The 72,089-nt window shown below is 37.1% G+C and overlaps 1 protein-coding gene across 1 annotated transcript; it reads right to left on the reverse strand.

Annotated features, from left to right (window-relative positions):
* Nucleotides 1–44,944: 44,944 nt before the first annotated feature.
* On the reverse strand, nt 44,945–45,421 carry LOC127095958 (uncharacterized). Its single transcript, XM_051034595.1, has one exon. It carries the CDS (start codon nt 45,419–45,421, stop codon nt 44,945–44,947), a length of 477 nt encoding a protein of 158 aa, XP_050890552.1.
* Nucleotides 45,422–72,089: the final 26,668 nt, after the last annotated feature.

Below are 72,089 nucleotides of genomic sequence, written 5' to 3' on the forward strand. Positions count from 1 at the left end.
CATATCCTGGCATGACCAGGTGAAGGTATCCACATGCTCTTTTAACAAGGCTACCATTCTGCTCTCGATTTGCCTCTGAAGCGGCCCCAATTTTTTTCCTTCCTGACCTCGGCGGTGCTTGGAATAATGATCTTGACCTGCTCCTCAGGCGGCTGAATCACCTCCTCCTCTTGTTCTAACAACCTGGCTAATCCCAGCAGATCACAATCTTCTTCGTCTTCTTCTTCAGCAAGATAGATCGGATTGTCGAAGTCATATAGAGGTGTAACCAAATTGTTATCAACGAGATCCGGAGAGTTATTTTTCGATGTTGGGACGAGACAAATCAAAAAAGAAAAATGAAAACAAACACTGCCATTTTTATTTGTTTTTAAACTGCAAAAATAAATGAAAAACAGGGAACACCGCTTTTTGACTGAAAAACATCCATTTATTAATGATGCAGAAATGTTGCAAATTATGAACATGAGGTGGCCCTTACAATGAACCATTACGTGTCGGGCAACACGCAAGGCTTTCATGCAAATAAAATTGAGAAACCAGAAACATTACTCTTCCGGATGAGTGACAGTGCTGATTCTTCAGGCCTTCCAGTTTCCTGGTACGCACGCTTTTATCCACGACTCCAGTTCACAGTCATTGTCAGTCTCTTCCCCCATCGCACAGACGCGGTCTGAATTTTCAGCAATTGCACCCACCATCGCCTGTCCATGCGCCGGCATGGGATTGGCATTAACATTCAACAACAGTGAAAAATGGAGGGCCTTGGACTCCACCAGGTCTTGGACAACATTCTTGAATGCTCTACAGCCCTCAATGTTATGCCCCGGTGTTCCAGAATGAAATTCGCACTGGGCATTCTCATCATAATTAGGAGGCTTCTGATCTGATCTCATCGGAACCATCGCCCTCGGCTGAACCAACCCAAAGTCCATCAACTCTTTAAACAGAACAGCATATGTCACGGGCGGCTTGTCAAAATGGCGATCAACCCCCTTTCCTTTCACTTGACTCCCAGCTCCATGTGCCTTATGTGGAGTCGGCTGAGGTTGCTGTCGGACTGACTGATTACCAGCAGGGATGGTTACTGCAGCAGTGTGCTGGTAGTAACGACCCCTACCGCGTCCTCTCTGGGCATACACAGCACTTGATTCACCCTCATCCTTGCGCTGGTCATTACCAAGGGATTTCCTCGGTCCAGACGACGAAGCGTTTCCCTGTATTTCCCCCTTCTTCAGCCAGTCTTCAATCCTCCCCACCTTCTCGGCAATCGCCTTCTGCCCCAAGGCGACCTCTTGCATGACATTAATCAACTCTCCCATCTTCTCTTTCAGCTCGAGAAGGTCGGCGTTAGGCGGATTCATCATTCCTGTGTCAATCAAACAGGTTAGAAACTGATACCTGCAAAACAGAAGACAAGTTATTATGATCATGCATGAATGCAATGTCCATCCACATGAGGGACACTCTGTTTCTTGATCCTGGCTTCATCGAGACATATGATAATCCGGCATCAATATTCTGACATTCAGCATTTGATTTCACCATGTAGATCAGAGATATATGATTCGGCAAAATACCCCCAACCATGTGTGTGCTTGTGTGAGTGCATACGGTAAAGCAAATAAAGCTTGAAGATCAATCACTGAATGAACATAACCATCACATAACAAAATGCACAATAAGTGCCATAGTCATACATCAAATCAGATACAAATCTCCATAATCGGGAAAGAAATACAAGCAAATGAATTCCGTCAACAAGCCTGACGGTAATCCAACACTAACAAGAAAGGCTAGCCTGATGAAGGTCCCACAGATGGCCCTGTATCATCAACCATCTTCGCGAATTCTACGGCGAACCTGAGCTCGGTGTTCTCCTGCTGTAATCTCCCCACCTCTTTCTGGTGAATCTTCATCTGCCTGAAGTAGTGATCTCTCTCAGCAATGTAATGATCTCTCTCGGCGACGATTTTCACATTCTCCGCTACCTTAACCTTCAGCTTGGCCTCCCACTCAGCAATGAGAACTCTGACTCTTTCGTCCCTCTGATCCTTCACGAGAATTTGCCTCCTCTTCTCATCTTCAATGACCTTTGAAGCTCTAGCCAATCTCTCTTTGGTGACGTCGTGCTCTCTGGTAGATGACGCTAAGGCCTGATTAACTTTCCCATAATAGGCAGTATCCATCTCAAAGCGCTTTGCTTCCAAGGCATGTCGCTTGTCTTGATCTTCCATCTTCACTTTGATCTCCTGATTGGCTATCTGAACCCGAGCAACAGTCATCTCCAATCCCGCTTTCTCTGCAAGCAACTGATCTCTAGCTCTCTTCATCTCGAGGAATTCTTTCGTACTGACAGTAGAACTTGGACCCTCAATCATAGGACACCAAGGATCACCTCCTGGAAATGGTAGATGTGTAATCTCAATCCTCTTCCGCAACCAATCCTCGAATAATGGAAAATACCGACAGTTGACCTTACCATAAGGAACCTTGCCCTTCCTCTGAATATCACGCCACTCATCCAATACTTGCCTCAGCTTGGCCTGATTGCCATCAATCGGGAAGTAAAAGGACTCCTGAATCTCCCGCCCGAGAGGAGGACCCTCTACAGCAAACCCCATCTGTCTCCTGAGAAGCGTCGGGTTGTAATTGATGCAACCCTGAACTCCCACAAGAGGCACATTGGGAAGACTTCCACAACTGTATATAAAATCCCGTCCAGCCAGACCATTATGAGTCCATGCAATATCATCAGCCCGCAAACCCATCAACCTGAAGGACCACTTGACCGAAGGATCAAGATGAGCAAAAGCACCTCGGGAAGGCAAATACCCCATAAACCACCTGAACAGCAACTGAGCACAGCACCGGATCAAACCCCCACGCCGCTTCTCGTTTCTGTTATGAACCGAGTAATAGACATCTCCGATCAGAGTAGGAACAGGGTTTCTCTGCATGAACAATCTGATAGCATTATGGTCCACAAAGTTCTTCTGATTAGGAAACAGAACAACCCCATAAATGCTTATAGCAACCAAAGCACAAACCGTCTTCCAATTACCCATCGCAGCATGCTCCTTGGTCTTAGCTTCCAAGAAACTCAAATGAAAACCAGGTAATTTTCCTTTCTCCTTCAAACCCTCCTTGACCTTCTCCTGACTCAAATAAAGAGCACGGGAAATCCCAAGGACATCTGGCTCTCCTCTAATAGCACAGAAAGGAATCTGATCTCGGATCGGAACACCCAGGATGCTAGCATAATCCTCCATCAGAGGCCCCAACAAATAATCGGGAAACACAAAACATCTCAGACCCGGGTCATAAAACTGGAGAAGAGTATGAATGGCGCTTCTGTCACCGTCAGTGAGTCTGAAAACCATCTTCAGGATACTACCGTATGACTCTCTGAACATCCCCACATGGTCGGGAGTAATCAATGTTATCATATCTCTCAACTCATCAATCTCTGGGTTGAAGAAACTGTAGGTAACGTTGTCTTTCAAACCGGTCCTCATCTCTGAGCAGAAAGTCTTTCAACCAGGATCTCGATCTAAAGGGTCCCTGCATATGGATAAACATGTGTTAGATGCAGGTAAATGCATTATGTAATGATGCTGATGAATGAATGCAATGCATTGCCATCCTCCAAGTCATCTGATCATCTGTTGCTCTGAATCACAGCCCTGATTTCTGAACCGATCACAACCATCTGAAGGAACATGTAACCGCAAATCCGACCCAAGGGTTCCGAAATAGACGGAAAACAGATACATCATCATCATCATCAGTCTCTGAGCAGACCCATCACGCAATCTCTGAATCGGCCCGGGGAATCCTGAAATAAACGGATCCCCACTGATAAACAACTCGGCCCGGGGAATCCTGAAATAAACGGATCCCCACTGATAAATCACGGACAGCACTCCGGCGTCTCAGCAATAAATGACCATAAATCTGACTCACAAATAGGACTCCAATCCACGGAACCAAAAGTCACCATCTGAGTCACCATCTGAACACGCATCTGAAAGAATCACCCTCCCCTCACAGGTAAACTCTAAACAGGTCATCCTAAGGCGGATAATAGTCTCGACAATCGGGCAGAGATACTCAATGGGTTTGCCCTTTCGGGTGTGCCATTGTAGCTCTCCTGAGATCGTCTAAACCAAATATCCGGGAAATGATCGGTCACCAGAGTCAACAACTCAAATGAAGTGACTAAGCCAAAGTGGAGTACCCCACAGAGGAAAGCACTATCAAATGAACCTCGTCCGGCTTGTGGTACATCACACCGCCAAGCACATGTTAACCTAACACGAAAGAGGCGACATGAGACCACACTAGTCCTAGGTGTATACTCGGGTTTGGGTTTTAGCCCCACTCAGAACACCCACCCCAAACAGAGGAACCACCTGCACAGAGGACGGCAACATGATAGAATGATGCATGCAAATATTTAATGCAAATATATACACTGGTTAGGATAATAAATGCCATAAATAAAGCAACACAAGCAACCTAAACTATCCTAAAGCGCTAGGAGAGACTCGCTTAGGGAAGATGGACCAGCATAGGTCTACATCACACGTCCCCAGTGGAGTCGCCAGCTGTCGCATCCTGCGAAAAACAACCGGCGGGCTGAAATAAAAACAAACACAGAGCCGCCACTGGGCGTTATTTATCCCAAGATAGGGAAAGGAAACGCTCAGAGAAACCTAGAAAGAGCATGGTCTCGCGACCAAAGAGAAAGGGTAAGGGAGTCGGTTACGCAAGGGGAAGGTATTAGCACCCCTCACGTCCGTCGTACTCGACGGGATCCACGTTCTAAAATAAAGAAAAGGTTGCTAAAAACATCACACACACACACAGGGAACACAGGTGTGGTTAAGAGAAGGGAGCTCGATAGGACATCGCATCCTATGCCTACATATCTCGTATGGAACGAGAATCAGAGCCACTGTAGTTCGGCTTACGCACGCCAAACAACACAAAACACACAAACAGAACATGGCAAACATGGGACCCGACAACCACTCAATGGCATTACGTCAGCGCCCGAACCAAAATAGACACACACAAAAAAGAAAAAAGTGCCCGGAGAGGTCTCGCACGACCCCCTGCCTACATACCTCGTCTGGAACAAGGATCAGGGCGATGTAGTTCCCCTGAAAGGGAAAGAAAATCTAGCCAGAAACCAAGGGAAGACACACTACCAGGGAGCTGTACTCGAGCCTAGTGTTGTCATGCATCTTTGCCCTACGTTCAGGTTTCTACCTACTTGCACAACTGCAAGCTAATCCTATCCAGGAAAGAAGCAAGCATACAAGCATACAAGCAAACAAATATTCACAAAGCACACACTATAACCAGTCAAGTGAGGCTCAAACAATGGGTTTGACTGCCGAAGCAAGTCATCTGTACATGGGTAGTATTCGCTCTTAACCTTGCCATTGCGGGGCTAAGGTGAAGCAGATGAGAGGTGAGTGAAGATTAGACTTCACAGCTCTTATCCCTGACCAGGGAGAGCTTCAGACAAAGGAGCGTGGGTCCAGAATGGAGGGACCCTTCTACGCTCAAAGACTCTGACTCGATTGTGCAACAACACAGGATCTTGGGTTTGTGTCCCAATGCATCAACACACAGCCGTGTGAGCAGAGGGACGACTCACAAAATAGTGGGGGATAGATTGCATATCCCTTGGATTCCGCCAATTGCCTCATAGAGGTCTTCACCTGCTTGGCACAAAAGTAAACAATCACAATCATCGCCTCTTAAGGAGGACTTCAGACAATTGCCTGGCCAGGTAACAGGCCAGGTCTTCCAGACTACATGAAGTATAGAGATTCTACCTCCACTGGTTAAAAAACCAAGCAACAGCAAGCAAGTTCTTAAAGAACTGTAAGCGACTAAATGTACCTGAAATCAATCAAGCATCATCAGTACTCAGACAAACCAACAGTAAACAGCAAATGTTAATCAGTTAATCTGTACAGGCAACACAAGTTAATGCACACAAGTGCAAATTATAAGCCTAAGCTCAAGCATCAATCCCTACAAAACAAAGTCATGTTAGTTCATAAACACCAACCAAACTCAATTCAAATTGCCTTGAAGCAATCTCCTTAAGCATTGTGCATTTCATCCTGAAAATCCACACCAAATGTGAGAAACTAGAACACTAGGCCAAGCCTAGGGTCCAAAAGGGATAAAAAATTCTAAACAGCAAGTGCAACTCATCCAAAATCATATTCAAACAAATCAAAAGCAAATGCAATTGGTCTCATGCTCATATCCTTCACCATTATCATTTCATGCACAATTTAACATCAATCATGCAATTTGCAACACCAAAAGACCAAACAGAACTATTTCACTCAAAAGCATACCAAAACCATTCAATTAATTCCACAAAAATTCACACCAAAACAGGACATATTCAATGTATAGCATGTCAATTTTCAGCTCAATTGGACAGATGAAAGTAGGTCAATGAAAATCAAGAAATCCAGACACAATTATTCAAGCCAATTCAAGACATTCAAGCAAGCATCCACTTCAATAATTCATAAAACAGTGACAACATATTAGAAATGAATGGGATCAAAACTATGATGTCCTACAATGTGCCTAGAATGCACATATAAAATTTCATCTTCATCCAATACCATATGAGAATTTCACAAGCAAAATGCCAACATGTATCACACAATGTTACCAAATGGGCATACAGTGAAGAAAATTATCAATCAAATGGAAAGTGCCATAGAAAAATCCAGAACAATTCACATGACATCTTAACATCTCAATGATCATTCATGCAAAATTTCAATCCAATCCAACAATCATAGGTCATGCAAATAAATTCAGGAAGTTGACCTAGCTAGGTGTGATACAAATTGTCACACCTAGATTCAAAAAATCATATCTCAATCACCAGGTATCCAAAATTTACAAACTCTACATGGAAATCACCATCAATATGTCCAGAATAAGCACAAAAAATTTCAATCATTTCTTTAAATGTATGAGCATTTCATGATGAATTTGGCAAAACATACAAAAAATATACACAAGTCAAAGATCAATAGGCCAGGTCAACATTCCTCCAAGCACAACTTATGGTATCATGCCTATAAAAAACTAGAGAGAATTTGGGATCTATCAAAAAAAGTCTCACTATTTTTGGATTAATAATTAATTTTTTATGATTTTTCTAAGTTTTGTTAGTTTTTGAAATAATTATTTAAGTGTTTTGATTAATTAAATGGATTCAGTGGCACATTCGTAAATATCCTGGCCTGGTACAAAACGACAGCGTTTTCAATAATGTGCTGTCACGCTGTGGTTGGCTCAGCGCGGCGGGAAACAGCTTTTCAAATTGCCAAGCCAGCGAAACGAATCAAACAGGAAAAAAAAAGCTTCAGAAAATCGTCTCCATTGCCGTGTTCATGTTCATCATCATCTTCCAATGCGGTTTCGCTCATTTCTCAACCAAAATACACAAACGGATATCCATTGGAAAGGTCTGAGCGTGAGGATCTCAAATATGCTAACGATTTTGCCTAACTCTCACTATATCTCACGGATCGAGCGATTAAAGTTTCACATTCAAATCTTAAAATCAACATAACTCAACCTATAGTTCATCATTTCAAAAACTGAAAGCATCCTGATCATCTATGTGGAATGCTCTACCAAACGCATATGACAATTCACCAAATCATGAGATTCGAAAATTTACCTCAAGTTGAGGACAGTGAAGAATTCGTGCGTGTTTGGAGTTGGTTCTTCAAAACAGGTGAAGAAGAAAGTTGTGGAAGGTGACTTCAATGCTCAGCTTGATCCAATGCTGCTTCTATTGGAAGAAAATTCAATTTGCCATTGTTGACCACCACTTGAACAGTTGAGATTCGTGAGGTTTTTGGTGATGAATTGATGAAACAGTCCAAGAGGAAGACGATTGGAGGAGGAAGCAAAAAGAATTTTGTGAATTGGTGAAGAATTGGAAGAGTTTGGTTGAATTTGGTTGATGAATGTTCTTGATGAATTTGGAGAATTGGAGGGAAAAACTGTTAGAGATTTTGTGAAATTGTGATTCTGATCCAAAGTTAGTTGTGATTAGGCTCTTATACTTCCACTTAATCACACTCTTAATCATCCAATTAACCAAAAATGAAAGTGATTAGCAAAAATGCAATTTTCTTAAGCAAGGGAAAAATGGACTTTTCACCCTGGGGCCCATGACAGCTATATGACAGCTCACACATCCTCAAAATGCCATTTGTGATGAGTTGGCATTGGTCCCACATCCATTGGCATTGTATTTTTCATTTTCACCATGTTATGCCACTTTGTGTAATTTCAAGTGCAATTCCAAAATGCCTTTGCCAAATATTGCACCTTAACATGTTATGACAGTTGAAACCCTCTCTAATTGGCAAATGTGAGGTGTTGCAAAAACTCCCATGCCAAAATTCCAATTATTTCTCAACTTGGACCATTTTGCCCTTGGATTTTTAACTGTACACTTGAAAATTGACTTTTTGCATTGACCATTTTTGATGAATTCCAATTATGCACCATGAAAGTACATGTCAAATGGAGTTTGCACATAAAAAGATCACTCAATTTGGACACTCCATGTGGAAGTTATGCCACTTTGATTATGGGTCTTTTTTGAAATTGAATGGACCATAACTTGCCAACCATACATGGGAATTTCAAGTTCTTGGACTTTTTGGAAAGGTGGGAACAAGATCTACAACTTTCATGTTGAACAAATTTTCATTTGAAGGTTCCTTGGACAAGTAATTTTGAGGTCAAAAACTTTCCATTTTTGGAAACTTTCATTACAAGTCACTTTCTATTTTTGGCAATTTTTGTCTTGACTTGATTTTCTCCATTCTTGAGCTTTGAAATGTCAAATAACACTTGTTCCAACATGAATGAAGTGTATCCAACTCTCTCCCACCTCCAAATCCATTAAATCAAGCACAGTTGACCACAATTGACTTTTTCAACTGATAGATGAACTTGGCAATGCACTGATCAATCTGAGCCCCAATCCTCTGATGAAATGGTTCAATGATGAAACCCTAGCCTCCATAAGCTCAATACAATCATGAAATGATCCCCATATCCATCATAGACCCCATCTCCTTGCTATGCCCTGATTGGCCCAATGCAACTGATTAGGGTTGACCAGTGGTCAAAACCCTAATCTCAAGGTGTCTGCTCCAACACTTGATGATGACAAACCATGATGATGATGATGAATCATTTCAATCAGGATGAAGACCAATCTCCTTGAGAATCACAAAACCCTAATTTGGACCCCCACATCCTCAGATGATTAATGACCAGTCCAATGAAACCCTAGCTTGCACATAAACTCACCATCTTCTGATCAAGACTTAGGAGGATAACTTGCACAATGTAACCACATGATATGCAATATGCAATGCCTAATGACCTAAAATGATATGTAATATGTTATGCTAGTCCCAAGAGAGGAGGGCAAATTTTGAGGTGTTACACCATGCGCTTTTCTTTTGAGGGTTTTATCGAATATCTCCCCCCACTCCTGTAGAGGCACACAAGTAAAATTCGGTGGCGACTCTTCTAGTTTCGTTCAGTCCGTCCAGTTCCCTCGCTCTCAAAACCTCGATAGCGACAACTGGCGACTTTTTTGGGGACCCGGTTTTCCCTAAGCGAGTCTAGCCTAGTTTGGGTTGTTTCTCTTTTATTGTACGTGGAGGTTTATCTGTTATTCATTTTTTGGTATATATTGCTTTTATTGCTAACCTGTGTTTATTTTCTTTGTTTGTCCGTTGGTCCATAACCTTGAACCCGTGACGAAGAAAAAATAGGAGGCAATAATGATTGCAAAGAAAACCATGTGTGGAAGACTCTCCACTCGAGTCTGAGAGCTTCCTTAAGATATGTGAGGTTGAGTAGTACTGGTCTGCGAGGTGCCTTCCTCGTTAGGGTCGTACGAGAACCTCACTTAGTGGTAGACTCTCTTAAGGGGATTGATGACCTTTGTGCTTTTAGCATAACAATCCTTTCCTTTATTAGAGTCTATGACCCTAAGACCCCCTTTTAGAACATTTAACCATGGCTATCCTATACCGATGGTTCTGTAGTATAGGTCCCCGAGGTTCCTTCCTCGTGGGGGTCGATACAAAGATCTCACTTAGAGTAGATGACCTGGATGGAGAAGTCGCTTGGCAAGTAAACTGACATAAGTGGATGATAGTCAAGGAAGTCCATGACTCTAGGGGAAGTGTCTTACAACTAATTTCTCAAAAGCCCTAGATCATACAAAGCGAGAACCTTGGTTTACAAAGCAGCCATTATTAAACCTAATACTTCGTCACGATGGTCCAAAACTTTGAACCCATGCCTAAGTTTTGTGGAAATTAATAAAAACCAATAATTCATTCATACATTCATTCATCATCAAACTAATAAGAAAAGCTCTTAAGATTTTCATTTATTCAAACATAGAATTACAAGACCTTTTACCGACACAATCATGGATTCCTCAACATGGAAAAGCACTTCTACCTTCAGATTCAAGAGTCCTGACATCAGCTCATTGAAGGTCCTCATCTCAAAGGTAACAACCCTCAAGGACAACAAGTTCAGAGCCAATTTTGGGAACATCATAGATCTTCTTACTGAGAAAGTTGATTATGGTGTCATCACTATAATGGCCAAATACTACGACCTTGGAAGACCTTGAGAGACTTCTCAACCAATCAATAAAGGAATACAACCCCTTGCCCAAATTGGAAGAATGTTTCTGCTTGACCGAGCTCTCAATCGTCTTGGGTATCAATGCCAACAAGCTAGTGGCCAATTAGGGCACTGAAGGTTCCGTCTGAAGGAAAATTGCCATCCAAGGCGCAGCGGAATTTAAATTTTTTTCCTTTAATGATCCTTACGAATGGGCATGATCAGTGACAGAATCGTTACCTCTTGTGGCGATCACGAACGTTGAACGATGACAATGCCTCTACTCAGTCCACACGAACGGATTCCTTCAATCTTAGTGTTAGCTTCTACGAATGAAGGCTTTGAGTGAGAGAGAGAGAGAAACGAAATGCTAGAGTGACAATGCTTCTACCCAAGGGTTCTATTTATAGAACCACTTGTGTAGGCTTCAAGCTAAAAAGCCTACTTAAGTGTATTTTGGCCCATATCTTATAATATGCCCAAAATCACTTAAGCGTGTGGTACCTTACCATATTTTGTATTCCATTTAAGTGCACCGTACCCTACGGTGTTCCTTAGTTACTCTATCTCTCATCAATCCGTCCTTTGTGTGTGACCCTGTAGGTTTTCGCAACATTGGCAATTATAATAAATCACGCATTTAACATAATAAACAGTGAGCGGTATCTAGCAACACATCACTGCTAGCCAAGTCACGAAAATGTCATGTGATCTGACAAATCCTTCTGTGATAATAATTATGTGTATAATTACCCTTTTGCCCTTATGTCTATATTGAACACAAGGCATAAACCATGTCATCCCTGTCCAGTTCAATATTGGGCCCATAGACATTTATCCTGTTACGTAGGATGGGCAAATTCCATCTAGGTCTCTCATGTCCCTTAGCATGCTTTGTGGAGTACCCATCAACTGTCTTTATGGTTATGCAGTTACGGACAACGTTGGATCAGCAATAAAGCACTCGACTCTACATCTAGGGTCCATAGTGGTTTCAGGTCGAAGAGTGGCATACACCATTATCACCATGAGAGTAACTTATGACACTTTGCATAACATTCTATATAGTATTCTCATAGTGGGTCAATCCGGTATAAATATTACTCTTAATATTCATACCTATGTTTAAGACTTGATAACTCCTTATCCATGATCCATGAGATATGACCATCAGTCTATATACATAATAGTCTTCATGCTTTAATGTTATCCCATTTCACAATAAAGCTTGACTACGGATACTTTAAGAATAGTGTCCTTATGTTTAATGTGATCTCATGATTAAGTCATACTTGATACATTAAACGGACTAGCTATTCTAGGGACTTTATTAAACAAACATAATAAAGAAAAAGCCTTTTATTATTAATAAATAATCCGATACAAGTACCAAAAGTATTGGCCTCTAGGGCTTACACCAACAATATCCCACTAGCACTAGAGCCAATCAGGCATACCCTTAATGCCCATAGATCTAGTATGGCCATCACGCTTCTTCTGCGCAAGAGGCTTTGTCAGTGGGTCAGCAATATTGTCAAGTATAGGTACTCTACATATTTTCACATCTCCTCTATCTATTATCTCTCGAATGAGGTGATAACGCCTAAGTATGTGTTTGGATCGTTGGTGAGATCTAGGCTCCTTAGCTTGTGCGATAGCACCATTGTTATCACAATAGAGACCAATGGGATCCACAATGCTAGGAACTATGTCAAGTTCACTAATGAACTTTTTGATCCAAACAGCTTCCTTTGCTGCACTTGAGGTAGCAATATACTCGCCCTCGGTTGTAGAATCAGCAACTGTATCTTGCTTTGAACTTTTCCAGCTCACAGCGCCACCGTTCAAGCAAAACACATAACCAGATTGCGATCTAAAGTCATCCTTATCTGTCTGGAAGCTGGCATCGGTGTATCCAATTACAACCATAATAGAAGAGCTACAAGGGCTACAATCCTTGGCGAGCACCATAATAGAAAAACCAAAACCCCTCTCTTTCACACACACATTATTTTGAAAAAAATAATAATGAGATAAATTTCCATGCACGTAAACAATCCAAATGGTTCCCATGTAATACCATGGACGTGAGGGGTGATAATACCTTTCCCTTGTGTAACCGACTCCCGAAATTTAATCTCGATTGCGAGACTAATTCCCTGTCCTTTTCTAGCACTTCTTGTGCGCTTATATTTTGAGGGTTTTATCGACTATTTTCCCTCGCCTCGCCGAAAGAGGCACACAAATAAAGTTTGGTGGTAACTCTTTTGATTTCGTTCAATCCGTCCAGTTCCCTCGCTCTCGAAACCCTGGTAGCGACAGCAGGATGGTAATTCAAACCAAAATTATAGTCCTTTAGAAATTCGAGCTACCTCGTCTATCTCATATTTAACTCCTTCTGATTGAACAAGCACTTCAACCTCTTATGATCACTGAATACTTCAAAATTGGAACCAAACAGGTAATGCCTCAAAATCTTAAGTACAAACACAATAGTGACTAATTCAATATCATACATTGGATAATTCCTATCATAAACCTTCAACTTTTTATAAGCGTAAGCCATAACTTGTCTATTCTGCATTAGCACACCACCCAGACCCACCATCGAAGCATCACAATATACAACAAAAGACTTACTTGGATTCGGCAGAATCAATATTGGAGTAGACATCAACATCTTCTTAAGTTCTATAAAAGTTTCTTCACATAAAGCATCTGTCACATAAGCTTGACCATTTCGAGTCAATTGAGTCAAACGAATTGCCAACTTCAAAAAGCCTTTAATAAACCTTTTGCAGTAACTGTAGCCGTAAATTCGTGACCATCAAGCTATGGATAAACTTGACGTCAATAAAACCAGAGTCGCCGCCGCACTTTTATTGTTTCCAAAGGAAAAGGGAAAAGTATGAACAAAACCCAAAGATAAGAAGTTTTCAAATTAAAACTAATAAAATGCCACAAATTACAAGTAAGGGGGTTGGTTACACAGAGGGAAGGTGTCAACATCCAAAGTATCCTAGGTACTCATAGGGACCCCTTTTTTGTGTGCAAGTGATTTGGTCTAAATGATGTTTGATAAGAAGAGTGAGGGGATGAGAAAAGAATTCATTAATTATATTGTTGTGTTTGGCAAGACCCTCGGTGTTGTGCCTACGACCCAACATAAAAATGAGGAATCAAAACCTCGTAGTTCATTGTAAAAATTTCAAAGAAGTTGGTGAATTTAATTTAACAAAAATTTAATAGAAAAAGGCACAAAAGGCCAAAAAATTTGAATGGGGTTGTTAGTTCTTTTTTGTCTTTTTTAAATTAAAGTCAATATTGTTAAGTTCATTCACAAGTTTGAAATTTAAGAAGTGGGAGCAGATGAAGAGACTACCCTAAGCAAAAATTAAAAGTTAAGAGTTGAAAAGATCTGACCAATGGGATGCAATCCAACAGACAAGAATGTCATATAGAAACCTATTTTCCCTTGGACTTTGACAAGCAATAAGCCATAAGCAATAAGCAACATCCAAGCATTACGTGAAGATCAAGGCATCAAATAAAGATGGCCAAAATATCCAAGCAAACCATCCAACAGCTAGCCATCTTCAATGTCTTCCCATGTAGCAGATGAAATATTCCCTGATCAACTCAGAACAAAACATCAGACACAGACAATAATAACAAGACAATTAAGCACAGAGACAGAGTAATAGATGAATCCAAGGCATCCAAGGTCTTTCATCAGATGAAGGCATAAGCTGAGGTAACTCAGTCTCAAATGTTGGCATTGGCAAAGTCGTTTAGCACAAGGAAGGTTGCTTAATTCTAAGTCCAAAAGCTCAGACCAAGTCCAACAGTCCACCAAGATATTTTTAGGGTTGTTATTGTTATTATGTGTTTTAAGGTCATAAGACCATAAACAAAAACAAAGACAAACAAACAATATATACAATCACAAGATATGGCTCAAGTGAGCAAAGTGAAAATCACTGAAACATAAACAAGTTGCATGAAATGTAAATGAAAAATGAATGGTAAATGACTGAAATTTAAATTGCATAAAGTAAATGACTTGAAAGTAAAAGCAAAACGAATAAGAGTTAGTCAAGTGTTAGTCAAATGTTAGTGAAGAGTTTTGATTTTGTTAAGTCATTCTTTGGAGAACACTAACCATTCATTCACAAGTATGGATCCTTGAACCAAGACATCATCCATGACAAGGGCTCCAACTTGGATAATTCAACAAGTATGCCACTAGCTCTCATGAAAGGAAAAAAGGTCAAGTCTCCACACAATGCCATGAAGAATGGGAGACTTACAATCTCACTTACTATAATTATATGCCTTCTTGATTAAATTTAGCTCTATGTTAAGCAATCGTAATTTGACTTATGTAGAAGTCACAACTATCTGAGGTAGGGAAATAAAAATATAGGCGTTAATGCATGTTAGAGATTTGTTACAAAGAACCAAACTCCTAAAACATACCACACACTAAAATAAATTGGGGAAGGACCTATCTCATTCTGGCTCATGCTGATTCATCTGATACAAGGTCATTGATGAATCAACTAGCATTAGACATGAAGGGATTTCATTGGTCAATGATGGATTGGGGAAGAACAGGGATGAAGATGAAGATGGAAGGGGAATAAGAAACACAAATTGATCATGAGAGGAATTTTATCTGATCAATACCATCCATTCATTTTGGAAGATGAAATGTACATTTCATCAATCCCCTAAATCCAATGGTTTTGATCAAACAAAGTCAAATGAACCATGACGAAGGCCCAAACAGAAAGTCAAACATCACAAGACCATAAAAATGGCTCAACATAATTTTCAAGCATTTATTCAATTAAAAGTCAATTTAAAAATGAATTGAAATGCATTTTAATTTGGTTAAAACCTCAAAACCCTTCAAAACACCAAATAAATGGCCAATGGATTTATTCTAGGTCAAACAAGGTCAAATGACCTTAGACAAAAGATTTCATGATTTTTGGAAAGTCAGAAGTATTTTTAAACAATTAAAAATATGCACAAAAACATTTAATTCATGAAACATATCAAAATTAATCCAAAAAATAATCTTAATTTGAAATATGGAAGAGAAAAATATTTAAAGATTTTTGGTGAAAGTCCCATATTTTTTGGATTAAAATTGAAATTATTATGAATTAAACAAAATAAGTGGATTAAATGAAAATTCAGAAATTAAAAAGAAAATTCAAAAAAATAAGGGCCATCAGATCTCCAATATTAATTATTGTGGCAGATTTGATGGCCACCACGCACTATCCACCAAACACCATAGTCAACGTGCATGTAGCAATGGTAATCAGAATGGATGATAAGGATTAAAATATTTCAAACAGATCAAATGGTTGGAGACACGCCACCACATCACCGGAGCCCTAACTCCAATTGTCTTCTCTGATGGACCTTATCGGACTTGTCCTCCCTCAATCAACCGGAAAATGAAAAACAAAGACACTATTTCAAAGGAAAAATGCTCAGGAGCTCTAATCTGGCCTCAATTTTGTCCAATTCCAAGTATATTGAAAGATACGAGGATTTGAAATTTAAGGAGCATGAACTGAGTTACTTCGATTTGACCTCAAAACATCTCAATCTTGTTGCCTACATTGGTAGGACTTCAGCCAACCAATAATCAGGCAAAATAGTTTAGAAATAAGGGAGAATCGAAGCAGAGAAGTTTGAGAGAAATCACTTTCGGGTAGCTTCAATTTTGCTTGATCTTGCTTCCAATTTGCCTTGGCTCAACTCCAGCTGCTTGCAGGAAGTGAAATGGATCAATGAAAGGCTTGGATTCTTGGAGTTTCAATCTCAAAACTGAAGGAGAATTGAAAGTCGATTTCAAGTGAAATCTTCAAGTTTATCCTTTAATAGAGGTTAGGGAGGAAATGGTTCAAAGCTTGGGCAAGAGGGATCCCCATTCTGATAACAATGGTCATGTATTTATAGGGTTTTGCATTGCTTTTCACACACTATAAAATTTTGCCAAAATTGTAAATGTTGGTGCATGCTTGCATGGGCGTGGGATAGGCCCATGATATGATTGGAAAAGGTCCACAAATGAGAATGAATGATGCTGAAAGCTTAACATGAGGCCATGCAATTGTACTTGAGAAATGATTATGTGATTCATCCAAATGGGACCATGAAGAGTAACCATTTGTAAGTCCCTCAAATCTTGTACAAATGAAGTGATCTTGGACTTATTGGAAAGGTGACATCAAGGAGAACAATTTTCATGTTGAACACATTTCCATTTGGAGCTTGGATAATAATGAATTTTAAGGTGGAAGTTTGAGAAATCAAACATGATTGAATTTTTTTAAGTCCCAAGTCAAATGACCACTTCTTCCACCTTAATAGCCTTTGCTATGAGCTTCAAATGGAAATCGTTCCTTCACCAAAGTTGTAGCTCTTCCATCCCTCTTAAAGTTGGTCACCAATTTGACTCCATTTGGATTTGGCATGAGGGAGTTATGCATTTTATAAGTTGAGGAAAATTGCTTGTTCAATGGTAATGGCCCAAAATGACCTATAATATTTCCTCTTGGAACATGCCCTTGCAAGTAGGTTTTGACATTTATCAAAGAATCAAATTTGTAAAATACATCTTGAAATTGGTCATGAAACTTGGATGACCTTCATATCATAAAAATTGAGCAAGTTATGGTCCTTGGGATTTGACCTTCTAACTAGGACACAAACAAAATGATATATAATCTTTCACCATCAAAAATGACTTTCCAAGAAAAAATAGCTCTTGACGCCATCATGAAATTTTTTTGGAATGTCATAAGGAGTAAATTTTCTATTGGAATCATTTTCTTATGACACACATTGTAGGAGATAGGGTCTAGGGAACCCTTATTTTGACAAGTTGACTTTCTCTGGTCAACTTCATTGAACCAACTTGCAAACTTGAAGTTCTCTTAATCTTTGGAACTCATGGAGGATTATATATCCATAAGATGATGTAGAGTGAAGTATCCCTTTATATTTTTTATCAATTGTTGAAGAAACCTGCTGAGGAGTTTACATAAGATACCTAGATGACTTAGGGCTTCCAAAGGAAACAAGCTTCAAAATCTTAACTAATTCTTGATCAAATTGACAAATGTAGAACATGGGGATCCATATATGATGTTTATAACTAATATGAATCAATGTTGGATTTATTTATTTGCATTGAGGGCCTCCAACCCTAGTTGTGAACTTGGTTGGGGATAGGTGGACACACACACATACCTACAAAGAAACAAAGACATACATAGACATATTTTTGGTATTTTGGTTAGTAAACAAAAGAAAATAAAGTATAATACAATCAAATGTGCTTGGTGATCTCTCCAAATACAAACCCAATTAATGAGGGGTAAGGAGGATGCTAAGATGTGATTCCAAAGCCAATGCAAATGATGAGATATCATGAGGGATCTTATGGTCAAAATTGGGGTCTTACAACTGCCCCTATTTAAGGACATTCTAGCTGAGGATGTGAAGGTTAAAATCTTTGTATCAACTTAGCAGAACAAACTTAAATAACAACATCTAGAAACAAATTTTGGTCCCTAAGAGACCTCTTGATGCATATGATATGTATGCAAAAATAATCTTTGTGGTGGAATATATTGCTACAAAAGAAAAGAATCCGGAAGAGACTGAGGATACATGCATAGGCCAGACTATGACTTAAAACTGCTGGTGACACGAGGGGTTATCCATGAAAATAAATCAATGGAAAGACTCGGTCGGGGAGAAAGGAAAGCTGCCTGTATTAGGATAACATCCATACAACAAGAAAAACCCGTTGGGGAAATGCATAAATTAGAGTAAAGCTGAAATACTTGAACGCAACAGGGGACTGGCGATTTCACTGGGGGGAAATACACACTCAAACTCAACTGGGGAAAAACTTCAACACAGAAGTAAAAGAGATGTATTATATACTACCGATTACTGGGTAAGAAGATTAATACACTCGGGAAGAGGGACATCCGTTACCAGTTAGGGTAAACATATCAAGGATGACTCACTGAGGAAAATAAGGCATATTCCTTACCGATTACTGGGTAAGAATGACCTACTGGGAAAAGATGTCAAATAGGATTTACAACTACCTGTTACTGGATAGAAGACCGAAGAGAGAGTATCCATCAATGGTTAAAGTGAACATATCAAGGATAAAATCAAAAGGAAGAATATCCGTCACCGATTATGATGAACATATCAAGGATAGACTGCTGGGGAAAAATAGGGTTTACAACTATCTGTGGTGATAGAAGAGAAAACAAAGGGAAAATTCGTCACTGGTTAAAGTGAACATATCAAGGATAGACTCTGAGGGGAGAATAGGATTTATATCTACCATTAGCTGGATAAAATACCGCAAATAGGAATTACAACTACCAGTTACTGGGTAGAAGACTGAGGAAAGAGACAATCCGTCACCGATTAAAGTGAACATATCAAAGATGAACTCTTCTGGGGAAAATAGGAATTATAACTACCTTTTTACTGGATAGAATACCAAATAGGAAGAATATCTGTCATTGATTAAGATGAAAATATTAAGGATAGATTTGCTGGGGAAACGAAAAACGAATCCGCTGGAGAAGAACAAAGGAGTAAATTACCTTTTACCAGTTACTGGGTAAATTAACACAAGTAAAGTACTCAACACCAAGAAGAATATTATCAGGTACTGGGCAATAAACTCTCGGGGGACCAAAAGATCTACCTAGGTAAAAACTAGAAAGAAACGATCAAACAAGACTCAACCCAATGAGGATATAACTCAAGGGGAGTGGCTCCATCCAGATAACAAACTGGGAAGGAAACTGAAATAATAATCATCCACGAGGAAATAACTCAGCGGGGAAAGGAGAGAAGATAAACTTTTTCTGCTTAGGGGGCTGACACTCTACAATTAAAGGAGGACAGACACACCAAATCTGCATGGGGAAACAATATCACCAAAGTAGGGGATCATAATAAAAATCAATGCGATAAAAAAATGCACAATGAAATATCTGATGTTGTGTTTTATGCATGTATATGCATCAATATGTATATGATTATGCTGACAATCGAGCACAAAGGATACAAATAGCGAGGATTTGAATCATCACTACAAAAGACTCGACTAATCTCAACAAGATGGAAACACCAACTGGAGAATCTGCTAGGGGTGAAAATAAATTATCTAGCTCCGAATAAATCAACTTTGGTTGGGGATGGACAAAGATCTGTTTCCAACCAATGTTCTGAGGATAGAAAAGGATTTGCTGAGGGTCCAAATAAATCAATGTTGCGGGGAATTGTAAGTCAACACCATATCAAATGGGAGACGACCTTGTAGGGGACATAATCAATACTGCTCAGAACTATGCACTATTGAAAATGGAGGAACTTCCATCAGAAGACGAACTCCCCCGGGAATATAATAGGTAAAGCTCTGAATGAGGAACTAGGAAAACTTCTAGGGATGCTGGAACAAATCAAAGACTATCAAATTCCTGAATAATAATCATATTCTTCTTGGAAATCACGAAATAAACCGATTCCAAGGTAGAGATAACCAGATCTGACTCACACAGGAGAGAAACTGCCGCGGTTATATAGCACAAATGCAAATGGGGATATGAAGACCAAATAAAGGTTCCGAGATAACCAAGGTTCAATCAAATCACAACTGGGGAACACAAAACGTGAACACCTCAGTTGGGGAAGATGAACTGCAACCGGGACCAATCATTAACTCAAACGGGGACAATAGGTTGCTTAGGGAGAAACTTGTTAACCATGCTGGGGATGAATGACGAAATGTTGGAGAGGAGGAAGTTAGTAAACCAACTTCTTGTGGAAGACAACAATGCTTCACACCTCTAGACTTACCTGTTCTTAGATTGTTGTTGACATTCCTGGTTGGAATCGATTATCCTTAAAGTGAATGTTTTTATTATTTTAAGAAAAATAATTATTCATTGGTTTATTTATTTCAAAATTATCATCATAAAGTTCATTTTTAAAATAGAAACAAATAAGAATAGAAATAATTGGATAAAAACTCAACTTTATTTAATAGAATGGTAGTTCGCAAATGGGAGGACTCCATGGATCTTTACAAAGTTTGAAAAATGGTAATTTACATGGAAAAAGGGCTACATTGATTACAATGATCACTACTCTCCCTACCAACTTCAAAATCCACTATGTTTGCCTTCGGTTGAGAATGATGAATCAGGACCAAATGACTGCTCAAAACTGCTTCAACGATCAGAACCAACCGAATGCAGTTACTTGCCATAATCCCTAATTTTGCCTAGATTTCCCCAAGTGGAGTACTCAATCTACCAGGATAAATTTTCAGTTTTATGTCTCTAAATTTTGCCTAGATCGCCCTTTCGGGTTTTCAATCCACCGAGACACTCATTTTTGCCTAAGCCGCCCTTCGGGTTTTCAACTTAGCGAGTTGTTCTTTTCTTTTTAGGCGAAGTATTTCTTGACTGCATCGGCATTCACATGACGAGTGAACTTTTCACCATCCATAGTTGTAAGAATCAAAGCACCTCTTGAAAAGGCTCTCTTAACAGCATATGAGCCTTCATAATTAGGAGTCCATTTGCCCCTAGCATCAGGTTTGAAAGATAGAATCTTCTTGAGCACGAGGTCACCTTCTCTGAACACACAAGGCTTGACCTTCTTATCAATAGCTTTCTTCATTCTCTGCTGATACAACTGACCATCACACATGGCAGTCAACCTTTTCTCTTTGATCAAATTCAGCTGGTCATATCTGGTCTGACACCATTCATCTTCTGTCAACTTGGCTTCCATCAAAACACATCATGATGGGATCTCAACCTCTACGGGGAACACAATTTCCATGCCATAAACGAGAGAGAAAAGGGTTGCCCCTCTTGAAGTGCGGATTGATGTACGGTACCCATGTAAAGCAAATGAGAGCATCACATGCCAATCTTTATATGTTACAATGATTTTCTAAATGATCTTCTTGATGTTCTTATTCGCAGCTTCAACAACCCCATTCATCTTAGGTCTATAGGGAGAAGAATTATGATGTGCGACCTTGAAGTCTTTGCAAAGAGCTTCCACCATATTATTATTCAAGTTCGATCCAATATCAGTAATGATCTTGCTTGGTACACCATAACAACATATAATCTGATTCTTGATAAATCGGACCACCACTTGCTTGGTCACGTTTGCATATGATGTCGCTTCAACCCACTTTGTGAAGTAATCAATAGCCACTAGAATGAAACGATGTCCTTTTGAAGCTTTGGGATCAATCATGCCAACCATATCAATTCCCCACATGGAGAAAGGCAATGGGGAGGAAATGATGTTCAACAGTATCAGAGGAACATGAATCTTATCTGCATAAATTTGACACTTGTGGCATTTCTTCACAAACTTGCAACAGTCAAATTCCATTGTCATCCAATAGTAACCTGCTATCAACATATTCTTTTCCATATCATGTCCATTGGAATGAGTACCAAAGGAACCTTAATGGACTTCAGTCATCAACAGGTATGCTTCGTGTATATCCATGCATTTGAGAAAAACCATATCGAAATTTCTCTTGTAAAGCACATCACCATTCATGTAGAAGTTACCAGCTAATCTTCTCAAAGTCTTCTTATCTTTCAAAGATGCCCTAGATGGGTAAATCTGACTTTGGAGGAAACATTTGATATCAAAATACCATGGCTTTTCAACTTTGGCTTCTTCAATAACAAAACATGAGTTGGCCTGTCAAGACGCATCACAGCAAATTAGGAACTTCATTCCAAAAATTCACCATAATCATTGAAGCCAATGTTGCAAGAGCTATTGCCATCCGATTTTCATCTCGAGGGATATGATGAAACTCAACCTTTGTAAAGAAAGTTGAAATCCTCCTCAAATAATCTCTATATGGTATCAAACCGGGTTGATTCGTCTCCCATTCACCTTTGATCTGATTCACAACCAAAGCTGAATCTCCATAGATGTCAAGATATTTGATTCGGGGATCAATGGCTTTTTCATGCCCCATAGGGCAAGCTTCATACTCAGCCATATTGTTTGTACACTTGAAGGTCAATCTAGCTGTAAACGGAAAATGTGTGCCTTAAGGAGTAATAATCACTGCCCCAATGCCATTACCATATGAATTAACAGCTCCACCAAATACCATGCCCCAACGGGAACCAGGTTCTGGCCCTTCTTCAAGCAATGGTTCATCACAATATTTCATCTTCTAGGACAAAATCTCTTCGTCAGGAAAATCATATTGTACCGACTGATAGTCTTCAATGGGTTGGTGAGCCAAATGGCCATCCAAGACACTACCTTTAATAGCTTTTTGAGATCGGTATTCAATATCATACTCGGATAAAAACATTTGCCAACGGGCAATCCTTCCAGTTAAAGCAGGCTTCTAAAAAACGTACTTGATTGGATCCATTTTGGATATCAACTAAGTAGTATGATTCAACATATTCTTGCGCAAACGCTTAATAGCCCAAGCCAATGCGTAACATGTCTTTTCAAGCATAGAATACCGAGTCTCACAGTCGGTGAACTTCTTGCTAAGGTAGTAAATTGCATATTCCTTCTTCCCAGATTCATCTTACTGACCAAGAACACAACCCATACTCTCTTCAAGCATAACTAAATACATGATCAACGGTCTTCCTTCAACAGGTGGAGACATAATTGGAGGCTCTAGCAAATACTCTTTGATACTATCGAAAGCTTTATGGAAATCTTCGGTCCAATCACAAGACTGATCTTTCCGAAGAAGCTTGAATATAGGCGCACATGTGGCAGTCTTATGCGATATGAATCATGAGATATATTTCAAGCGGCCGAGAAAACCTCTGACTTGCTTCTCAGTTTTAGGCGCATGCATCTCTCGTATTGCTTTGACCTTGGCAGAATCAACTTCAATACCCTTCTCACTGACAATAAAGCCCAACAACTTACCAGAATGAACACCAAAAGTATACTTATTGGGATTCAAGTGGAGTTTATATTTCCTCAAACGCTGGAATAACTTCAACAAATGCTCAACATGCTCTTCTTCATCACTTGACTTATCAATCGTATCATCAACATAAACTTCAATCTCTTTCTGCATCATATCGTGAAAAAGAGTGGTCATAACTCTCTGATAGGTTGCACCAACATTCTTTAAACTGAAGGGCATCACTCGATAACATAATGTTCCCCAAGGCATAATGAATGTGGTCTTCTCCATATCTTTAGGTTCCATCTTTATCTGATTATAACTGGAAAATCCGTTTATAACCGAAAAGACTTTGAATTTAGCTATATTGTCTACCAACATATCAATGTGTGGCAGAGGAAAATCATCTTTTGGATTGGCTTTATTTAAATCTCTATAATCAACACACATACGGACTTTTCCATCTTTCTTAGGAACAGACACAATATTGGCCACCCATTGTGGATATTCAGAGGTAACAAGGAAACCATCATCAATCTGCTTCTGCACTTCCTCCTTGATTTTTATGGCCATATCAAGATGAGTTCTCCTCAACTTCTTCTGGCTTCAACAACAATCTATACTCCACAATCTCAGAATCCAACCTCGACATGTCTTGATAGGACCAAGCAAATACATCTGAATATTCTCGAAGAAGATCAACTAACCCCTTCTTAGCCTATGGACACAGTTGAGACCCAATCTTGACTTCCTTCACGTCATCATCAAAACCCAAGTTGACTAATTCAATTTGCTCTTCGAATGGCTGAATGAATTTCTTCTCATGCTCGACCAAACAAGATAACTCATTAGATACTTCTTCATCATTATTTTCTTCCCCAACTTTAAACACAGGGAAATCAAAGTTTGGAGAGGGAGTAGGATCATTATATTCAATGGGTTTGCGAACCAACCTGCATAATGATTTGATATTTTGATTTTAGAAAAGTGGAGTGCAAACAGATATTATGCAGATGGAATGTTCATTATTGATTTATGTTTTTTTTTGTGATTACCATTTTCAAAAAAAAGCAAAAGGTAAAATAAACATCATAGACATGGATGAATAAAATTGTACTTTATTGATGATAATAAGAAAATGCTTGACAATGTTCACTTCTTCCTTAGGCATAGGAGCAGGATTTTTCTTAAAATAATGAAAATAAATTACTTAGAACGGTGAATAACAATATGAATATCAATAGAACCCAGTTGTTGCAAGTATGACCACGTGTCACAAAGTTGTCACAAGCTTTATCTTCACCACTATCCTCAATAATGGCAACTGAGTGTTGATCATTCCCATGAATGAACCCTCCACTATGGAAAATTGGTTGCATAACCTTGACATTAGCGTTGAATGGCCCTGGTTGAAATCTTAGCCCTTCTCTATCCTTGTTCTCGGTGATTTCCATAATACGACCCCATTTATCAATATTACTAGCTTGAATAGCCTCTTCCGCATATTTCAAAGAAGACATGGGTGCCCCAGCTTTCTTTAATTCATCAGCAATGGACAAAGCTTAGAACGATGTTCTAACTTCCTCCTCAGCATGAACATAAGTGAAAGATGACAAATGACTCACCAATAATGCCTTCTCCCCATCGACAATGACAAGCTTGCCGTTCTTCACAAATTTCAGCTTTTGGTGTAAAGTAGATGTCACAACTCCATCTTCATGAATCCATGGGCTTCCTAACAAGCAACTATAGGCCAGGTGGGTATCCATCACTTGAAAAGTAATTTGGAAATCAATCGGACCTATCTTAACCGGAAGGTCCACTTCTCCAATGACAGTTTTACAAGAATCGTCAAACGCCTTAACAACTATGTCGATGTACCTCATTGGGGCGCCTTGATAGAAGAGTCTCGACAGATTTAACTTTGGCAAACATTCAATGATGACCTAGTATCAACGAAAACATTGGACAAAGCGTCCTCCTTGCAATTCATTGAAATATGTAAAGCCAAATTGTGATTCCTTCCTTCCTCAGGAAGCTCTTCATCACAAAAGCTCAGCTTGTTACAAGAAGTGATGTTAGCAATAATATGGTCAAACTGATCCACAATAACATCGTGTTCAACATAAGCCTGTTCCAACACCTTCTGCAATGCTTCTCTACGTGCCTCGGAATTCATCAATAAAGACAACACAAAAATCCTTGACGGTGTTTGAAGCAACTATTCCACAATGTTAAATTCACTTCTTTTGATTAGTCGTAACACCTCATCGTCATCGTTAGTCTTCAATTTGCTAGATTCACCATACTGACACATTGGAGCACTAACTAAATCAACTGCAAGAATCTATGCCTTCTTGCCTACTGTCCCATCTTCCACAACTTTCAAAAACACTGGACTGAATATACGACCGCTACGGGTCACCTTCGTAATATCCACAATATTTACCACCGAGTTTGCAACTGGAAGAGGAACCTCTTGACCATTCTTTATCATAGTGGCATTATAATGGTATGACACAACTTTATCGGATGCATAGGGGACAAATCCGCTATCCGCATTACCAACGACGATACCGATCTGTTGACATTACTGCTATTGCTGCTATCAAACTGAATGACTACCCGCTCAAGGGTTTTGAATACTGGCACAATGGCATTCACATCATCTCCCATATCCCTTGACTGTTGAATTTGAATAACATTCTCATCCATTAACTTTTGAATGTCTCTTTTAACAATTATACACCCACGAGGGTTCACACCGCAAATGACATAACTATCATGGTCATGTTCGCAATCACTAATCAAACACATAGTTCTATGTATCTCCACCAGAGACCTATAGATACGCCGTACATCAAAAACTCTGAAATTCCCTGGACAACCGTCCACCATGTTGACAGAAGCGTTACCATGAGCAGGCAGCATATTGGATTTCACATTTGGCTCTTTATCCTCAAAAGACACCATACCACTCTTCACAAGCTTCTGAACTTTATACTTTAGTGGATAGAAGTTCTCTATATCATGACCAGGGGCTCCCTAGTGAAAAGCACAATGAAGACCAGGTTTGAACCACCATGGTAATGGCTCAAGAATTTGCAGAGGATTCCTTGGATGGATAAGATTCTTGAGTACCAAGGACGAATACAAATATGCGTATGTCATAGGAATGGGGTCAAAAGATACCTTCTTCCTCTCAAAATTTTGCTAATGATTATTGTTGTTGTAGTTGGTTCTTTCTTGTGGTTGTTACTGATGATGTTGTTCAATTGGAATTGATTGATTGGTTGAATTATTGGTGAAAATTGGAATTACTGATGATACTTGATGCTGATACTGACGGGATTGGGAACTTTTCCTGACATGAGGCCTCCTTTGCCTCCCCACTGATACTGCATTAGTTTCTCCCTCCTTCTTCTTGGAGGAACTCCTACCATACTTCTTGCTAGCTGACCCTTCATCTTTAGACAAATGTCCTTCACGGACTCTTTCCTCTAACCTCATCCCCATGTTTACCATCCCGGTGAAATCATTGGGGGCACTTGCAATCATGCATTCATAATAAAATGAACTCAACGTCTTCAAGAAAATCTCAATCATCTCCTTCTCTTCCAAAGGTGGATTGGTCTGAGCAGCTAACTCCCTCCATCTTTGAGCTTATTCTTTAAACGTCTCCTTGTCCTTCTAAGATATAGACCTTAACTGGTCCCTATCTGGCGCCATATCCACATCATACTTATATTGTTTAACAAATGACTCACCCAAGTCATTGAAAGTATGAATGCTAGCACTGTCCAGGCCTATGTACCATCTGAGGGCAGCTCCAGTCAGACTATCCTGGAAGTAGTGAATAAGCAGCTTATCATTATCAGGTTGAGTAAACATCTTCTTGGAGTACATAATAAGATGGCTCAACGGATAGGTATTCCCTTTGAATTTTTCAAAGTCTGGGACCTTGAAATTCACCGAAATTTTGACGTTGGGAACCAAACAGAGTTTAACAACAGTCTTTACAAATAGATCTTTTCCTCTAAGAGTTTTAATTTCTTTGTGAAATTCAAGAAACTGATCTTTCATTACGTCCATCTTCTCATAGACATTTGTACCTTCAGACGGCTCAGAGTGGTAAGTGGTATTCTCGACAATGTAAGACCCCAACTTTGACCCTAAGATCCCTCATGCTATCTCATCATATGCATTAGCTTTTGGGATCACACCTTGGTATCCTCCTTACCCCTCATTCATTGGATTTGCATTGTGAGAGATCACCAATCACAATCGATTGTATCATACTTTGTTTTTCATGATTTACCAACCCAAATGCAAAAAATATGTCAATATATAGTTTGTTGTTTTTGTAGGTAGTGTGTGTGTTCACCCATACTTCATCAAGCTTATATATAGGGTTTGTGACCCTTAATGCAAGGAGAATAATCAAGAGATGGTTCACAATGACTCTATACATCATATATGGGTCCCCATGATCTTCATTTATCATTTTAATCAAGATTTCATCAAGAGTTTGAAGCTTGTTGGCCTTGGAAGCCCTAATTCATCTGAGTATTTTGTGTGACTTATTCAACAAGTTTCTTCAACATTTGATCAAATATTTAAAGGTATACTTCATATTACATCATATTATGCATATATGATCCTCCACGAGTCCCAAATATCAAGATAATTTCAAGTTTGAAAGATGGTTCATGGTGGTTGACTAGAGAAAGTCAATTGGTCAAAACTAGGGTTCCCTAGACCCTATCTCCTACAATGTTTGTCATATGAAAATTATTCCAATATCAAAGTTACTCCTTATGACATTCCAAACAACTTTGATGTTGAGGTCCAGATCTATTTTTTCTTGGAAAGACATTTTTTATGATGAAAGATTATAAGTCATTTTATGTAAACCCTAGTTAGAAAATCAACTTCCAAGGACCATAACTTGCTCAATTTTTATGATATGAAAGAAATTAAAGTTTCATGATCAAATTAAAGATGCACTATCCAACTTTTATTCTTGGAATAAGTTCAAATTAAAATTGAAAAGGCATGTACCAAGAGGAAACATTATAGGTCATTTTGGGCCACTACCATTGAACAAGTGATTTTCCTCAACTTCTAAAATGCGTAACTCCTTCATGCCAAATCCAAATGAGGTCAAATTTATGACCAAATTTAATAGGTTTTAAATAGCTAAAACTTTTATGAAGGAACGTTTTCAATTTGAAGCCCATAACAAAAGTTATTCAAGGTGGAAGAAGTGAACATTTGACTTGGTACTTAGAAAATTTTCAAATATGTTTGATTTTCCAAACTTACAACTCAAAATTCATCATGATCCAAGCTTCAAATGGAAAACTGTTCAACATGAAATTTGTTCCCCTTGATCTCACCTTTCCAAAAAGTCTAGGATCATCTCATTTAGATAAGAATTGGAAGACTTGAACATGGGTTCTTTTCAAAGGTTCATTTGGATGAATTTCATATTCACATTTCAATCTCGTTTGCATGACCACATGACATGATTTCAGCATTGCACATGGGTGATTTTGGACCTGATATAACTATTTGATGGGCCTACCACACGCCATGCAAGCATGCAAGGGAATTGATATTTTTGGCCAATTTTGGAAGTGTGTGAAAATCAAATGCATTGCCTATAAATATGACCCTATTGGCTCAGAATTAAGGACCTCTTGCCCAAGCTTTGAACCTGCAATCCAAACCCTCACTATTAAAGGATAATGTTGAAGGTTTTCATTTGAAAATTGAGCTTCAAATCTCTTTCTGTTTTGATATTGAAACTCCAAGAGTCCAAGCCTTTACTTGATCCAATTCAACTCCTACAAGCTTCTGAAGTCAAGCCAAGGCCAATTGGAAGCAAGATCAAGCAAGTTTGAAGCTCACTCGAAGGTGATTTTCCAGAATTTTTATCTCTTCGATTCTTTCTCAATTCTTCATTATTCTTTTTGATTTTTGGTTGGCTGAAGTCCTACCAATGTAGGAAACAAGATTGAGTTTCTTTGAGGTTAAATTGAAGCAACTGAATTCATGATCCTCAAAATTCAAATCCCTGTATCTTTTTATATACTTGGAATTGGAGAAAATTGAGGTCAGATTCGTGATCCTGAGCATTTTCTATTTGAAATAGTGTCCTTGTTTTTCATTTTCCATTGAGATGAAGTTGGACCAGTCCGGTGAAGGTCATCGGAGAAGATGACCGGAGCCCTAGCTCCGGTGATGTGTTGTCACACTTCCTGGCCATCTGATCAAGTTTGAAGGTTCTAATCTGGATCGTTGCATCTGATTACCATGCGTACATTGATTTGACTAGAGTCCACCATGGAACACGCGCGTGTGGTCATCAGATCTGCCACCTCAATTAATAAGGGAGATCTGATAACCCTTGTTTTTTCTATTTTTATTTTAATTTCTAATTTTATGGTTAATCCCTTTCTTTTGTTTAATTCATAATAATTTCATTTTTAATCCAATTTTTTTTTATCTTTCATATTCTGAATTAAAATAATTTTTTGGATTAATTTTGATATTTTTTATGAAATAAATGCTTTTCTGCATATTTTTAATTGTTTAAAAATACTTCTGACTTTTCAAAAATCATGAAATTTTTTGTCTAAGGTCCTTTGACCTTGTTTGACCTAGGATAAATCTCTTGGCTATTTATTTGGTGTTTTGAAGAGATTTTAGGTTTTGACCAAACTAAATTATATTTTGATTCATTTTTAAATTGATTTTTAATTGATTAAATGTATAAAAATTATGTTGAGCCATTTTTATGGTCTTGTGATGTTTGACTATTTGTTTGGGTCTTGGTCAAGGTTGATTTGTTTTTTGTTGGATTAAAACCATTGGATTTAGTGGATTGATGAAATGTACATTTCATCTTCCAAAATAAATGAATGATTTTAGTTTGATAAAATCCTCCCTTGATAAATTAATGTTTCTATCTTCCCCTCCCTCTTAATCTTCATCCATATTCTTTCCCATTACCTAATTTGACCAATGAAATCTCTAATGTCTTAAGGCTAATTGTTTCATCAATGACCTTGTGTCAGATGAACCAATACAAGTATGACTGAGATAGGTCCATCCCTCTTGATCTTTTATTTTAGTGTGTGGTATGTTTTAGGAGTTTGGTTCTTCATACCAAATCTCTAACATGCATTAACACCTAAATTTTTATTGCCCGACCTCAGATAGTTGTGACTTTTACATAAGTCCAATTATGATTGCTTAACATAGAGCTAAATTTGACCCTAAAGGCATATCATTCTAGTAAGTGAGATTGTAAGTCTCCCATTCTTCATGGCATTGTATGAAGGGTTGACCTTTTTTCCTTTCATGGGAGCTAGTGGCATACTTGTTGAATTATCCAAGTTGAAGCCCTTCTTATGGAAGATGTCTTGGTTTAAGGATTCATACTTGTGAATGGATGGTTGAGTGTTCTCCAAAGAATGACTTAAACAATTAAAAATCACCACTAACTTTTGACTAACTTTTGACTAACATTTGACTAATTCTTGTTAATATTGCTTTACTTTCAAGTCATTTACTTTATGCAATTTAAACTTTAGTCATTTATCATTCATTGTCATTTATATTTCATCTAACTTGTTTATGTTTATGTCATTTTTCACTTTGCTCATTTGAACCATATCTTGTGATTGTATATATTTTTGTGTGCATTTTGGTGTTGTTTGTGGTATTAGGACTTTAAAATACAAAAACCCTAAAAAAACATCTGGTGGACTGATGATCTTGATCTGGATTTTTGGACTTAGGATTAGGCAACATTCCCTATGCAAAAAGGACTTGGCCAATGCGAACATTTTGAGCCGAAGCTATTTTGAAGAAAGTCTTCATCTGATACAAGGCTTGGGATTTGTTTGAATTAATCTGCTACTCTGCCTTTGTGCTTAATTTTTATCTTGATCTTGTGTCAGATGCTTTGCTCTGAGTTGATCAAGGAATATTTCAGCTGATATATGAGAAGACAAAGAAGATCGATATCTATGGGAATTGCTTGCTTGGATGTATCTATCTTTATTTGATGCCTTGAGCTTCATGATGTGTGATATTGTTCATTGCTTATTGATTATTGCTTGATAAAAGTACAAGGGAAAATGAGTTTCTATATCACACTCTTGTCTGTTGGATTGCATCCCATTGGTCAGATCTTTTCAACTCTTAACTTTTAATTTTGTGCTTAGGATAGCCTCTTTATCTCCTCCCACTTCTTAAATTTCAAAATCTCTCCCCCTTTTCAATACTTTCTTTGCTTGTGATTTCAAACTTAGACTTTGTTTTAATGATTAGAAACTTTTGCCTTATGCCATTGAATTTTCAAACTCTTTTCTTAAATCAAATTTGTAAATAAACTTAATCTTATTGACTTAAAATTTCAAAAGACAAAAAGAACTAACAACTTCATTCAAATTTTTGGCCCTTTGTGCCCTTTTTCATTTAAACTTTTGATTAAAAGCAATTCACCAACTTTGAAATTTTTACCACGAACTACGAGGTTTTGATCCCTCATTTTTATGTTGCTACGAAGGCACAAGACCGAAGGTCTTGTCAAACACAAAAATATAATCAATGAATTCTTTTCTCATCCACACACTCTATTTTTCTCAAATATCTTTTATACCAAACACATATGCACACATGAAAAAGGGCTCCCTAGGACACTTTGGGTGCTAACACCTTCCCTATGTGTAACTAACCCCCTTACCTATAATCTTTGGCATTTTATTAGTTTTGATTTGAAAACTTCTTATCTTTGGGTTTTGTTCGTACTTTTCCTTTTTCCTTTGGAAACAATAAAAGCATGGCGGCGACTCTGGTTTTATTCACGTTAAGCTTATCCATAGCTTGATGGTCATGAATTTACCGCTACAGACACGAGGCAGAGTATGAACAATAGGAGGAGGCACTGACAGGACCGGGCTTGATGCCGACAGAGAAGCAAAAGTGGGCGCATACCCTTCAGGCACAAAATTAGGTTGCATTCCCCACGGGAACCTATCTGGCATAGCAGGAATAGACTGGCTGGCATCAACAACAGTTATAGATGGCGAAGAAATATCTGAAATCACAGTCCTCAGAGGAGGAGGAGTTACGGGAGGCAGAGATGGCTGATTCTGAGAAGCTATTACAGATTCCATGAATGTCGTGAGTCTGGAGATCTCATCCTTCAACTATCTATTCTCTTTCCCTAGATGCTCCATTCTTCTCAAATGATTAGCTCGAGTGTTATAGTGGTGAGTCAGCTTGGCTGATACACAGAAGAAGAACAAATAAGACACCTGGCGGAAGAAACCTGTTATGCAAATAATGCATGAAATGCAATGTTTTTTATTTTAATTTCAAGGAACATATGAAGTCTCATTTGCAAATATATTCAATTAATAATAACAATTAATAATAACAATTCGATTGACCATAAAATCTCTTTTTATTCATAAAATTAGAAGGATTACACTAAGTAAAATTTCAGAAACCAAAGTACAAATACAAGAGAAAAGGAAACTATCATCCTAAGGATCCCTTGCAACTGCATAAGGCGATTTGGCTATGGGTGCATACTTCCTTTGGATGCGTCGAATCTCGGACTTAAAGGATGTCTTCATCTGTCTGTTGTGCTTGGTGATCTATGAGTGGTGCAATAAGTTCTAACCCGAACTTGAGTGCAATTAAGATAGGAAGATGGTATAGTCATGTTCAACTTGTGTGGAGTAGTCCTTAGCAAGTTGGCCATAGACCCATCTACTCAGTGGAGACCCTTTTTGAGTTATTAATGTCACACGAGTTATTTGTGGTTAGGCATTACTTTCTCTAATTTGGGGTCCGAGAAGCTGAGGACCGTAGAACATTTAACCCAACTTGGCCTATTTAGGACGTAGTGCGGAGGTTGTTCCCCAAAAAGAAACATCCTTCTGATGTGCTTTTCCTATCATCAGCACATCCAGCCCAGTCAGCATCACAATATCCAGTCAGCATAGATACAGAACCATGAGTATACAATATTCCATAGTCACTGGTGCCATTGACATATTTCAGTATCCTCTTCACTTGGTTTATGTGACTGACTTTTGGTTTAGCTTGATATCTAGCACAAACACCTACAACTAAGGCAATGTCAGGTCTACTTGCTGTGAGATATAGCAGACTTCCTATCATGCTTCTGTATAAACTTTGATCTAAACTAAGACCATTTTCATCTTTGGAGACTTTCAAATTTGTAGGAGCAGGTGTCCTTTTATGACTTGCATTCTCCATGCCAAACTTCTTAACAATGTTCTTGGCATATTTGCTTTGAGATAGAAAGATAGAATCTTCCATCTGCTTGACTTGTAGCCCAAGGAAATAGGTCGGCTCTCCAATAAGGCTCATCTCAAACTCAAACTGCATTTGTCTAACAAAATGTTCGACCATCTGATCTGACATCCCACTAAACACAATATCATCCACATATATTTGAGCCACCATGAGTTTTCCTCCTTCATTCTTAACAAATAGGGTTTTGTCAATACCTCCCTTCCTGTATCCATTGTTAGTGAGGAACACTGTGAGTCTCTCATACCAAGCCCTAGGAGCTTGTTTCAAACCATAGAGGGCTTTCTTCAATCTGTACACATGATTTGGAAGATTTGGATATGTGAATCCTTTAGGTTGTTCAACATATACTTCCTCATTTAAGTAGCCATTCAAGAAGGCACTTTTTACATCCATTTGGAACAGTTTGAACTTCCAAATACATGTCACTCCAAGCAAAAGTCTAATGGACTCAAGGCGAGCTAAATGAGCAAATGTTTCATCAAAATCCACTCCTTCAACTTGAGTATATCCTTGTGCTACTAATCTTTCTTTCTTTTTAGTAACCACCCCTTGTTCATCAGATTTATTCTTATACACCCACTTTGTACCTATGACATTTATTCCTTCAGGTCTAGGAACCAGTTCCCATACTTCATTCCTCTTGAATTGACCTAACTCCTCCTGCATGGCATTGACCCATAACTCATCAGTCAAGGCTTCCTTGACATTCCTAGGCTCAATCTTGGACACAAAGCAGCCATGTGAGATCACTTCCCTTGATCTAGTTGTGACCCCTTTATTTGGGTCTCCTATAATGAGATCTTTGGGATGATCCTTCTGAATCCTGGTGGAGGGTCCCTTGTTGATTTTGTCATCTTCAGGTTCAGCTTGAGGAGGTTCACTCTCATTATTTTTGTCTGAGAAGTCAGCTGGGGGATCATTTGGAGATGTCTCAACATCGTCTGTGACATCAGTCTGTTGATCATCAACTACAACATTGATAGATTCCATCATTACTTTTGTTCTGGAATTGAAGACTCTATATGCTATGTTGTTTGTTGAGTAGCCCAAAAATATTCCTCATCACTTTTGGGATCCATCTTCCTTCTTTGCTCATGATCAGTCAAGATATAGCATTTACTACCAAACACATGGAAGTATTTGACTGTAGGTCTTCTCCCTTTCCAAACTTCATATAAGGTAGTAGGAGTCCCTTTCTTCAAGGTTACTCTGTTGTGAACATAACAGGCTGTGTTTATAGCTTCAGCCCAAAAGTGGTAGGGCAATTTCTTAGCATGAATCATAGCTCTGGCTATATCTTGAAGGGTTCTATTTTCCATTCCACCACACCATTTTGCTGAGGAGTAATGGGAGATGAGAACTCATGATGAATTCCTTCCGAAGAGCAGAATTCAACAAATTTGCTGTTCTCAAATTCCTTCCCATGATCACTTCTAATTTTGATAACTTGAATTTCCTTTTATCTTTGAAGTTTTAGACAAAGATCTTTGAAGACTTCAAAAACATCAGATTTTTCTCTTATAGAATTGATCCAGGTGTATCTGGAGAAGTCATCCACCACTACATATGCATACTTCTTTCCACCAAGGCTTTCCACCTGCATAGGTCCCATCAAATCCATATTGGGGAGTTCCAATACTTTGGAAGTGGTGTCATGTCTGAGCTTCGGGTGTGACATCCTTGTCTGTTTTCCAATCTGATATTCCTCACAGACTTTTCCTTCATCAATTTTTAGGTTGGGAATTCCTCTAACAGCTTCAACAAATATAATCTTCTTCACACCTTTAAGATGCAGATGGCCCAACCTTTGATGCCATATCTTCACTTCTTCTTCTTTGGATAAAGTACACATTGAAGAATAACCAGTTTCTTAAGAGCTCCACATGTAGTAGTTGTCTTTAGACTTGACTCCTTTCACGATCACTTCATTTTCTTTGTTAGTAATCAGACATTCATTTTTGGTGAAGCTTACAATTAGACCTTGGTCACATAGTTGGCTGATGCTTATTAGGTTTGCAGTCAGTCCTTTAACAAGTAGAACATTGTCAAGATTAGGAACTCCAGGGCAGTTGAGCTTACCAATTCCCTTAATTTATTCCTTTGCTCCATCACCAAAGGTTACATAACTGGTGGCATGAGGATGAAGGCCAGTTAGCAAGTTTTTGTTTCTAGTCATGTGTCTGGAGCACCCACTGTCAAAATACCAATCATCTTTGGCTGAAACTCTGAAGGAAGTGTGAGCTATTAGACTTGTAACATCAGTCCTAGGAACCCATTGTTTTTTGTTGACAGGTCTGTGATGTTTGGGTTTAGGTTGATGATGAGAGGGACTAGGATAGCCATACAACTTATAGCATAATGGTTTTATGTGGCCAAATTTTCCCTAGTAGTGACATCTCCATCTTTGATTTTTCCCTTTCTGATGTCTTCCTTTATAATGTTGTGACATATGATGTGACATCTCTGGTTTTCTCCCAGTGTGACTGCACTTGGGTTTGAGCTTTGATTTGCTACCAGTGTGGCTGCACTCAGTTTTAGATTCATTGAACCCAATGCCAGACTTGTCTCTTGTTATTTGTCCAGTTTGGAGAATTTTGTCTAAGGTGTCAGATCCATTGTTCAGCATTCCTACATACTTGGTTATCTCATCTAGTTTAGAATTCAAGAATACTGCTTCAGTCTTCAACTTGGAGATGGTTTCCAAATGTTCTGCCTTCTCATTCTCCAACTGTGATATCACTTTCTTCTGGCTTTCAACTTGTTGACACACTTCTGCACTTCTGTGACACAACTCTCTGTAGGTAGTGGCCAACTCTTTAAAGGTTACTTCATCATCACTTGAATCTTCATCAGAACCCCATCTTCCAATTAAGGCAGTTACAAGATTTGCAGACACTTTTGTTTCACTTTCATCAGACCAAGTGGCAGCAAGACTCCTCTTCTGTTTCTTGAGGTAGGTCCCACATTAAGTTCTAATGTGTCTATACCCATCACATTCATGGCACTGAACTCCTTTTCCTTCTTTGGGCTTTTCATCCGACCTTGTTCTTCTTCTAGCATTGTTGGATTTACTGATGTCAGATGCGGTGTTCTTGACATTAGCCTTAAATCTTACATCCATCTTTTTCAGAAGTCTGTTGAACTGTCTTCCCAGCATTGCAACATCATTTGCCAGATCTTCATCAATATCTTGACCACTTTCCTCCTCTTCCTCCTTAGTGTTTGACATGAAGTCTATGCTTTTGACTTTCTTTTCAGATCCATCACACATTCCCATCTCAAATGTTTGAAGGGATCCAATTAGCTCATCAACTCTCATATTGGAAATGTCTTGAGACTCTTCTATGACTGTCACTTTCATGGAAAACCTCTTAGGGAGTGACCTGAGTATTTTCCTCACTAATTTTTCATCTGACATCTTCTCACCCAGGTCTCCTGAGGCATTAGCAATTTCAAGGATATTCATATAAAATTCAAGAATATTTTCATCTTCTTTCATCCTTAAATTTTCAAACATGGTAGTGACCAGTTGCAGTCTAGACATCTTCACTCTAGAGGTGCCTTCATGAGTGGTTTTGAGAATGTCCCAAGCATCTTTATCCACTTCACAGTTGTTTACCAATCTGAAGATATTCTTATCTACTCCATTGAATATAGCATTCAATGCTTTAGAGTTCCCAATGGCTAAATCATCCTCCTCCTTGGTCCATTGTTCTTCAACCTTCTTATCAGTAGTAGCTTCTCCATCCTTGGTAACAACTGGATGTTCCCAGCCTGTTAACACAGCCTTCCAAGCCTTATTATCCAGAGATTTTAATAAGGCTACCATTCGAGGTTTCTAGTAGTCATAGTTGGATCCATCCAAAATAGGTGGTCTGTGAACATATCCTCCATCTCTCTCCATAGTACCAGAAAGTATCGTCCCTAGATCTCACCCAGATCTAGAGCAAGATGCCTGCTCTGATACCAATTGAAATTCTGGTATCAGATATGAGATGTCGAAGGTAATGTCACGACACTAATATCTGAATACAAACAGGATAAAAGATAAAGAACAATAATGCAAGAGACACAAGCAATTATTGACCCAGTTCGGTGCAAACTCACCTACGTCTAGGGGCTACCAAGCCAGGAAGGAAATCCATTAAAATAGAATCAGTTCAAAGACTCTTAGTAAACAACTTCAAGTTACAGTCTTATCACCTAATCTCTACCCGTGTGACTTCTACCTAAGAACTCTTAGATATGAGATCCCACTCACTCCCCCTCAATCACACCAGTGATATAAACAAGAATTACAAAAAAAAAGAAGACACTCTTCAAAGACACACATTTGATCTTACTTAATAGCTTTAATCAAGTAGACACAGACTCATGCTTAAAAGCTTTGCGTGACAAATTACAACTCAAAAATCAGACCAATTCAATCATCTACGGATGAATTGAATGGCTTACAATTCAAACGACCATACAAGACTAAAAACCCTTATTCTCTCTCAATATTTCGTTCGTTATTTCTTGTGTATCAAATCAGGTTTTCCATGTCCTTTTTATAGAAGCATTTGGATGGGCTTGGACATCATAAAACCCTAAAACTATTTTCCATTCAAATCTTCTCATGACAGATGATTAGATCTCTTTGGAAAATAAGTAAACCTGGTTGTAATTAATCATTGAATGCGTGTTTAAATTATATCTTCAATCATACATAGATTTGCATTAAAAAAGCAATCACATAATACATAACATTCAGACTGAATGTTCTGTATACAGATGTCATGACATCGGGTCTGGCATCCTGGTAAAATCCTGCATAATTACATTTTAAGCATCCTGCAGGTACAAGTTATCTTATGTCAAGACAACACATGTGACAACTTGTGAACACTCTAGGTTTTACCAAAATTGCTGCCAACACAAGAACCAACACATAGTATTCTCAAGAGAAATCGTTTGAGTGTAGTATCGTGTAGCAACTGTTATCAAGTCTACACTTGAACAGTCTCCACAATACGTCCTAAATAGGCCAAGTTAGGTTAAAGTTTTATATGGTCCTCAGCTTCTCGGACCCCATATTTAGTGAAAGTAATGTCTATCCACGACTTACTCGTGTGACATCAGTAACTCCAAAGAGGTCTCCACTGAGTGGGGGGTCTCATGTCAACTCTTTCAGGACTACTCCTTCAAAGTTAACATGACTATACCACCTTCCTATCTTAGATTGCACTCAATTTCGGGTTAGAACTTATCTCACCACATAGAGATCCCCAAGCACAACAGACAGAATATCACACAACAATATATACAACCACAAACAATCAAATATACAAATATATATACACAAAAAGTAGGCTAAACCCACAGAGGACTACTCCCCATCAGAGTCGCCATTTAATTTCTATAATGGTAAATTCGTGACCATCAAGCTATGGATAAACTTGACGTCAATAAAACCAGAGTCGCGACCGCGCTTTTATTGTTTCCAAAGGAAAGGGGAAAAGTACGAACAAAACCCAAAGATAAGAAGTTTTCAAATCAAAACTAATAAAATGCAAGAGATTACAGGTAAGTGGGTTGGTTACACAGAGGGAAGGTGTTAGCACCCAAAGTGTCCTAGGTACTCCTAGGAAGCCTTTTTTTTGTGTGCAAGTGATTTGGTCTAAATTATGTTTGATAAGAAGAGTGAGGGGATGAGAAAAGAATTCATTAATTATATTTTTGTGTTTGGAAAGACCCTCGATCTTGTTCATACGTACCAACATAAAAATGAGGGATCAAAACCTCATAGTTCGTGGTAAAAATTTCAAAGAAGTTGGTGAATTGATTTAAACAAAAATTTAATAGAAAAAGGCACAAAAGGCCAAAAAAAATCAATGGGGTTGTTAGTTCTTTTTTTTCCTTTTGAAATTAAAGTCAATATTGTTAATTTCGTTCACAAATTTGATTAAGAAAAGATTTTAAAATTCATTGACATAAGGCCAAAGTTTCTAATTGTTAAAACATGTCTATGTTAGAAATCACAAGCAAAGAAAGTTTTTAAAAAGAGAGAGAGATTTTGAAATTTAAGAAGTAGGATCAGATGAAGAGACTACCCTAAGTAGAAATTAAAAGTTAAGAATTGAAAAGATCTGACCAATGGGATGCAATCCAACAAACAAGAATGTCATATAGAAACCCATTTCCCTTGGACTTTGACAAACAATAAGCCATAAGCAATAAGCAACATACAAGCATTATGTGAAGATTAAGGCACCAAGTAAAGATGGATAAAATATCCAAGCAAACCATCCAACAGCTAGCCATCTTTAATGTCTTCCCATGTAGCAGATGATATATTCCTTGATCAACTCAAAATAAAACATTAGACATAGATAATAATAATAAGAAAATTAAGTACAGAGATAGAGTAGTAGATGAATCCAAGGCATCCAAGGTCTTTCGTCATATGAAGTCACAAGCTGAGGTAACTCAGTCTCAAATATTGGCATTGGCCAATTCCTTTAGCACAAGGAAGGTTGCCTAATTCTAAGTCCAAAAGCTCAGATCAAGTCCAACAGTCCACCAAGATATTTTTTAGGGTTTTTATTGTTATTATATGTTTTAAGGTCACAACACCATAAACAAAAACAAATACAAACAAACAATATATACAATAACAAGATATGGCTCAAGTGAGCAAAGTGAAAAGGACTGAAACATAAACAAGTTGCATGAAATGTAAATGGAAAATGAACGGTAAATGACTGAAATTTAAATTGCATAAAGTAAATGACTTGAATATAAAATAAAAATGAATAAGAGTTAGTCAAGTGTTATTCAAATGTTAGTGAAGAATTTTGATTTTGTTAAGTCATTCTTTGGAGAATACTCAACCATTCATTCACAAGTATGGATCCTTGAACCAAGACATCATCCATGACAAGGGATCCAACTTGGATAATTTAACAAGTATGTCACTATCTCTCATGAAAGGAAAATAGGTCAAGTCTCCACACGATGCCATGAAGAATGGGAGACTTACAATCTCACTTACTATAATGCTATGCCTTCTTGATTAAATTTAGCTCTATGTTAAGTAATCGTAATTGGACTTATGTAGAAGTCACAACTATCTGAGGTTGGACAATAAAAATAAAGGTGTTAATTCATGTTTGAGATTTGGTACAAAGAACCAAACTCCTAAACATACCACACACTAAAAGTAATGGGGGAAGGACCTATCTCAGTCTGGCTCATGTTGATTCATCTGATACAAGGTCATTGATGAATCAACTAGCATTAGACATGAAGAGATTCCATTGGTCAATGATGGATTGAGGAAGAATAAGTATGAATATGAAGAGGGAAGGGGAATAAGAAACACAAATTGATCATGAGAGGAATTTCATTTGATCAATACCATCCATCCATTTTGGGAGATGAAATGTACATTCATCAATCCCCTAAATCCAATGGTTTTAATCAAACAAAATTCAAATCAACCATGACCAAGGCCCAAACAGAAAGTCAAACATCCCAAGACCATAAAAATGGCTCAACATAATTTTCAAGCATTTATTCAATTAAAAATCAATTTAAAAATGAATTAAAATGCATTTTAATTTGGTCAAAACCTCAAATTCCTTTAAAACATCAAATAACTAACCAAGGGATTTATCCTAGGTCAAACAAGGTCAAAGGACCTTAGACAAAAAATTTCATGATTTTTGGAAAGTCATAAGTATTTTTAAGCAATTAAAAATATGCACAAAAACATTTAATTCATGAAAAATATCAAAATTAATCCAAAAAAATAATTTTATTTCGAAATACGGAAGAGAAAAATACTTAAAGACTTTTGGCGAAAGTACTGTATTTTTTTGATTAAAATTGAAATTATTATGAATTAAACAAAATAAGTGGATTAAACAAAAATTAAAAAATTAAAAAGAAATTCAAAAAAATAAGGGCCATCAGATCTCTAACATTAATTATTGTGGCAGATGTGATGGCCAACACGCGCTATCCACCAAACACCCTAGTCAACGTGCATGTAGAAATGGTAATCAGAATGGATGATCAGGATTAAAACATTTCAAACAGATCAAATGGTTGGAGACACGCCACCACATCACCGGAGCCCTAGCTATGGTTGTCTTATCTGGTGGACCTCACCAGACTGATCCATCCTCAACCAAACAAAAAATGAAAAACAAAGATACTATTTCAAAGGAAAAATGCTCAGGAGCTCGAATCTAATCTCAAATTTGTCAAATTCCAAGTATATTAAAAGATACGAGGATTTGAAAGTTGAGGAGCATGAACTGAGTTGCTTCGATTTGACCTCAAAGAAACTCAATCTTGTTGCCTATATTGGTAGGACTCCAGCCAACCAATAATCAAGCAAAATAGTTGAAAATGAGGGAGAATCGAAGAAGAGAAGTTTGAGAAAAATCACCTTCGGGTAGATTCAATTTGGTTTGATCTTGCTTCCAATTTGCCTTGACTCAACTCGAATTGCTTGCAGGAAGTGAAATGGATCAATGAAAGGCTTGAATTCTTGGAGTTTCAATCCTAAAACAGAAGGAGAATTGAAACTCGATTTCAAGTGAAATCTTCAAGTTTATCCTTTAATGGAGGTTAGGGAGGCAATGGTTCATAGCTTGGGAAAGAGGGATCCCCATTATGATCATAATGGTCATGTATTTATAGGGTTTTGCATTGCTTTTCACACACTTGAATTTTTTTCCAAAATTGGAAATGTTGGTGCATGCTTGCATGGGCGTGTGATAGGCCCATGAGATGATTGAAAAAGGTCCACATATGAGCATGAATCATGCTGAAAGCTTAACATGAGGCCATGTAATTGTACTTGAGAAATGATTATGTGATTCATCCAAATGGGACCATGAAAAGTAACCATTCGTAAGTTCCTTAAATCTTGTCCAAATGAAGTGGTCTTAGACTTTTTGGAAATGTGACATCAAGGGGAACAACTTTGATGTTGAACATGTTTCCATTTGGAGCTTGTATCATGATGAATTTTGAGGTGGAAGTTTTAGAAATCAAACATGATTGAAAATTTTCTGAGTCCCAAGTCAAATGACCACTTCTTCCACCTTTGGAAAATTGCTTGTTCAATTGTAATGGCCCAAAATGACCTATAATGTTTCCTCTTGGAAAATGCCCTTTCAAGTATGTTTTAACATTTTTAAAAGAATCAAAGTTATATAACACATCTTGAAATTGATCATGAAACTTGGATGTCCTTCATATCATAAAAATTGAGCAAGTTATGGTCCTTGGGAGTTGACCTTCTAACTAGGGCACAAACAAAATGACCTGTAATCTTTCACCATAAAAAATGAATTTCCAAGAAAAAATAGCTCTTTATGAGATCATGAAAGTTGTTTGGAATGTCATAATGAGTAACTTTTCTCTTGTAATTATTTTCATATGACAAACATTGTAGAAGATAGACTCTGGGGAACCCTAGTTTTGACAAGTTATCTTTCTCTGGTCAACATCCTTGAAATAACTTACAAACTTGAAGTTATGTTGATCTTTGGAAGTCTTGGAGTATCATATATGCATAATATGATGTAGAGTGAATTATACCTTTATATTTTTAACAATTGTTGAAGAAGCCTGTTGAGGAAGTCACACAAGATTCCTAGATGAATTAGGGTTTCCAAGGCAAACAAGCTTCAAACTCTTGATGAATTCTTGATCAAATTGACAAATGTAGAACATGGGGATCCATATATGATGTTTATAATAAATATGAATCAATGTTGGATTGATTTCTTTGCATTGAGGGCCTCCAACCCTAGTTGTGAACTTGGTTAGGGATAGGTGGACACACACACATACCTACAAAGAAACAAAGACATACATAAACATATTTTTGGTATTTTTGTTAGTAAACAAAAGAAAATAAAGTATAATACAATCAAATGTGCTTGGTGATCTCTCGCAATCCAAACCCAATGAATGAGGGGTAAGGAGGATGCCAAGGTGTGATCCCAAAGCCAATGCAAATGATGAGATTTCATGAGGGATCTTAGGGTCAAAATTGGGGTCTTACAGTAACCAGCCAAACCTATAAATTTTTTGATATCGATAACAGACTTCATAGTTTCCCATTGTAACACATCATTAACCTTCGACAGATCAACAACAATACCTCTGCTAGAAATTACATGACATAAGAAACTCAGTTCCTTCATCCATAACTCACTCTTTGATAACTTTGCATATAGATTCCTATCCTTTAAGGTTTGCAATACAATTCTCATATGTTCTACATGATCATCATCTAACATTTAAATATATCATAATAGCGTCGATGAATATAACCACAAACCAATATAGATACAGATTGAATATTTGATTCATGTACTTCATGAACACTCCAGGCGCGTTAGATACCCCAACTGACATCACATAATACTCATAATAATAGTACCTCGTTCTAAAAGCAGTCTTTGAAATATCTTATAGTTTCACTCAAATCTGATGATATCCTGACCTCAGATCAATCCTGCTGTAAACAAAAGTTCCAACCAACTGGTCCATCAAATGATCAATCGTAAAAAGTGGATACTTGTTCTTGATAGTCACTTTATTCAGTTGTCTATAATCAACACACAACCTCATGCTACCATCCTTTTTCATAACTAATAGCAACGACGCTCCCCACAATGAAACACTTGGTCATACAAACTTATTATCAAGCAACTCTTCCAACTACTTCTTCAGCTCACTCAGCTCTGAAGCGAACATCCTATAAGGAGCCATCGATAAATGACTAGAACCAGTTACTAAGTCTATCGAAAACTACACCTAGTGCTCTGGCGGTAAATCAATGATATCATATGGAAACACTTTGAAAGAATCACACACAAGTGGCACCTCTCCCATCACAACTTTATTATCGATTCCCAAAGCAACAAACATAGCACACACTTGCACCTCCTCTTTAAAAAATTCTCTTACTTTCTTAGCATATATAAACATCAACTCCATATCACCTCCCATCTCTGGAAACATCACGGTCATGGAAACACACTTGATAAGAACACGGTTAAACTCCAACCACTTTATTCCAAGGATAACATCAAGCTGACTCAACTGTAGATAAACTAAGTCCATCACAAAACTCTTACCATAAATAGTTAGAGGAAACTTCAAACAAACCAATGAAGTAGTTACTGGACCATTGGTTGAGGTATCAATAACCATACTTCCAACCATATAAGACAACTTTAAATCCAACCTCTTAGCACAATCAAGTGAAATAAAAGAATATGTTGCACCCATGTCAATAATAGCAATTAGAGGGATACTATTGATAAAATGCGTACCTCGAATCAACTTGTCAGCCTAGTAGCCTCTATCCCTGACAATGTAGAAACTTTACCCCCAGACTGGGCCTTCTTCAGTTTCTGGAAATTAGTACTGATATGGCCTTGCTCCCCACAATTTTAGAAAGTCACAACATTACCCTTACAATCAGCAATGGGATGCTCTGTCTTCCCACACTTGTAACACTTCTTCTTAGCACTCGTGCACTCATTGGCATGATGACCTATCACACCACACCTATAACACTGGACCGAAGCAGATGATCATCCCCCACTTGGTTTCTTCTTAAATCTAGCTTTATGTTTCCCCTTGTCAGCAGTAGTCACATACGGTTTTCCTTGAAACTAACCATTCCCTTTATTTTCACTAATACCCTTGTAGTGAATAGATTTTTCACTTATTCGCAAGTATAGAAAAATGATAGATCTCCTGGTAACCAACAACCTGTTTGATCTCGAGATGCAACCCTCTCTCAAACTTGACGCATTTCGAACCTTCAACAGCAACACTATCATAATGTAGACAAAATTTCACATTAACTCAAACTACTTTGATTGTTGCAGAGTAGTTACATGCTAGATGTTGTTTGAGGAAACTTGACGCATTTCAAACCTTGCATTATACATACCTATCATATACTAGGGAACAATTATCATGCAAAAAACCTAGTCAGATAGACTGAACTGCTCAGATACCGCTATATAACACCCTAAACTCCAAAACTGATAAATAAAGAATTACTCGACAATTTAAGGTGTTACCAATGACAATCCTTCAAAAACACATAGATATTTTGAAAACACACAGCGGAAAAGTTAACAACATACAACATATGTCATCGCATGCTCACCTTTACTTAGGGTATCATTGCAGTTGAATCATATTAAACATGGTAATAAAACATATTAACTTCAATTTGAATCTTATATGGATTCATATTTCACAAAATAACTCAACAAGAAATTCAATATCCAACTCTCAACAACTTTAAAAACATCTCAATATAACAACTATTAAATTTTAATAAAATAAGCATATTGACATCAACAAAATAACGAAAACATCGTTCGCCTCAATGTTACAGAATCAAAGCATGATGACTAATAATAAAAACGATAACTAATGAAAATATCTCCAAGATCTATTTCCCACTCACACCAACAACTTCTAATCCTGATTATCTGCAAGATGTCCATGATGGACAACATCAAAGCAAAGGGGGTGAGAATTCACATCAATAAATTCATGGTATAAACTGCAAGATAGAATTCAAACATCCACACATTCAACAACAATCAAACAATATCATTCTTACACCTAATCCATCAACATACACAACAATCACATATTCATCATTTATTATGCAATGAGACTCTCAGCTTTAATTAGACTCATATGAATGTGGTACCATATCATCATCAATTGGTTCACATATGATCCGGGTTCACCCTGCTCGAACTCTGAATCCACCCTGCTCAGATTTAGAACAAGTTACCAACCCACCCTGCTCAGATTTCAACTTTCCTCTTTCATCAACAACAACGACATAATGAATGCATGTCACAACACATCAATGCAACACAAACATAATATTTAAAGTCCCCTCCCGATAATAAACAAAACATATATTGACCCAACAATAATAGTTATCTTCCTGAACTATTATCCCACAATAACAAAATCATAATTTAACATGTAATTCATGCCCATACATCAACATATCATCTTCACAATTCACATAATTCATCATAACATCATAATCATGTATACACATCTTTATCATTAATCAACTGATTCATATATTCGATTAAGTTCATGTTTAATAATTAAGTCATATCAACCGTCACTTAAAATAGTAGCTAACAAGACATAACAGTGCCCAAAACATCCACAAAAGTCAAAAAATTGAAATCTACACTTTAACATCATCAAAACAAGCATATGCGTTCATTGCAGACCCATGGTGGGTTACCCGTCACAGTAGTGACGCCCATCACCAACCCAAAACATCCAGACCGTCATTCAACTGACGACCTTATTGAAACACAAGCATGAGAAGTATTATGGGTTACCCGTCACGGTATTGACGCCCATCAACACCCTGGAATTTGCAAAATTCGCTTCTGCTAAGGGAGTTCACTGCAGAACTCCATTTTCCTCATCCCAGTCATACCAATCCGATCCAAAATAACACATACATGTTATAACACATCCAAAATATATTAATTCAATAGTTTTAACACATATAATCTCTTAATCCCATATTATCATGTTTATACCAAAAGCTTCAAAATAACAATAATTGTGAACATTCATCCACAACTAAAAAACATAGTTTCATACATATCACAATGCACGAAATTAACATCAATAATAACATAAACATCAATTCAATCATTATAAAATCATAACTTTATGAAAACCCAAATAATCCTAATGGAGGTTAAGGACTTCTCAATTATACCCTTCAAGCATATATCCATTATTTAATCAATTCTCCCCCTTACTTGGTTTTCCTAGCAGCGGTGAAAATTCTAGTTTTAGTTGTTCTTCCCTTCTCTCCAAAGATATAACCTTCTATCTCCCTTGTGCCTCTAATCTCTTTTTCATGTACTGATAAAATCCCCTCAACCTGGGTTATCTCTTAACCTTATATGATTAGGGTAATCTAATTAAAATTATAATTCTCCCCTACTAAGAACTACTCTTACTCCTTCCTCCCTTCTATTTCTCTTAATTTATAATTTAAACCCAAACTCTCTAAATTCTTATTTTAATTAAATAAACTCATTTAAAATAATATTATTTTAATTTTGAAAATAATTTCAATTGTTCTAAATAGACCCTACTAACCTCAACATACTCTATACACCCCCAACTGAAGGCCACATACTCCCATCCCCCAAATCAATTCAATTATTTAACATAATAATCAAATTAAAACACAAATAATTCAATTAAAATAATAATTCATAAATAGGGGTGTTACAACACTCATTCGACCAATCGATAATGCGTTAATTGGTTTTGACGGTTGTTGTTAAATTCCTCTTGTCAACTCCTTCACCCCAACTCTTTGACTCATAAGCAATATCATTGTTGCATGACCTAATGCTTTATTTGTCTTACTTTAATAAATCACTTCCATATCATCACCAATCATCCGCCCCATATTCACATGATGCTTTATGAGAAGATAATAGATTGTTCAATTATTAACTCAGATCCACTCGTGTTGGTATCTAAGTTGTTGTGGTAGAATGAGGTTCAAGCTCTTGGAACAGGTGCCAAATCTCTCACCATAATTTTTACTGGCACCTATATTTGATTTCTTCTGTCTATGAAACCATTAAATCTTTTTCCCTGAAGAGCTAGAGGTTCCAACATCTCAAAATAAGGCCACCCTCATCACGATGCTCCTTTTACTTTAAAAAACCCGCATTGTGAATCCCGAAACTTAACCATTAATACTTTGTCCACAATGTTCCAATAGAAATTTACCACCTTTCCTCTTAGCCACGCTAAAAACTCGGGAGCATCATTAGTGGTGCGATAAGAATTTACATAAAACTCTTTCACTAACTTAGCATAGACGACTTGGATAGCTGTTGAAAAAATTTAGCTTATGCTTTTTTCAGAATATTTTAAATATCAGTGAACTCTTCTTTCCCTAGATTGAAGGCTCTCTCTTCAATAGTATTTCTCTTAGAGAGAGTCTCAAACCTAAGTTGGTGAGATAGAGAGGAAAATCGTGATGAATCTAAATTAGCACATGAAGAAGTCATAATTTCTCTTTCAATGCGAGAAATTTGAGCCATTGACGATGGATGATTTAATGAAGGGATTTATGTAGAGAGATGAGTGAACAGAAAGATGAAGAACACAACTGCATAATTAAAAAAAACTCAAGGATGCGTACGACCATAGAAGTGGAAAAATCTATTTATAGAGTCGATGTAAGGCGAGACGCGTCTGGGGACACGACTAAAGCGCGTATGAGAAGAATAGAAAAATTCCTAAAAATGACTCACAAGTTCAAGACGTGTCTCAGGATGTATATCATAAACATTACCGTTATGGACGTATCTCAGAATTCACATAGAGATTTTAACCATCACATACACGTCTCACGTTGCATTAGTAGAAGGAAAGAAAATGCCCATTAGAGACGTGTCTCAGCACACGTCTAGATAGCTGATAATGAAAATGGCCATTAGGGATGTGTGATGATGAGCTATCAATGCATGTCATTTAGCAAGAAAAACCTTCAAATTTTGTCAAGAATTGAGCAAGTTAGAAGCATTTAAGTGAAAAGTTGAAAATAAACACTTTTGGGTGAAGAAAGGGACTTAGTGAGAAAATTGGTGAAAAAGGATCAGAAACATGCTAAAGCCCCTTGATTTTACGCGCTCATAACACGTCCACTTTTTCTATAACGCGCCCACGCAGAAAAGCAACGTGCTCGCATTGAAGTAATGATTGTGCAACACACCCGTGTTAATAAGTGGCATGCTCGTGTTGTGTTTGTTCGACTAACATGTTTTTTAGAAGCTTTGCAAGGAAAAGAGAGAAAGAAAAATGGGGTTCGACTACCAAGACCAAAAAGTGACGTTTAGAGCGATTTTGAGAGCTTTTTGAGGCCATTGAAGCCATTAGAGAGGTTCTTATTTAGTGATTCTTTATGATTTTCACATATGTTATTGGTATTGATTAATTTTAGCATGGGTAGCTAGATTTCTCTAGATTAGTTGAAATTTGATGATGAACTTATTTTTGCTTGATTGAGACATATGATCATATGATGTTAATGTTATAGTTTTGACTTATATTTATTATTCAGTTAATGATTGTGTGCATTGCTTTTTGATTGTTGCGACATTCAAATCAATATTTATAAGTAGTGACAACTGACCCTAAGGCTATTTATCTGAACTACTTTAAATGTTGAAATCTATAAATGGCTAGGGATAATATGATTAAGAATCGCGACTTAGGGATTAACACGCTCTGTTTCCTAATCTGATAGGAAAATTGTCCTGATGGATCAGGGAGTTAAAGTCTAGACTAGTTAGCTACACGCCAAGGGACTAGGGGTAGTGGTAGAGTTAGTCTGTCATGTAACTCTATAGTCAGTGCATGTTTGTTATTGCATATTTCATCAATCAAGTAGAAATAGGGGATTCTGATAATGCGACTTGACTAATTTTCGCATCATCATCATAAAACTATTTTCTAGTGTTTTGTTGACAAAAACAAGCTTAACAACCCCCTAATTATTGTTATAATCACATCATGCAATGTACCTTGTTTTAACTTTGCAATCTATGTAGAGACGAATTTATTTTTATTACTTTGATAACAATAACACTAGTACACTTGCTAGTAAAATTGTCATCAAGTTTTTAGCGTTGTTGTCGGGGATTGTTGATATTTTCAATAAGGCATAATGTGCGACTTGTTTGATTTTGTTTAATTATAATTCTGTTAATTTTAATTTTTATTATGTTATGCATTGAATCGTGCTACTAAGGTATTATTTTTTGTGTTTATGCAAATTTTAGATTCAATGATCCGCGGTTGGATTTAGAGATCAAGAGAACTGCCAAAGTAATCCATAAAGCGAAGATCAAAATGTTGTTAGGAGAACAAGAGAAAAAAGAGGAAGCTGAAATGGAAGATCCACGACATCATACATTTGGTGATTACTACAGGCATACTGACGTTAATCAAATCTCACAGAGATTCCAATTGGTGAATCCATTGACATTTGATATAAAAAATTATGTGTTGCAGCTTGAGACATAATACTTTTGATGATTAAGCCATTTGTGATCCTTGGAAACATCTTGCAAAGTTCTATGAGACAAGCTCCATGTGCAAACCAACAGGAGATATCACTGATGATCAGGTGAAATTGCATTTGTTCGAATTTTTCCTGATCGGTAGAGCTAAAGTTTGGTTGCAATGTATTCCCAACAGGATGATACAAACATGGAAAGAATGCAAATAAAAGTCCTATAAAGATACTATTTGAACGCACAGTTTATCGAAAGAAAAGTTGCAATTACGAATTTTAGCTAAGATGATAGTGAGTCCTAGTCAGATTGTTGGGAGAGATTTAAGTTATTACTCAAAAAGTGCCTGAATCACAAATTAAGTTTAATAGATCAATTGTCATACTTTATGAGAGGGTTGAAAACCTCCACCAAAATTCTTATTGATGCTTCAACTGGAGGTACTATGAGATAAAAACTGATGAAGAAGTGAAGACACTCATTGAAAATATGTGTCAGAATAAATACCGCTCAAATGAGCAAGCTGTGAAAGGAATATATGTGTTAGCTGTAGACACACAAAATGCTCTACTCACCCAAATGATAACTCTCACAAAACAGCTAACTACTTCTCAGTTGACTCATGGAAATGTGAGTCAAGTTCAGACCTTAAAGTGTGATTTATGTGTGGGCAAGCATTCCAATGGTAATTGTGTTCCTAATATATGGAGGTATGGAAGTTTAGTATGCTAACTTCCAAAGGAATAATTCATACTCTAATACATACAATCCAGGTTGGAAGGATCACCCAAACGTTAAGTGCAACAACAATATCCAAAATCTGAATCCTACTCAAGGTGCTCAGCAAGAAACTGTAGAGCCACAATAAAACCCCTCAATCTTAGAAGAAATTCTTAAGTGATTCATGCTTACCACTCAAGAGAGTTTTCAAAAGATAAGCCAGGTACAAGAAGAGATGATACAAAGTCAACTAAATACAAATAAGAACACTGAGGCTTCCATAAAAAATTTAGAGGCACAAATTAGTCAGTTGTCGAAGCAAATAACAGTTTAGGAAAAATTCACGAAGGGGATTCAACGATAATACTATAGATAACCCAAAGAATGAAAACTATAGTGCTATTGGGTCAAGGAATAGAGTGGTAGAGACACCCATAATAGTTACTGATGAGAATAAGGAAAGTGAGGAGAAGGAAGTTAGTGAATATGACAGAAAAAAGGGAGAAAACTATTGAGAAAGAGAGAAATGATGAGATTAAAGGTTGGTGTTTTCACCAATTTATAGATAAAAACTCACCATGGAGGATAACTAAGAAACAAATTCTCACTGAGCCTAACCTTGTTCTTCCTGATTACATAAAGGTGCCTTACCCTTTTTTGAAATAAAAACCCAAAAATAAGGATGAAAAAAAGGAGCAGTTCAAATTTTTTTAAGGAGATGCTAAGAAAGATTCAAATCAACATCCCCTTCTATGAAGCGACATACCAAATTCAGGTATATGCTAAGTTTATGAAAGAACTAATCTTTGGAAAACAATGTTTGTAAGATGATGAAAATGTTGTGTTGGTTGAGGAGTGTGGTATGCTAATCCAAATGAAGCTTCCACCTAAACTTACTGACCTTGATATGTCTACTCATATGACTCTCACACTGGTTGACCGTTCAGTAACGCGTCCATATGGAATTTTGGAGGATATATTGGTTGAGGTGGGTAACCTTATTTTTGCGACAGACTTTGTCATTTTGGACATGCCTGAAGATGCTGAAACTCCATTAATTCTAGGGAGACCATTCTTGGAAATAGGAAGAGCTTTGATTGATGTAGAGTTAGGGGATTTAACATTGAGTTTCAATAAAGAACAAGTGATCTTGAATGTGTTTGAAGCCATAAAGCATTCTAAATACTACAATGTGAGCAAACTATTGAAATCACTTAGGAAGCGGACACTGGAAAAATAAAAATTAAGAGTGGGATAAAGGGTCTGATGGCGGAAGTCTAAAATAAAAGGGATGTTATGTGTGTTTAGATGTAAGGAAATCGGGCCTTACATAATTCATAAAATCTATGAAGATAGAAATGTTATAGTGAAAAACCCTGGAAACTCAAAGGTGTTCATTGTTAAGAGCAAGGAGCTTACGACATTTCCAATTACTGACAAAGCATCAGAGATGGAGTTTTAGATGTTCGCAGAGCCTTAGGCTCTAGTGTTAGGCACATGACCTTAAAAAAGCATTGAATGAGACGTAACCCACAATTTGATAACATTTTAAATTTAATTTTTCAGACCAGTTAGTTTTAAATTGCTAAGTGAATCGCATTTTATTGTGTTGGTATTTTTTATGTTGCTTGTGTAGAACCATAAAAAAGACAATGGAGGTAGCATGTAGCAAGAGGAAAGTAAGAGAAATAAAAATAAAAAAATTAAGTGCAAAAAAGAGAGTTTTCCCTTGGAAAAAACGCGGTTGCACTACGTGCCAATGCAGGCGCGTTGTTTGCTAACACGAGCATGTTACCTACTAACACATGCACATTGAAGGATATGACCATTGGGGATTTTGAGTGTTGGCTTTTGATCGTTGGATTAATGAATTTGGCCCTACAGTTGGCTAATGAGGGCGCGTCGAACGCGAAATTGGCCTATATAAGTGCCTTTTCAGAAATTATGTTTTCATTCCAATCCTAATTTTCTCATCTTCTCACAAAGTATTCTCATCCTCTTCCAAAAATTCTTTTTTTTTTCACTCTTGTGTTTGCAGAAATCGTATCTCTGGCCAATCCACATTATCTACTCCTCATGCAACCTCATATGCTCCATCCTACCCCTCATATTTGTTTTTGAATGAATCGAGCGCAAAAAAGTCCTGCAAATAAAAAAGTACATAGTTATGAGGGAGCATGCCTTTGATCTAGAGCATATCTCTTGATTTGAAGATTTACGCGTCATGCTGGAGACAAGAGGGTGGATATATCTCAATAATTTAATTAAGGAGACAAAGAAAACCATTGGGTTCAATTTATGCCATTCAATAATCTTATGAGTACATGTCATATGTTCGAGGTAAAAGTATAGATTTTTCTCCTAAATCTATTAATTCTCTTCTCATCTCAAAGCACCTCCAAGTTGTAGCATTCAAAATATTAGGAAGGTGCATTTATATGATAAGACGAGCCAGTTGATGTTTGTGGAGTTTTGTCATCCTGGGGCGGAGTGGGTAATTCCTCATGATAGATTTATTAAGCTGAAGGTTAGAGACATGCTCCTGATACCTAAGGCTTGGAATTCATTTTTAATCCAAACCTTAGAGGAAATTTCAACTCAATATGAGTTGACGATGAGAAGGTGCCAGGATCTCATGGCTATCTTTCATGAGCAGCCTATTAATATGGGAATGCTCATTACAAGGAACATCAAATGTATGGCTAACTTCTTCTAAAGAACTAGGGGGAACTTTTGTGTTATTAACAAATAGTGCTGGTTGAAAGGAGTCCAGGTGCACCCAGAAGATATGATGATCAACCCTATGCTTCCAATCACAACAAGTTCCATTTATAATACCTCCACCCACCTCATCCATCCAGAGGCCAAGAGGAGCAAGGATAGGACCTTGTCTACCATCATGAGATGCAACAATAACCGCTAAAGTAATCCATCATTATCAGCAGCTTCCTGGGAAAATGCAATTTTTGGAAGAGTTTGCCTTGGACATGACGAATTGGGAAACTGAAGTGGAGACCTAGCCTATTATAAGCCCATGACTTGAAAGATAGAAATATTTTCACCCTCTTTAGAGTAGATAGACGAATTATAATGATGGTATATGCTAATCACTAAGTTTAGGGTTGCTCTTGGAAGTTAGTAACATTTAAGTTTTGGTTTGGGGGTACTAGAGAATTTGGTCGAAGAAAAGATAAAGTAAGAAAAATAAGATGCCAAAACACGACATATTCAAAAAAATAAATTGATGATAAAGAAAAGAAAAAAGACCACAAATTTGAAAAATCTCTAGTACCTAATGAAAGAAAGAGTGAAATGAAAAGGAGAAGGAAAAGGAAGGAAAAAAAGGTACCTAACTCCAAGGTTTAAGCTAAATATCCAAAAATTGTCCTACCCTAATATAAGCCACATTACAATCGAAAAAGTCCTCAAATGTGTGTGTTTAAAGATGATCTGACTGGTTCTAAAGATAACTTACAAATTCACTGAGTTTTGCTCTTGTATGTTGATTCAGTGAACACCCTTTCAATTGAGTGCATGATGGTGAGTAGAGAGAAATGTTAACTAGGAGTGCTAGAATAATCGATCAAATTTTATTAACACAAAGTAGGAAACAAAGGTCTCAGTCAACAAAAGCAAGTGACATTCATCTGGTAAGGTTTGTAATTTATTGAAGACAAGCAATACTTCAAGTTTGAGGTTGTGATGATGGGCCATCAGTGCACATCATTTAGCAAGAAAAATATTCTAATTCTAACAAGAATTGAGAAAGTTAGAAGCATTTAAGTGATAAAGCTGAAAAAATTGCTTTTTGGTGAAGAAAGGGACTTAGTGAGAAAATTGGTGAAAAAAGGATAAAAAACACGCTGAAGCCCCCTGGATTTTACGCTCTCATAACGCGCTCAAATTTCCTCTAACACTCCTATGCAGAAAAGCAACGCATTCGCGTTGAAGTAATGATTGCATAATATGCTCACTTTGATAAGTGGCATGCCCACATTGTGTTTGTTCCTGTGACACATTTTTAGCAGCTTTATAAGGGAGAGAGAGAGAGAGAGAGAGAGAGAGAGAGAGAGAGAGAGAGAGAGGTTGGAATATAAAAAAAAGTGATGTTTAAAGTGATTTTGAGAGCTTTTGGAGGCCATTGAAGCCATTGTATAACTTCTTCTTCAGGTATTTTTTATGATCTTTGCATCTACGCTATTGGTATTGATTAATTTTAGCACGAGTAGCTAGATTTCTCTAGGTTAGGTCAAATTTGATGATGAACCTACTTTTGCTTGATTGGGACATTTATCCGATGATGATATTTTTATTACTTTAACTTAATGTTATTATTCAGTTAATGATTGTGTGCATTGCTTATTGATAAGTAGTGACTAGTGGTCTTAAGGATATTTATCTGAACTACTTTAACTATTGAATTCGCTAATTGGCTAGGGATAATACAATTAGGAACTGTGACTTAGGGATTATTGCACTTTGTTGCTTAATCGACATGACAATTGGCTTAAGGGATCAGGGAGTTGACGCCTACATAATGACCTACACACCAAGGGATTGGATATAATGGTAACGTTAGTTTGTCGTGTAACTTTGTAGTCAGCGCATGTATGTTAATGCGCGTTCCATCAATCAAGTAGAAATAAGGGATTCTGATAATGCGACTTGATTACTTTTCTCATCATCATTATAAATATTTTTTCTTGTGTTTTCGACCAAAAAAGGCTTACCCCCCCCCCCCCCCAATTACTTCGATGACAACACTAGTACACTTGTTAGTAAAATTATCATTAATGCGTCTCGGCATATGTTTGGGTAAAGAAATCCTAAACATCCTAAGATGCGCATCATTACGCGTTTGGGTTGAACGTGCCCAAAAATATTATTTCATCGCATTTCTTGACTTTAAAACTCTAAACCTTAAAATAACATTATTAAATGAACTATAACTTTTAAATTACCTTTGTTGGGTTACCTCCCAAGCAACGATTTTTAACGTCCATTGCTCAATGTGACACTGTCTACATTGGGGTAAATTTCACTTCTTCAATTAGTCTAATTTCTCTTCCCCCATAGTAGGGTTTAAGCCGTTTTCCATTTACCTTGAACGTCTCTCCAATGGTCTCTTTTCGTAGCTCAAATTCCCCATGAGGAAAGAATTTGAACACCATGCAGAGCTCATACCATCTCGACTTTAACTTCCCAGAGAATAGTTTTAACCTAGAATTAAAAAGGAGAACCAATTGCCCTTCCTAGAACTCCTTTTTCTGGATCTTTCTATCAAGCCCGTTTTTGGTTTTTTCTTTGAAAATTTTAGGATTTTCTAAAGCGTCGTTCTTGAATTCCTATAGCTCATGAAGCTGTAGAATTCAAGATTTGTCGGCTTTAGAAATGTCATAGTTTAGAAACTTGGAGGCCCAAAAATATTTGTATTCTAACTCTAGTGGCGAATGACAAGCTTTTCCATAAGAAAACTAATAAGGATACGTACCTACTGGAGTCTTGAATGATGTTCGACATGCCCATAATGCATCATCAAGATTCACCGACCAGTCTTTTATTGAGGTGTTCTCATTCTTCTCTAAAATATACTTGATTTGTCTATTGGACACTTCTACCTTCCTAATTGTTTGAGGATGATATGGTGTAGTTACTCGCTGTTTAACATTGTATTTTCTTATAAGGTGCGTTCCTTTATCACTCACTAATGCTCTTGGTACCCTAAACCTTGAGAAAATTAACTACCACCTTAGCATCATTAATAGGTAGTACCATGGCTTTTAACCACTTTGAAACACAGTCAACTGCCACTAAGGTATATTTTTTACCAAATGAAGGTGGGAACGGTCCGATGAAATCTGTACCCCATACATCAAAAAGCTATACTTATAACATAGGATTATGGGCATCTCGCTTCTTTTGGAAATATTTGTAGAAGGTTGACATCGATCACATTCTTTCACATGGTAGAACACATATTTGAACAATATTGGCTAGTATAACCCTTATCGAAGTAATTTAGCTATTGTATGATCTCCAATAATGTGCCATCCATATTCAGAATTATGGCAATGTTTAAGCACATCTTCTTATTCTTCTTCTGGTACACACATTTGAATTAATATGTCTATCCCTCTTTTGTAGAGGAATGGATCATCCCAAAGGTAAAACCTACAATCATGTATAAAGTTTTTCTTCTTGTTTGAATCAAAACTATTAGAATGATATTTCATACCAAATAATTCACATAGTCTACGAACCATGGTGCACTTACAATTGCAAGGATGGATTCATTATAAAACTCATGCTTTATTTGGTGTTTGTCTTCAGTTTCCTCAATTAAGGACAACCTGGGCAAGTGATTTACAACAATGTTTTCACACCCTTTTTTGTTTATAATCTCAAAACCAAATTCATGGAGCAACAAAATCCATCTCAAGAATCTTGGCTTCGATTTTTGTTTAGCAAACAAATACTTCAGTGCAACATGATCAGTATACACTATAACTTTTGAACCTAATAAATATGACTTGAATTTTTCAAAAGCATACACAACTGCCAATAATTCCTTCTCAATAGTAACATAATTTAAGTGAGCGGGATTAAGAACATGACTAGCATAATAAATGACACATAACAACTTATCTTTTCTTTGGCCTAGGACTGCACCTACAATAATATCACTTGCATCACACATTATTTCAAAAGGGAGAGACTAATATGGGGTAATTACTAGGGGTGCAGATACAAGTATGTTTTTCAATGTTACAAACACCTATGTGCACTCATTGTCAAAACTGAAAAGTTTGTCTTTGACAAGCAAATTAGTTAAGGGTTTATCTATTTTTGAAAAATATTTGATGAATATGCGAGTGGTATTCTTGGATGCTTAGTAGTGTTGGACGCGTCTAGGGATAGGTATGACCAGCAAGAGACAATTATGAGACGCCTTGGCTTATAGGATGCGTCTGGGGTTACATTTTGGCAGTGGAATAAAAATTTGGGGCTCCTTGGCATCCTGGACGTGTTTTAGCAGTGTACTTGGTCTTTTTGATTTTCTCATTGTCTTTGCAACATGCACCACACATAAAAACCCTTCAAAGATGATTAAATGACATATGTGACACTATTAAGCATCAAAATCTCTAAAACACTGGCAAACACAATATAATTATCCAAATATGGTACGAAAACATCAATAGAAACTTGAAATATACTACCAAAAATGATAAAACATAGTTAAAATGTCGACTGATCATATTTATATAGGCTTCGGGCCTAGGGTTTCCTTGGGGAAGGTCATCACCCACCTAGTCAATGATGGACTGTTGAATCCTATTTCCAAGGGGACATGGGTCAGTTACTGATCCTGACTTCTCTTTGTCCTAGAAACGTCTATTCCCACATTTTTCATGACTAGGCGATAGGGAAGCCTTGGGGGGCGAGGAGATACCTCTTTGAGGGAAACATATAATCGTAGCCTTTTCTAGGGGTGGCCTATAGTAATCTCCCTAGCCAGATCCTTTATCAATATAACACTACAAATACCATTTTAAAGATTAACTTTCATGCAGTTCATCATTTTGGGGAATGTAGAGAGATAAAAATGTAAAAAATTGCCAGTCGATTATCATTGAGTCAAAAAGATACAATGGTAGCATATAACTTATATACATTACAAAAACCTAGTTACTTGAAACTAGGGATGGTAATGGATAGGGTATGGGTAGGGTATTATAATACTCGTCCCCATACCCGTAGTATGAAAATATCCTTGTACTCGAGCTCATTCACACATGGGCACCAACTTTTATACCTGTACCCATGCGCTATGGGCACTTAAGTACCTGTATCCGTACCTGTTACCCATAGTTCTAGTAAAAATAAATCTATCAATTGAAAAATAACATATCATTTTAAATTTTTAACAAAATAAACAAAAAATTCAAATATTTTTATTGTTGAATTATGAAATAAACAAACACTTATATTAAAATGTGTAATAGTTTAATTGTGATGTATTCTTTTTAAGAGATAGACATACATTTTTTATATGATGATATAAATTAAAATATATAAATTTATATTGTACGAGTATGGGGAGGGGTGAGTACTTAGGTACCCGTACCCCCACCCATATCGCTTATTTTAATGGGTAATTACCTGCACCCGCATTCTTATCCATTTTGAGCATTTTTACCTTACCCGTTGTGAGTATTTTTTTATGGGTACCCATTGGGTATGAGTACAATTTTCATCCGTACATGAAACAAGTCAAATCTAGTTTAAGAAACTTAACATCTAACCGTCTTCTAATAAACTTCTCAACCAAATTGTAATTCTTGTTGTGATATAATCCAAGTTCAAGCCCAAGCCCAAGCTAGTTACTTGGGTTTGAAGTTAGATACTTGTATATATACATGCACATGAGTGTAATTCAATATAACAAGTAATAATAACATTCAATTTTCATTCTATCTCAATCTCTCTCTCATTCCTTCCCACCAAAAACACTTTCACACTAACAAATTAGTATCTAGAGCTTCTTGTTAGCTTTCTTGATCGTAAATTCAAAAACTACACGTCGGTGGTCGTGTTTCTAGGGATTCTGAATCATGTTTGCTGCAACGATGAATGTTAGCAATGGTATTACCAATTCTCTTGGAATTATTGATGTCAAAAATTGGGTCTGATGGAGAAAACAAATGCAGTCATTTTTTGATTTTAAAGAAACCATAGAAGTGGTTACTAATTGCGTCCATGAGCTTAATCAAAATGCAAACGATGCTCAGAGAGTTACTCACAAGGATGCAAAAAAGAAAGATTGCAAGGTTGCGCTCTGTATTCAATCTGTAGTAGATGCAACGATTTTTGATCGAATTTCTCATGTTGAATTGGGGAAGGAGGCATGGGATATTCTTGTTAAGAATTATGAAGGTGGTAAGAAGATTAAAGTTGTCAAATTGCAGACACGGTGATGACAATATGAGGTACTACAGATGGGAGAAGGTGAAAAGATTGCAGAATATGTCTCGAAGGTGCAAAATCTTATTCATATCATGAAAGGTTGTGGTGAAGTCCTAACTGATAAAATGATAGTTGAAGAAGATAATGTGCACATTGACCACTCACTTTGATAATGTTGTCGTAGCCATTCAAGAATCCAAAACTCTTAAAACCATGAAACTTGAAAATTTGATTGGTTCATTAGAGGAACATGAGTTAAGGATTGTCGAGAGAAAAAGGGGTTCAAGATTCGATAAAAGCACTACATGCCCAGACATGGAAGGAGCATGTTGGTTCTAACAAGTTATAGGGAAAATGACACAAGGATCAGAGCAAGAAGTCTTGGATGAATTCTCAAAAGAATAAGGTTGATGATAGTTCTTATGAATCCTCGAAAAGAGGAGAAGGAACCTCATATTAGAAAGACAAGCAGGAAAATAAAAACGTGCAACACTATAACTGTAAAAAGTGGGGTCACTTGGCCAATAAGACAATGGAGAGACAAAAGGCAAGGATGATGAAGGAGTAAAACTTGCACCCCGAGATTCATATGATTTTGATGGTATGATGCTTATGACTGCAGTTGCAGATGAGCATGTCGAGTCCAAAACCTGGTTCCTCGACACAGGCTGCTCGAATCATATATATGGTAGAAGAGTGTGGTGACCAAATTTAGATGAGTCAAATAAGAGAAAGTTCAGGGTTGCATATAATATCTTGTTGCAAGAAGAAGACACTGACAACACAGTCATTCAAATGAGTAATGGAGCAAACACTATGATCAAATATGTACTCTATGTACCTGACATGAAATGCAATCTGCTAAGTGTTAGACAATTGGTCAAAAAAGGTTTCTCAGTTGTCATGAATGATGAAGCCTTTAAATCTTTTGATACTAAGAACAACTTGGTCTTAAGATCTCCGCTGTAGAAGAATAGGACATTTAAGACCATGATTAGTTCGACTGAGATCCAATGCCTTAAAATAGTTGTAGATCACAAGCATATTTGGTTGTGGAACTTGAGGTTTGACCATTTGAATTTTAGGTCACTCAATCAATTGATTACTTAAGTTATGGTAACTTGTATACCAAGTCTTGTGATGCCCGACAAACTCTGTGAAGGTTTCTTAGTAGGGAAGCAATCCAAGAAGTCTTTCGTTTCGACTATGCCAATAAGATTCTCCTACATACTAGAAGTAGTACATTCAGATGTTTGTGGCCCGTTTGAGGATCATACCATTGGTGGAAACATGTATTTCGTCTCATTTGTTGATGAGTACAATCGAAAGCTTTGAATCAATGTGATCAGGCGCAAAGATGAAGTATTTTCTATCTTTAAGAGATTCAAAATGCATATCGAAAACCAGAGTGAAAAGGAGATCAAGGTTCTGTGAACTGATGGAGGTGGCGAATACACATCCAAGATATGTGAATAGTTTTATGCATAACATGGTGTTAATTATGAGGTAACCGCTCCTTACATGTCTCAACATAACATAATAGCAGAAAGAACAAACATGATCATATTTGATATGGCAAGATGCATGATGAAGCAAAAGAATCTGCCAAAATCCTTATGTGTGAAGCAGTAACCATTGATGTTCATATATTGAATAGGTTCCCTACCAAGAAAATTAAGAACAAGGTTCTTGAAGAAGTAGGGAATTGAAAACGACCATCAGTGAGTCATCTGAAGTTGTTCAACTCTATTTACTACAAGCATGTTCTTGTTGTTAGGAGAAGGAAGCTTGATGATAAAAGTGAACCTATGATTATGGTAGGATTGTAAGAACAAAAATAGTTCTACAACAGATTCCAAGATTTTGATGATAACAAAGGATGAAACCAAAAATGGCACTCTAACGAAAAGTTTCTAAGTATGCAGGACTCTAAACAAAAAGAAAGGAATCTGATCGCGACATCAGATACAGAATCAAATCAGATACAAATTACCAGAAGATCAGAAGCATCTGAAGTAGAAATGCGCTCTAGAAGTTCTGACTCTGAGCAAAACAGCATATCAGAACATCAGAAGCATCTGAAGAAGAAGCGCGCTCTAGAAGTTCTGACTCTGAGCAACGGTATATCGAAAATTCCAGAAATCTCAAGATCATCTAAAGACTACACTAGATATCTTAAAAATGAGGACTATCAGAAGCTTTGAAGCCACATCTCAAGATCTCAGTCTAACAGAGTGACGCAGACTCTGATAATGGATTTCCTTATCCAGAAAGAGTAACGGCAACTTCAACTTCAAGTGGAAAGAAACTACATTTGGAAAGAAGTTATTCAGGGAGACAAACTTGTTATGGCAAGAAACAACGAAGTTATGGCATTAAACTCTCATCAAGACTAAATATCTGTCATCACTACAACTGTCGTTTTTCACCTCTATATAAAGAGCGGCGAACCTCATTGAGAGATACACCTGAACGCACAGAATTACTCTACTCTCTCTCTAATCTTTCACGAGCTTTTGCTCATAACGTGAAATTTCTTATTTGCTCTAATTGTTGTAATACTTGCTTTATCCTAGAAGCACTCTAGATTACAAATTCTGTTTTTACCTAAATTGTTTAATTCCTCAAGTGACTCTGCGCAGTCTGTATACTTGAGAGGACTAAGAGATCTTTCTCTTAGACGTTGGTTGTAATAATCTTTCAAGATTAGTGGATTAAGTCCTTGTTGAAGGCGAAATCACCTTGGCCGGGTGGACTGGAGTAACTTTGTGTTATAAGCAAACCAGTATAAAATCCTATGTGATTTTATTTTGCAAAAAGCGCTTATTTTCCAAAACAATTCAAACCCCCCTTTCTTGTTTTTCTCACCTTCAAGGATATCATAAGACTGGACCATATAGGCTATTCAATCCAATGAATGATAAGACCGTGATGAGTCGATACATTTTTATTGCTGAGAACTCTGTATGGGATTGTAATTCAGGTGATGCGGCTAAAAAGCCATTGATGAGCTATGACATTGATGAAAAAAGTAGTGAGCACATATAAATTCGAATTGCTGACATTCCAGTCACATTCAAAGTCGAAGCAGACAATAGAGAGGGTGGGGCCAACACAAGCCAAAGACCTCAATGAACCAGAGTTCTCCCAACAAGGCTTTAATATTGTGAAGCAGTTGGTGATGATAAAGTCACACCAAATGGAGATTTGGTTCATTTTTCCTTACTTGCAGGAGTTATACCACTCAACTATAATGAAGCCTTAAAGGATAAACAATGGAAGGAAGTTATGGTCGAAGAGTTACAAGCAATCTAAATAAATAACACACGAGAGATAGTAAAACTAGCAACACACATAAAAGCCCTCGAAGTAAAGTGGGTGTTCAGGCTGAAGCACAATCCTGATGGGCCGATTACAAGACATAAGGCAAGATTTTAAGCTCAAGGATTTTTTCAGAGATCAGGACTCAACTACTTTGAAGTATATGCACTAGTAGAAAGATTGGAGATTGTCAAATTGGTGTTTGTCCTGGCATGCAAGCAAGGATGGTCGATATTTCATTTAGATGTGAAATCAACATTTTTGAATGGTACCCCCTAGATGAAGTCGTGTATGTCACACAACCTCATGGGTTTGTGATTCAAGAGGAAGCGAGTAAAGTGTACAAGTTGCACAAAGCTCTTTATGGTCTCAAATAGGCACCTAGGACATGGAACAAGAAGATCGACTCATACTTAGTCAAATTGGGATTCATCAAATACAGGTCTGAGTATGGTGTTTATGTACAGGTCGTGGCACGATATATAACCATCATATGCTTATATGCGGATGACTTTCTAGGAACGGGAAAAAAACATGAAAAGCTTGTCGAAGTTCAAAGAATTGATGAAGAAATAATTTGAAATGTAGGATCTAGGAAAATAGTCTTTTTTCCTAGGCATGAAATTTCAAATGTCGAAACAAGGTATGACGCTACATTAAAGAAAGCAGGTCAAAGAAATACTCAAGAGATCCAGGATGGAAGACTCGAATCCTGCATCCTCACCTGTCGAACCAAATATGAAACTAGAGAAACATGGAGAGGAGGACAAGGTCAACGCTACTTTGTTCATACAAATTGTAGGCTCTTTGAGGTATGTGTCCAATAGTAGACCCGATATTAGTTTCGTAGTCGGATTGATAATCAAATTCATAGATGAACCAAAGGTGTCACATATGAAGACTGCAAGAAGAATCCTGAGATAACTAAAAGGATCAGTAAACTATGGAATCATGTTTCCTCAATATGCTGAAAGTAAATAAGTTGTGATTAGTTTCTATTCAGATGCTGATTGATATGGATATAAGGAAGATCGAAGAAGCCGAACTGTCTATTTATTTTGAGTATTTGGTTTCCCAATCTCATGGTGCTTGAGAAAGCAACCTATGGTGGCGTTGTAATCCTGTGAGGCTGAGTATATAGCAGGATCCTATGTTGCTTGTCAAACAATTTGGATCAGATCTGTGCTGGAAGAGATGTATGTCGAAGTAAAGAAACCGCTAGTGTTGCAGAACGACAACAAGTCAGTCATTAATATTGCAAAGAATCCATTTCTGCATGGAAGGAGTAAGCAAATTAAGGCGAGATTTCATTTCCTAAAGGAAAAGGTAAATCAAGGTTTACTTGAAGTCAGACATTGCTCAAGTGAAGCACAATTGGTCGACATTTTCACCAAAAGATTGAAGATCGACATATTTCTGACTTTAAGAAAGAGATAAGGAATAATTCAGATCGATTAAGATTAGTTTGTATTTAGTGATTTGGATTATAAAGGGGTATGTTGTGATATAATCCAAGTTCAAGCCCAAATCCAAATTAGTTACTTGAAATTGAAGTTAGATACTTTTATATATACATGTACATCAATATAATTCAATACAACAAGTAATAATATTTACTTTTCATTCTCTCTCGATCTCTCTCATTCCTTTCCCATCCAAAAACCCTTCCGCACTAACAATTTTGGTAGTTGAATTTTTTAAAAATATTTTTAGTAGTTAAAATCTTACGTATTGAAAAGAAATTTATGAGAAAAAATTCGTTTGAAAGTATAGTTTTAAAAATAATTAAAATATATTTTTAGAATCTTTAGAATTATTAGAATGTGAATTAGGGAATCTTAATCAATAAAATCTTAATTCTTGATAAGATATTAAATCTTAATTAACTTAATTTTTCATAACCAAATTCAACTGTGTATCCAATTGGATTGAAGTCTACGAAAGAAATTAGACAATCACTGATTATAATTTGAATTTTGCTAGAGAAAAGTTTACTGTTTGAAACTTTAAATAAACGTTAAAGCTAATTAATTACATATAATTTGTTTGTAATAGTACATATGTTTTCGTTATAAATCAAGAGTTTAAATTGACAAAACTTTTAACGAGTATGCTTAGAATACTTAAATAATTTATTTTGAATAAGAAAATGGTGATTAACTCATATAAAGTTCATCTGTCAGATTTTGTTTCTTGCGATGATTGACGTTAAGAGAATATTTGTAGCAACTGTGATAAGAGGGCATAAAAAAATCATTGTGATTGAAGAATCTAGGCAGACCATATACTCACAGTAGTACTGGCAAATGGTATAATATTGGCATTGGGCCCAAACCACACGCATTTGTGTGGAGATTTACAGGTGTTTCTTTTTTTCGGAAATAATTTTATGTGAGGCATGGAGGAATAAGGATTTGTTTGGTTTCTGAATAGTTTTTTTCTGCACTCATCATATATCTCTACACGTCTCTCCCACAAAAGCTTCAAGTATCCAATTAATGGAGCAAAGGAAACATCTATATCATTTCGCAATTTCTTGGTGCCAAATATCAACATCATAAACGTACGCTTCATGCATAGCCAAGAAGGTAGGTTATGAAAAAAATCATCAGCCATATAGTATGAGAATTTATTTGAATACCTTGCAAGTGTATACCATTAGTAGAAAACGCGAGACATAGGTTTCTTACCTTTTTCCAAAATCAGGGCAATCATTATCAAATTTTACCTAATAAGCAGAATCTAAAGCATGTGAAAGCATTCTATAATTAATCCTATCATTTGTATGTCATGTTAAATATTTTTATCTTCTACATTCTTATTTATACATACGCATACGCATAAATCTCGGGATTATAAAAAAATACCATAACACTTTTCAAACAATCATAAGGATAAACACATATCTTCTCATAACTCGTTCAACTAAAACAAAAACATTTTCCCATACTTATAAATTTTACTAGAGATCATGTGTTATTCTCAGGCAATGTATCTTTTAAATTACTCATAAAGTCGGGGAAGATCTTATTAAACCATCCATTGTTAGCCTTTATATTATACTCCTTCCGTTTCTTTTTAATTGTCTCTTTTTAATTTTTTCCGCATATCAATAAAGCTAATAATTTTTACTACTTTTAAAGTAATGATTATCTTTTTACCTATAATACCCTTGGTTATTTGTTAACTTATTTGACTTTTTCTCTCTCTTCAATAAATAATTAGGGGTAATTTTGAGAAATCAACAATTAATGTTACCTTGAACTTTGAAAACGACAAATAAAAAGAAATAAAATGTTTACTTAAAAACGACAGTTAAAAAGAAACGGAGGGAGTACAACTTTAAGACATCAATCAAACAACAATATTTATACATTACTCATTAGCTTCTCAAATATTTTAGGACAATAACAAAAATCTTCTTGAATTACATTCACAAACTCTTATACACAATAAAATTCATATTTTCTATTTCAAAATCAATAAGCTTATATCCGATATAATTATTTGAATTGGTGGACTCATATTTTTCTTCCTAGTGGTATGTCTAACATGTATAGTTTATTTTTTATTTCCACTACATATTAAATGATCTTCTAAAATAGATGCACTCATATTTGTATAACAACACTTTAATCAAGGGCATATGATTTTCATAGGTTATTTTTCTCTAACCTTCATAAACTCATCCACTATTTCTTGATATTCTTTTGACAATCGATAAGCATATATCCATTTCTGATCCATAACCAAATTGTTCATTTATCTATTTTTGATATGTAAGGAATAATAAAACAAATATAAAAATAACAATAATTTTTGCCTACCGCTAATTTGATGCAAAAAGATTCGATTTACTCGAAGTCCAAGGAACTATTAATGATCATCTATCGTAAAGTTCATATTAACTATTTTGGGACGACCACGGAACCTAGAGAGAAATTTCCAATAACTAGGCAATGGAACCTTGAGTTCAAAATAAGTAGTATTTTCCCTCACTAAGTAGACAATCCCTAGTGCGAGTACCTTGCTAATTGTCTAGATTAATTTGAAGGCTAACTACTAGTTATACCTCGCTACATGTGTTTAGTTGCCAACCGCTTCTCATATTTAAGAACAAAATCACACCATTTATCAAGTATTAAAATCCTTTCATATCCATATAACTCTTTTCACTCCATACATACTTGAGCATTGAAGTGCTAACCTTGCAGACCGCCTCCTCTCCACCTCATCAGAAGCTCAGAGCCACCATAGCAAGCTCTGCATCATCACTTACCCTCATATTATTGTCCATGAATAGCTCTAAGACCATGTCAACTCTGTCTTAATTGTGACCTAAACTCCTTTTGCACATGGTGCTCTCATACTTACCCTGTTCCATGATTCTTTGATGTCGGAGAACCGTTGTCTTTCAGGTTGAGGGAAGGATAAGGTGAGCTTTTTCTGGTTGACATGCATGAGATGAAAATGAATGAATGCATATGTTGTGGATGAAATGCAAATAATATGAAACATCAATAGATTCAAACTCTTGATCATGTAATAACTCAGGTTCAAAAGTTTGGCATATATACAGTGATGTAATAATGATATACAATAATGTATGTTAACAACACAACGTGTTCCATATAATCTGCGTATACTGCCTGATGCAGGATCAAAGGTCCGACGTATACATGAGAGTAAAGGTATGTAGGATCTATGGTTTTCTGCAGAAAAACCTATATCCCTCTCACAAGTAGGTTCTAGTCTTCAAAAGGTAGTCCCTAGAAGGTTTCCAGAGTCATCAATCCAAAATGAAAGTACCCCGCCGTAGCGAATTCTCGTAGGAAAAAAGTACTTCCAAGTGAATCTAGTATGGGTGTGGGTCTCGTGCCAACCAACGTGCAAAACGCAGGTCGACACAACTATCCATAAGTATATCATGTATGTATACTCAAGCTCGGGTGTAGAGCTTCTCTCATGTAGCATCATCGTGTAGCTTCTCTTATGTTATCTCTCGTGTAGCTTCTTCACTCTATCTGGTAAAGAATGCGACACAACTATCCAGCATATAATGAATATTTAAAGCTATAAAGAATGCGATAAATAACATAAAGATAGAGCGAGTAATGTGATAAATATAAAAACCTAAAGTACACAAAGAAAGAAATCAAAACTAGGCTCTACTCCTACTTGCCAAGGCAAGGACTCCCCAACAGAGTCACCAGCTGAAGCTGCGCAAAAAATACCCTAGCGCATCACACGCTCGAAGATATAACAAGGTCACCATTGAACTTTATTTATTCTCGAAGGAAAGGGAAAACATCGATAAAATCCGGGGAATAAGAAAAAGGTAAGAAAGTCGGTTGTGCAAGGGGAAGGTATTAACACCCCTCACATTTGTTGTACTCAACGGGAACTATTTTGATTATTCTATGCTCGGATGAGTGTTACTATTTAAAGATTACTCGCAAAATAATGAGGGAAAAGAAAAGAATAGATAGAATGCTCGGTGAGGATTAAGGCCCTCATGCCTATGTATTATTATAGTGCAATAAGGAATTCAGATCTCCATTGTTCATAAAACTAGAGGTGGGAGATGAAAGAAGTGTGATAAAGGTATGGTTTGAGCCAAAGGATAGTGTTGTTTGAGCCCATATGGTAGGTATGTATGAACCAAAGAGGAAAGCTGACATCAAGACAAAATAAAAGGTTAACTTGCATCAAGCCTAAACAAAGGGTAAACTGGTATCAAGCCAAAAATAAAGGATAAACGGATATCAAGCCAAAAACAAAGGGTATTTGTTTAGAGGCATACATTGGATATTGGCCTAAAAGTATGCATGGAGCTCAAAGAGATTGTGTATTTGGATTAAAAAGAACAGTATATCACTGGGGATGAATGTTGGTAGAAGGTTTGAATGTAGGTAGTGAGTACTGGATAATGGAAGATGAATGGAGGGATAGAGAGAAATAATTAATGTGCTCACCAAAGATTTGCATCCTCGTGCCTATGTATTCTCATTGTGCAATAAGAAATTCAGAGCTCCGTAGTTCATAGAACTAGGACGAAATGAACTGAAAGATTGGGCAGAAGTGACGAATAGTATAATTTGAAACCAAAAGATAAAGGTATTGTTTGAATCCATAAAGGGAATAACTCTGAACCAAGGAGTAAAGCAGGCATATTGGCCAAAAACAAAAGGAATAAAATTGTTTTCCTATCAAGACAAACAGTTCTTGGTTCAAAGGTGGACATTGGTTATTGGCCCAAAAGGTATATATGGAATCTAAAGAAATATTGTATTTGGTCCAAAGAAACAGTATATCACTGAGATTAATGGTTATGATTGAAGATAGATGATAATGGATCATGAAAGATACGGATGGTGCCCTAAGACAGAAGGAGAAATAATAATAAAAATGGTGAAAGTAGAATTAATAATTAGTATGCTCACCAAGGGTTCGAACTCTTGTGCCTACGTATTCTCATCGTACAATGGGAAAGTCAGAGCTTTGTATTTTGTGGAACTAATGCAGAACAAAGAAAGAAAGAGTTGATTGGGTTGCCAAGAGGCAAAGTAAATTTCTTGAAAAGCAAGAGCGTGGCATTAACCAATAAGTGGTGTTTAGCCAAAGTATTAAAAGAGAGGAGATTCGCCTAAACATGAGATGATTTATAAGGCACCAGAGATAAAAAAGGATCCGTCTAAGCACGAGAGGTCTTATAAGGAGAACAATGACTGAGAGATAATTTGCCAACACACGGGAGGATTTACAAGGAAAAAAATCTCGAAAGGGTTTGTCTAAGCACGAGAGATCTTATAAGATAAACAATGAATTAGAGATGATTTTCCAACACATGAGAGGGTTTACAAGGCAAAAGAGCTCAAAGGGGATTGTCTAAGCACAAGAGGTCTTATAAGACAAACACTAAATAAGAGATGATTTGCCAACACACAAGAGGGTTTACAAGGCAAAAGAGCTCAAAAGGGTTTGTCTAAGCACAAAAGGTCTTATAAGACGAACATTTAATAAGAGATGATTTGCCAACACATGAGATGGTTTACAAGGCAAAGGAGCTCAAAGGGGTTTGTCTAATCACAAGAGGTCTTATAAGACAAACAATGAATAAGACATAATTTCCCAACACACGAGAGGATTTACAATGCAAAAAAGGTCGAAAGGGTTTGTCTAAGCACAAGAGGTCTTATAAGATAAACAATGAATTAAAGATGATTTTCCAACACACGAGATGGTTTATAAGGAAAAAGAGATCAAAGGGGCTCGCCTAAGAATGAGAGGTATTAAAAGGACAACAATGAATAAGAGATGATTTGCCAACACAAGAGAGGGTTTAGAAGGAAAAAATCTCGAAGAGTTCGCCTAAGCACGTGAGGTATTAAAAGGATAACAATAGATGAGAGATGATTTGCCAACACACGAGAGGGTTTACAAGGAAAAAGAGCTCAAAGGGTTCGCCTGAGTACGAGAGGTCTTAAAAGGAGAACAACGAATGTGAGATATTTGCCAACACACGAGAGGGTTTATAAGGCAAAAGAGATCAAGAGGTTCGCCTAAGCACGAGAGGTCTTAAAAGGAGAACAATGAATGTGGGATGATTTGCCAACACACGAGAGGGTTTACAAGGAAAAAGAGCTCAAGGGGTTCGCCTAAGCACGAGAGATCTTAAAAGGAGAACAATAAATGTGAGATGATTTGCCAACACACGAGAGGGTTTACAAGGAAAAAGAGCTCAAGGGGTCCGCCTAAGCACGAGAGGTCTGAAAAGGAAAACAATGAAGGAGTAGGGTTTGCCTAATCACAAAAAGACT

Source organism: Lathyrus oleraceus, chromosome 6 (genome assembly GCF_024323335.1).
Source record: "Lathyrus oleraceus cultivar Zhongwan6 chromosome 6, CAAS_Psat_ZW6_1.0, whole genome shotgun sequence".
Taxonomy (NCBI): Eukaryota; Viridiplantae; Streptophyta; class Magnoliopsida; order Fabales; family Fabaceae; genus Lathyrus; species Lathyrus oleraceus.

Bases quoted from the DNA above. Each gene is read 5' to 3' on its own strand.
- LOC127095958 (XM_051034595.1), bottom strand. From the start codon at position 45,421: ATGGGTGCAACATATTCTTTTATTTCACTTGATTGTGCTAAGAGGTTG.